Source organism: Cavia porcellus, unplaced genomic scaffold, assembly GCF_034190915.1.
Source record: "Cavia porcellus strain 051 isolate PalLab524CR breed Dunkin Hartley unplaced genomic scaffold, mCavPor4.1 scaffold_2, whole genome shotgun sequence".
In the NCBI taxonomy this organism is placed as follows: Eukaryota; Metazoa; Chordata; class Mammalia; order Rodentia; family Caviidae; genus Cavia; species Cavia porcellus.
Window position 1 is genome coordinate 117,825,103 of NW_026947485.1, and position 72,089 is coordinate 117,897,191.

At 43.4% G+C, this 72,089-nt stretch overlaps 3 protein-coding genes and 1 long non-coding RNA gene across 5 annotated transcripts in view; 2 read left to right on the forward strand and 2 right to left on the reverse strand.

The window, feature by feature from the left end:
* Positions 1-384: 384 nt before the first annotated feature.
* Positions 385-58,852, forward strand: LOC134475269 (uncharacterized). 2 transcript variants are annotated; one of them, XR_010046382.1, is made up of 5 exons: positions 385-865; positions 26,105-26,244; positions 27,512-27,574; positions 28,593-28,644; positions 56,716-58,852. It is a non-coding gene; the product is annotated as an uncharacterized LOC134475269 (long non-coding RNA). The 2 variants fall into 2 exon arrangements; XR_010046383.1 differs by lacking the exons at positions 27,512-27,574; positions 28,593-28,644.
* Positions 7,455-10,157, reverse strand: LOC100734405 (olfactory receptor 2T1-like). The gene has a single exon (XM_063245262.1). The coding sequence runs from the start codon at positions 9,972-9,974 to the stop codon at positions 9,054-9,056; it is 921 nt and encodes a 306-aa protein (XP_063101332.1). The 5' UTR covers positions 9,975-10,157; the 3' UTR covers positions 7,455-9,053.
* LOC100734122 (olfactory receptor 2T27-like) lies at positions 48,288-49,235 on the reverse strand. Its single transcript, XM_003479488.1, has one exon. The coding sequence runs from the start codon at positions 49,233-49,235 to the stop codon at positions 48,288-48,290; it is 948 nt and encodes a 315-aa protein (XP_003479536.1).
* Positions 58,853-70,878: 12,026 nt separating the features above from the next.
* The window catches only part of LOC101788112 (olfactory receptor 2H1-like), a 1,412-nt gene continuing 201 nt past the window's right edge, over positions 70,879-72,089 (forward strand). Inside the window, exon 1 of the mRNA XM_005008161.2 lies at positions 70,879-72,089. This exon is cut by the window's right edge and continues 201 nt beyond it. Coding sequence (XP_005008218.1) covers positions 71,074-72,003 — 930 coding nt within the window. The 5' untranslated portion in view covers positions 70,879-71,073 and the 3' untranslated portion in view covers positions 72,004-72,089.

A 72,089-nucleotide genomic window follows, 5' to 3' on the forward strand; every position in this document is an offset into this window, starting at 1 on the left:
GAAGGGTACAGCTATTTTAATAAGCGCTCATCCCAGACCAGTGCCTGGCACACTCCCAGAACTCACAGCGGCGGAAACAGGGATCCTCCTCCTGTGCACGCTACAGACGCACCAGAGCCCAGCAGGCTGCCCGAGCTCAGCACCAGGGCAAGCCGGCAACACCAGGCCCCGCTCCAGCACCGGCAGCACCCCCGTGTGGCTACTCGTGACTTCCGGTGCCAGGCAGGGCTTGCAGGCAAGGGGAGAATGACACTGCGGGGCACTTAAAGGAAAAGCAGACAGGCCACAGCGGGGACACGGCTCACCCGAGATGCAGAGCAGGAAGGCGAGGCTCCAGGCCAGGAGGAGGCTGCCACGGGGTGCGAGGTGCACGTGCATGGCTTTGGCTGCTGGGGGGGGGGAAGCAAGACAGTGAGCCCACGTCCCCTGCACACCTTCTGCCGCTCCCCACAGGGCGGAAGGCTCACACCAACCTCAAGCGCAGCAAGTTCGTACAGGCCCCCAAACTCTGTCCCACAGGGCTGGGGTGTGAACCTTGTGCTCAGACCATGTGGGCGACTCCTGGCAGCCAGAGGACACTGCGCAAGCGCCCAGGTCAGGCCTGTGCTCATTGGCTCACAGCTGTCACTCTTCCCACCTTCTGGGAGCCTTGACCAATGAGGTGAGTTGCCTTGTCACCACATGACTACAGGAAGCATGGGAGGCCATTTCCCAGTTCTGAGGATGAGCCAACTTAGAGTTCTAGTTAAAGGGCTCTTACATGAGGGACATTTCTCTACATGTTCCAAGCACCTCTGAAGACAGAGGATCCAGATGCTACATTCTCTGATCAACAATTCCCTCTCCTCCACTCAAGGTCCAAATGGTGAGTTCACCCAGGGCAGTTCTTTTATCTCACTGTATGTTCTATCTCACACACACACACACACACACACACACACACACACACGCCTCCTTGATACTGTTTCAAGCGGGCAGAGGCTTCCTGTAAGCCCCCGGCCCCAGTCCCTAGCACTGTGCTCCAACAAAAATGTAGTATTACATTTTTGAATGGAGCAGCCTTTCCAACTGTGAGCCAAGGGTAAGAATGTTTCCTTTTCTCCCTGTTTGAACGCCTTGCTTTTTCAGTAGCTGCAAAGAATTTTCTCTCTCCCTCGGCCACCGTCAACCTAAATATCTCTCTATAGATGAATGGGGTAAAGAAAATGTTGTATGCACATACAGTGCAATATTATTTGGTTTTGAGCCAAGGATTTATCTCAGCGGCATAAGCGCCTGTCCTTCAAGGTCATGGTTGTCAGTTTAATCCCGGTACCATTTGGTCTTATAAAAGGCAACTAAAAAGCAGCGTATGTTGCCAACATGAGCAAACCCTGAAGACATGCTAAATGAAATGAGCAAGTTACAGTGAACGTGATTCTCTGTAAGAAGTATCTAAACTATTTTTTAAAAGTGCAGTAGGAACTACCAAGGGCTGGGAAAGGAGGGGGAAAGGGAAATTGTTGAATGAGTACAGTTTGTTTTTCAAAAGGAAAAAGTTCTGGAGTTCTGTTTCAAAACAGAGTATGTAGTTAACACCACTGCATTGTACACTTAAAAATGACTAAAATGGTATGGAGTTGTGTGTGTGTGTGTGTGTGTGTGTGTGTGTGTGTGTGTGTGTGTTTAAACAACACAACTGTTATGGCTTGTGTCTAGATGTCCTCCCAAACCTTCATATGGACATAGATGGGACTTTTCAAAGGTAGCTGGATCTAGGGTGGGTGATGGCGTGTGGTGCTGAGGTTAAGTATGTAACACTGCGGTTAAAGTTGTGTGATTTGACATAGTTCTGGGTGTGAATAATGGGAAAGCCCACCCTGGGTGTGGGTGGCACCACCCAAAGGGCAGGTAGCTTGAAAGGGATAAAAGGGAGCATCAGGCTGCTGCTGTTGCTGCTGCTTTGCTGTGTTGCCTTCTGCCCTGCTGTGCACCATGAACTGTTTCTCCTCTGGGATGCTCATCTGCCATACCACACTGCCGTGGGGCCAGCCTAGTACAGAATAAAATCTCTACAAACTATGATTAACAATGGTGAACTTCCCTCCTTTAACATTGGGTATAAGGTATTTTGTCTCAACAATAAGAAAGGTAACTAAGACAACAGTAACAAAACTACTGTGGGCCAGGGGTGTAACTCAGTGCCACAGAGCCTGCTTGGCAAGCACAAGATCCCAAGTTCGATTCCCAGTACAAAAAACCCCCCTGCTACACCACAGCCTTTATTCTTTGTGTAGGTTTACCAGTCACTCACTTGGTCACTTTTGGGTATTCATCAAATGTTTTGATCTTTGGTTCAAAACTTCTACATACTGTGAAAAACTTTTGCAATGATAAAAATGTTTCACATCAGTGCTACATTACTGCAATGTCTTGCATGTAAATCTGTGTACATGGCCTGATCCCCAGAACCTGTAAATATTGTATTATATGGCAAAATATGTAATTAAATTAAAGAGCTTGAGGGAAAAATTGATTCTGGATTACCTAGGTGGTCCACAAATACAATCATATGACCACTTATAAGAGAGAACAAGAGGGAGTATTGAAACAAGGAATAAGCACAGAGAAGAGCAGACCACGTCACCATGGAGACGGAGATTGGTGTGATGACCACAATAAGCAAGCCAAGGAAAGGTAATCAGAGTCAAATCCTAAAGGGCCTCTGGGCCACGAAAATGTTTAGATTTTTTTATGGATAATGGAAGGACTGCAGGTTATTGAACAGGTAAATTATATTATTTTGTTTGAATTTTTAAAAGATTACATAGAGATAAACTTTATATTGGACCTTCGATTTTTTTATTTATAAACAAGACCAAAATCTTAAAGTTTATATTGTTTCCACCACTGACATATCTCTGGTAAATAAGAGTAGCAGTGAATACAATAATAAGCATATCTGGAAGAGAGGCGAATGACAGGCGCGAGTTAAGAGCTGCCAGCAGGTAGAACTCACAAGATGGCTCCTGCTGTGGAGCCACCAGGAGGTCCAGCTCTGCAGCTGGTGTACAGGGAAATCAAGCTGCAGGCTCTTGCTATGGGGTCAGAGCAGGTGAGGGAGCTGCAGGTGGATCTGGCAGGAGCTCTGCAGTTGCAACTTCTGCATGAGCTGAGACTGGCCCTGTAGTTGCCTTGGACTCAGGCGTGGTGGCCTCGGGAGGCTCCAGCTGGTCTAGGAGAATCTCACCCTCGTGATCCCCATGGGTATAAAGTTGCAATGCGGAGTCAAGCACAGAAGAAGTGGACCGTCTCAGCATCGGGGCTTGTTGGGTGGAGATATTGGTCTTGGAGGAGTCCAGAGAGGAGGGTCCAGTCTTGGGACTGCTGTCTAGGAAAGCTGACTCCAGAGGCTTCTTCAGGCTGTGAGACCCATCCGCCTGCACTGTTCTTGCTGTATTGACCTCTGCTAGGTTCTCTCCAGGCTGACTTCGGATCTCTGGGCGCCTGAGGAATGGAGACAGTGACCCTGTCCTTTGCTGCCCTTGTAGGTTGGACATTTGCCAGCAATCATCCTGAAGCCTCTGGGACAAGTAAACCATTTTTTCAGTCATTCTCACGTGGTTCCTATGCAGGGTCCTGAGGCTGGGGCTTCGAGTCCTGCGAAAGCAGCTCAGCATCTTCCCTGTTCACTCTCTTGAGCCAGCTGTCTGTGAAGGCCAACTGTAACCAGACCAAGGTGTCTGGTGACCTGAGCCTTCAGAGTTCTGTTTGGACCTGTCACCAAGGAAGTGAGGTCGTGTGCTGGGATCCACAGTTGGGCCATCCTCTGTGATGCACCCTCTCTTTTTATTGTGGAACAAATCTGTGTCCTCCTTAGAAATAGCAAGTTAAAACCCTAGAAAACTCTGTGTGGTTTTTGACTTTGCTGCATTTTGAAGGTTTTTAATGCAACAAACATGTAGATGCTTCAGATGTGGCAGGCAGGGTGCCAAGCACACATTTCCATTGAAAGGGTCCATTGTCTCTGAGGATGAAGGACTCAGTGTCTTCTGTTAGAGATCTGTCCAATTTTAGGATGACTTTCTTTGCTGGGCTTATGTTAGTTTCATTTCAGTTCCATTAGGGATCATGGAGATGTTCCCAGAATGCCTGTAATAATTTTCCTAAAGAATGTGAACATTTCAAGTTATAACCCCCATATGTCCAGGGGAGGAGGGTACATAACAAGTTTTACTCTCACGTGCCTATGAATGATTACTTATTCATCCTTAGATGTTTACCTCAGCCACACACTGTAGTGCTCCGCAGTCTGACCTCCTGTGAGGGGGGCAGCAGGTGGTGAGTATATGAGAAGGATTTGCAAACCCGTGGACATCATCACCCTGTGCTGATGAGGGACACATGTGCACCACTCCTGGGGAACTTGTCTCCTCGCCCCTGCCATCACTTCCCGTCCTCCCTTCCCAAACAGACTAATGGGCTTTGTGTCCCTGCTGGGCAGTTTGCCTTTCCTAGAGGTGATGGCGCTGAGCCTGTTCAGTTGCGATGCTCTTTGGTTGGTCGCCTTCAAGCAGCGTCTCCATGCTGGGATCCCCTGTGCTGCCGCCACCTGCTATTATGGGGCTGAACCAAGCAAGTTCTACTTTTCATGCACCTGTCACCCATCTTTTGATGGCCATTTGTTATGTTTCTGCATTGGGCCTGGAAAGCAAGCTGCCACACCCATTCTTATACAAGTGCTTGAGCTGATACACACTTTTATTTCAAAGAAAATGTACTTAAATATGAAATTACTGGATTGCATTGCTGGTGTATGGATAACTTAGAAATTCTTAATGTATCTTTGGAAGTAGATGTTTAAATCAGAGTTATGTGGGTTTTTTTATTTTTTGTGTTATTATGCTATACTATGCCATGTTATGTTATGATTCATTATGTTATATGTCGATGAGGATTTTGAAACTCTTTCAGTGTGTTTTTAGTGCTTTCTGATTTCATTTTGTATAACCAACCTGATGAACTATGAGAATATCACATAACTCTGAGTAATTTTGTTTTGGAGAAAATTTAAAAAGGAAAACCCAGTCAGGGATGTTGGTGCACACCTGTTATTCCAGTACTCAGAAGGCTGAAGCAGGAGGATTGTTGTGAGTTTGAGGTCATCCTGGGCTACAGTGTAAGAAAGATCAAGGCCAGGCTGACATGTGTAGCAAAACCCTGTCAAAAGAAAGAAATAAAGCAAGGAAGAAAGAAAGAAAGAAGGAAAGAAAAAATAAATAAGATAAAAACGAAAAGTCAAAAATCAACTTAGAAATCAAGTCTTTGTGTGCTTTTCTTACATATGTACTTTAGTCAGCACACCTAGCATGAGGTTTTCCATCATGTAGACATTGATGTGCTGCCTGGTGTTTGCATATTTCAAATTTTTAAAACTTTTTACTGAGATGACTCCAGATATGCTACTCAATATACCCTCTTAGGATTTGCATAGCTCAATATGAAGAGAATTTGATCATTCTGTTATATTTTTGGTCTTAAATTAATATTTAGAACCAGAATTTGTTCAAGGGGTTTCTATTTTTTGAAATAATAAGAAGAACCATATAAAGAACCATATAACTCTTTTTAAGTCTACAAAAATGGAAAAGTAATTACAGACTAACAGTGGTTAATGCACCTTGCACAGTGACTTCTGGGATTTCTTAATGATCGATGTTTTTGTACATTTGTAAAATTTTTTGTTTTTTTCTTTATAAATTTTAACACATGGTCTCACTAATTTTCTAAATTTCCCAGGCTGGGCTTAAACCTTTCCTCATGGTTCCTCACACTCCCAGAGTGCTGGGATTACAGGTGTACATTATCCTGAGTTGGCAATTGGTTGCAATGTTGTGTATTCTTGGAATAAAATGTTTGGCTTTGCTCTTTAGATACTTTGTAGAAAGATTGGATCTATTTAAGCTATCTACCACCTTCATCACCTGCAGTTTCTTTCACAGTGAGTATGACTGAAAATCCCATTAACACTGATAGCAGATTCTCTGCTTTTTAACTGTGATTAGCTCTTGAGAAGATTACTCTGAATGCCTTCTGCACTGGGACTGAGGCTTGGTGTCCTTTAAGCACATTCTCTTTTTCTCTGATCCCTCAAGGAGTTTGATGATTGTTGGAAGTCAAATTCTAAAAAAATGTGTGAAGGTTAAAGCTACTTGGGGGCACGCTGCCCTCCAGAAGGCCAGGCCAGTGGAAAATGTTATTTCCCTCCTAGTCTATATGGACCTTTGATTTTTCAAAAAGGTCAGTATACATATGTGCATATGGATATAGAATATAACACTCAGCCATTGTACTTGGCTGTGTTTGCAGGAAAGGTTATAAGATCTACGAGGATATACAAGATATGCCCGTAATTACTGTATATCCTATGTATCTTGTAGGGATTTCATACAACAGGCCTTGTGAAGGTGGTTTGTGAGGGAGTTTGAACATTCCCACCCCTGGCATGTGGTGGATATGGATTGAATGGCATTCACCCAGAAGAGAGCAAAAGGACTGAGACAAAGGAACAAGAAGGCAATGGTGGAGGCACTTAAATGGCCCATCTGGCCGAGGATCTGGCAACCCCTGAGGAGGGTCATAAATGCCAGGCTACAGCGCCCTCTGGAGGCCATAGGAGACTGTCTGTGATTTTGAGCAAGAAAAAGCTGGTGAACCAGGAATTAGCTTAATGTGGTCCTCTGATTAGTCTAGTGATGGGGTCACCATCCAGACATCGTGGGACCTTTGTTAGGTGTTGGAGATGGGGCCTAAGGGTGCTGGGGTCGGTTGTGAGAATTAAACATAGCATAAAGTATTGCAAAGTGTTTTTTTTAATTGTGATAAAATACATATAAAATTCCTTTTTTCAGTGTGCACACCCAAGTGGCCATTAGGAAAATCACCATGTTGTGCAACCATCTCTGTAGATGTCTCTATTTCTTCTTCTGTTTGCTCTTTATGCAGACATTCCCATGCCAGGTGCAGAGGCAGGCACTTAGGGAAAATCTGAGCAATGTAGGGTAGACGCCCTGCTTTCTTGGTGCTTATGGTCTCCTGAGAATGCAGATTTAATTCAATAATTGAGGTCTCAGAAAGAAATGGGGACACGTGAAAAGGAATTTGATATTGTCTGAGATGTGTGAGAAGGCTTCCTTGAAAATGTAATACTTACCCATAAGGAAGGACAAATGTATGGGAGTTAAGTTCAGGTGGCAAGCACCATCCCGTGTAGAGAACGGCTCTGCTACTGAGCTGGAAGCAGGAAGGTGCAAGGGAGACAGCTGAGAGGAGTGAGAGGAGGCCAAGAAAGCTGGAATCTGCAGCTGGACTTTGTGGACAACAAAACGTTTTTTCAATCACAAAAGCATTCATATCCTTTTTTTTTCAATCAGAGTTTATTGGTACATTTTAGATATACATGATGGTCACATTCATCAGAATCTGTACCTGTACATGACATGAACTGATTCATATTCTTTAATATTTCATCAATTTTTCCATGTGTCAGGTGCAAAAACAAAATACCTGCTCTCATGGAGTTTGCTTAGTAGTAGGAGACAGAACATAAGTAATTAAAATATGTCATGTCCCATAATGAAATATATGGGAAAAGCATTTAAGAGAAAGTGAAGGATAGGGTCGGTTCATGTGTTTAGATTTGTACTTAGAGATCCTTTCAACCAAACCCTGGAAACAGGCTGTGTGGATACATAGATAAAGACTGGGCTAGAAAGAGGTCAGGGACAGCTGTTTGGAAATTCCCAATCAACCAGGCAAAGGATCTTTGGGCCATGGTGGTGGCAGCAGTGACCCTGAGCAATGCACCTCATAGAAAAGGTGTCAGATGGCCAGGGCTTGGTGAGGGATTGGATGTGGGTGCTAATGCAAAGCCATTCACCTTTGGAATATTCAATAGGTTTCCAACCCTGAAAGAGAGTGAGGCTTGGGGGTGAGATTATGACTCACCTTTTGTTTCTGGCATGATGAGCTTGGGTCAGTCAGCTGGGGTGTTGAGGTGGAGATGGGCAGTGATCAGGAGCACGGGAAGGCTGCTGGCTGTTTTGGTGTCAGGTGGCAGTTGAAGCCAAGGCATTGAGTGGGAGAGACTAAGAGAAGGGTCCAGTACCAGTGTAGCACTTTGTCACCTAAGGGGAAGGAGTGGACTAGAAGTAGGAGGAAAGATAGGAAAATAGTGTCATTGCCAAGGCAAGAGAGATTTACAGAAAGGAGAACCTAGCACCATGACCAACACAATGAGATGAAGTGGTAACCGGTTCTTTGGATTTGTATTTATTGATTGGCTTAGTGGAGCTGGGAGAAAAGCAGTAGAGAAGCAAAGCCTCTGCCATCCCGATCTTCACATGCTAACAAGAATAAAGAAACATCCCCCGCACAGAGTAGAGGAAGGTGGTGGGCTGAGGTGGAGCGGGGAATCCATGCAGCTGCCTCTGATAGGCCAAGCTGGAGCAGTTCCTAGATGAACCGATGGAGAAAGCCATGCACAAAAGCAGGAAAAGCCCCAACGCAGGAGGCTCTACAGTGACGACCCTGGGGTACGATTGTGCTCAGAAAGTTTGACAGAGAGCCAGGAGGGCAGTGTGGCTGGGGGAGAGCAAAGGACTGGGGTGGGAGAGAGAAGACAGAGCAACCAGGGATGGCAGGGTCTGTGGTGCTTCCACTGTTCCTGGAGGAATGAAGGGACTTCGGTGCTCGGAGGATGGATTACTGCGGTGTTTTACAAAGGCAGGCTGGACATGAGGGGTGGGGAGTAGGGAGCAGATCAACCCACATGGCTTCTGAAGAAGATGAAGACAGAGGATGCGGAAGAGGAGGACGGGAGGGAAGGGTTTCTCCTTTTATCTCCCTGCATGGGGATTTGGGGCTTGAGTTCGTGTCCCAAGAGGGGATCCTGAAACAGGATCCCAGAGTCCTGGAGAAGACCTTCTAAGACACACTTGCTCGCCTGCCCTCTGCCTCAGTGCATATAACTTGACACGGAGCCGGGATCTCTCTCCCGTCTGTTCTGCTGGGTTTTAGGGGTTTCTTTGGACTCCACACTTCCCTACAGCCTTCCTCACGGCCGCTGTGACCTCCTTGTTCCTGAGGCTGTAGATGACAGGGTTGAGCATGGGCGTGAGAACAGTGTAAAAGACAGAAACCACATCATCCTGGCCTGGAGAGTGGTAGGAGGCAGGGATCATGTAGGTGTAGACGAGGGGCCCATAGAAGAGGCCAACAACTGCCAGGTGCGAGGAGCATGTGGCGAAGGCCTTCTGGCGGCCCTCCAGTGAGCGCATGCGGAGCACAGCTGCAAGGATGAGGACATAGGAGGCAGCGATGAAGGCTATAGGCACCAGGAGGACGATCACACCCGTCACGAAGAGCACCCGCTCATAGGTCTCCGTGTCAGCGCAGGCCAGTGCCAGCAGGGCAGGCACCTCGCAGAAGAAGTGGGAGATCTGCCGGGAGCCACAGTAGGGGAAGCGCAGGGTCTGCGAGGTCTGGATGGAGGCATTGAGGGAGCCCCCCAGCCAGGAGCCCAACACCATGCACAGGCAGACCCTGCGGCTCATGAGCACCGGGTAGCGCAGTGGGCTGCACACGGCCACATAGCGGTCATAGGCCATGAGGGCCAGCAGCAGGCACTCTGCTGCCCCCAGGAACATGAAGAAAAACATTTGCGCCCCACATCCTGCCCAGGAGATGCTGGTCCAGCCAAACAGGAAACCCACCATCATCTTGGGGACAGTGACCGAAGTGAAGAAAACGTCCAGAAAGGACAGCTGGCTGAGGAGGAAGTACATGGGCGTGTGCAGCCGGGCGCTGGCCCAGATCAAGAGGACCAAGGCCGTGTTGCCCACCACAGCAAGGACGTAGACCAGCACCACCAGGCTGAACAGGAACAGGTGTACCTGGCTGCGGCGGAAGAGGCTGGTCAGCACAAAGCCCACCATGGACTGGTTCCAGGGCCCTGTGCCCAGCTCATGCCGACTGTCCCTGTGGATGGAAAGTGAAGCAAGGGCTCAGAAGCACTCACCCAAAGACAGGAAGGGTGGGGCGAGGCAGCAGAAGGGCAGAAACCAGGGAGGCTGCAGGAGCGGCAGAAGCTCTGTGCTGTTTCTCACAAAGTAGCGTAGTGTTGATGTTACTTCACAATGAAAAACTATCACAAACACGTGACTTCCCCTTTGCCCCAGCTGTTCCCTTCTAGGTACCTTCCTGAAAGAGGGGAAGACAGCACATCACAGTGATCCATGCATGCTCATGCTGATAGCAGCACGGCTCCTGGCAGCTAAATGTTGGAGCAGACTGTAAGTCCATCAACAGAGAATGGATAAAGAAAGAATGGTGTTTACCCATAATGGCACACTACTCTGCCATAAAAAAGATAGATAAATCATTTGTAAGACAATGGATGCACTTAGAGATCATAATATTCACTTAAATCAAACATACAAGCGTAAAGATCCCATGGTTTCTCGTATATGAGAAACTCAAAGTATAAATAAATTAAAAAGCAAAATAAAAGATAGATAATAGGAAGTAAGGAGGTAAATCTTTTGCAAAAGGAAAGGTAACTAAGAGGTGGATCGGGGAGGGAGGAAGGAGAAAAGGGGATGAAAGTAGAATTAAGATGCGCGGTGCACACACACACCTGCTGCCCACAAGAAATGGAACCACGTACTGCAAATGTGTATGGATAAAAACTAAACTGAATTTTTAAAGAAGCACAACCTGTAGCCAAAGCAGTGCTCAGAGGAAACCAGCTCCAAATGTGTGCCCTGGAAAAGGGAAAGGCTAAAAACCAGTGATCTGAATGTTACCTCGGAAGGCTGGAACGTGAGGAGCACTCTGTTCCCTGTCTCATAGAGCGTGTGTGGTTAGTAACATCTTCAGTACCAAGTGAACAGGTGCACACAGGAAAGTGTTTTTTAAAACTTAACGCTTAACCTGAGGAACTGGTCCACAAATACGCGAATTATCTGGTTCCAACTTCTTATACATGTGAGGGTCCATGCGATGTGTTTCTCTGAGACACAAATGACAACCTGTAGCTGTGGCAGAGCAGGTGCTACCTGTCAGCTGGCAGAGCCACACGGTGCCACCAGTGCCTGGCTGCCTTGGTTTTCAGGAGCCCCGGATCTGCACTCCCGTGCTCTAGTGCAGAGACTGCTCTTATGTAGGTTCCTGTCTTGTGTTACTGCTCTCTTACTCTCTTTTCAATAACAGATAAGTGAGTCCTTTTTACTGAGAAAATCCCTTATACTCTTTTTTTCTTAAAGATTGCACCTCTCTGTAACACTATGAGGTATGATTAAAATATATGAGGAATGTTTCATCTTAAAAGATTTATCACAGAGCCAGGGATTTAGCTCAGCGGCATAAGCACCTGCCTGGCAAGCACAAGGTTGTGAGTTCAATTCCCGGTACCAAAAAAAAAAAAAAAAAAAAAAAGATTTATCACAGTAATGGAAACAGTGCCATTAATCTCCCTCAAAATACCCTCACTTTAAACATTCCAGTCCCACTGTCCTAGGCACCTCTGCAGCAGCTCTGGAGCCCTCTTTCTGAGTGTCCTTAGTTGCGCTGTTGTGACTGCCTCTGTATCCTGAACTGATTTTCAACATTTCCCTTCCGTGGTCATTTTGACTTTGGGGAGGAGCCGGAAGTTGCACAGGGCCAGTGTGTGCACCAGGCCCTCTGGTGAGTAAGATGGGCAAGGGCATGGTGTCGTGTTTTTACAAGCCTGTCTTTCCATTGCCTGGCACCTGGCAGCAGCACTCACAATACTTTTGATCATAACTTGTAAAGGCCCTCAGGAAAAAAGACTTCCAGAGCTGCTTAAGAAAGTGGCAAAACTGAGATGAACATGGTGGCACAGAGCTGTAATCCCAGCACTCAGGAGGCTGAGTCAGGGTGATTGCTGTGAGTCTGAGGCCAGCCTGGACTATATAGTGACTTCAAGTTCAGTCTGGACTACAGAGCAAGATCCTGTCTCAAAAACAGAAATATAAAAGTGGTGGCGAAACCAATAGGATAAGGGTTCCAAAGTGAGGAGGAGGGTTTTGAGGGAGGATTAATGATGCTGTATTTTTTATTCTCAACTTTTAATTTAAACACATCGTCTATTTTGATCACCCCTTGTGAATCTATGGACTCATGTTAAGGGTTAATAAACCAGTTTCAGCAGCTTCCCTTGGGAGGGGTCCGGAGCACTGAAGGCCTCCTTTCTGAAGTTACATTTATTCGGGAGAGGCCAAATCTCAAGGAATATTGAGATGGAAAAGAAGCCACCCAAAGGTATTTCAGGAGCTGTGGAGGAGGGGAAGGTCAGGGCAGTACTGGCCAGCAGACCCCTGCCCACCAGGCCAATCCCCCACCATTGTGGCTCATTGGCACTCAGTTCTCAGCATCCTGGATCGAGGCAGAGCCTTGGGTTCTAGCTTACATTTGTGGGCTTGGCCAATGACTTAACTGCAGTGACTGGGGGGATATAAGATGAACTTCTCAGAGCTGCGCTAAGGAGCCCAGGCTACCAGAGGATGCTGGGGCTGGAGAACACCCCGGGGTCATAGGAACAAAATGAGCAGGAGACACAGCACACCAGAGACGGGACAGACAGTAATCTGACTCCCAGGAGCCTTCCAGGATCACTAGCAGGGCCGTGGAGCTTAGGGGCGTACTTCCTGTCTCCCTACATCTCGCCTCTGCGATGGGCTGTGAGTGCTTTCTTTCCTCAGAACTCCCGGGCTGCTGGGATGGGTGTTCTGCGCTCATACCCACTGGTTACTCCCTGTGCACATCTCAAGGTCTCGTGGCTGGCTGGGGTGGGGAGCAGCAGGAAACCACTGCAGGACCCATCTCTTAGCTATCTGCCTGGCGGAGTCCCTCTTATTTAATCCCACGTTCTGCTGTTCTCAGGCTGGTCATGCACACAGATATCCCACGTCTAAATCAAACATTCAGAGCCTGATATCTCAGGGGCCGAGTCTCTGGAGCTAGGCATAAACCCAGCCAGACATCCCCGATAGTCTTTGAGTGAAGACACGACCTATGGCATCTATTTTCTGCGTTACAATGCTTTGACTCTTGGGTCTTGTCAGCCTGGTAAGGGACTGTGCTCCCAGGAGAGCTGGTTCCTAGAGACCATGAACAACTTGCCTGCTCGCACAGTGCTTCTGCTACACGAACTGCCTGACTTGGGCACCAGGCTTCCACAGACTCCCACAGTCAGGGACACTATGCTGCTATCCTGGACAGCCCCAGGACCAAGTCTGTGGGCAATTAGATACCATCCCACAGCCCGCACCATGCCGAAATTATTCTAACTGTGCGATCTAAGCCAGCCCAATGTGATTGTCCATTCCTTCCCTCAAGAACCCCAGCGAAGCTTTGCCTCCGCATTCTCTTCACCCCCCCCAATCTCCTCGGCAGCCCTGCTCCCTCCCCGTGTGGCCCTGCATGACACAGATAACCCTCCCTGCTTGGAACTGTGACCCACTGTTCAGTGGCAGGGGTCTCCTAGTGCTGGCCTTACCACACCCAAATAGAAGTGAAGTGACCAGTGCATTTTAGGATTTTTTGTAATCATGGTGCTCTGGGATGCTGAAGCAGGAGGCTCAAAGTTCGAGCCCAGTCTGGGCACCTTAGTGATTTAGTAAGATCTCATTTCAAAATCAAAAGAAAAACAAGTAAAATTTTAAAAAGGGTTGTAGCTATAGCTTATGGCAAAATCCCTGAGTTCAGGTCTCAGTACCAACAAATAAAGCAAATCCCTTTCCATAAGAAATTTTTACATTGTCACTGTTTTGGCATTTTTTAGATATGACTTGTTTTGTCTTGAGGTCTCAAGACAGTTGAACTATAACAGATGTGTCTGTAGAATGAACCTAATGCAGTGTCCCTGATTTCTTGGTAGGCAGCTCGAGCCTTGGTGGACAAACCCTTGACCTTCCAGGCTGTGTATGAAACCCTCATCCCTGATCTAGAGCAGGCTTCTTCAACTCTGCACTCTACATAGCTGGCGTTTGGACTGGGTAATTCTTTGCATCTGGGGCATCCTGTGGAACACTTAGCAGATCTGTTGCCTCTACCCTCCAGAGGCATCCAAGCTGCATCAACCCCAGGCATCTCCAGACATTGCCCATGGCCAGGAACCCCAGCAGCAGATGATACACCCCACCAGTTACTGCCCTCTTTCCCTCCCCTCCGCCAAGGCAAATAAAAGAGAATAAGACTTCACACACTTGAGATCTGTAGTATTTGGATCATAGTTTTTCTGAATATCCTTTGCTGTGACCCAGCGTGGTCTCTGGAGCCAGGCTGCTCAGGTTGCAGCCCCACCTCCACTGTTTCCCAGTCTTGTGACCTGGGCAGGCTTCTCGGCCTCTCAAAACTGTTAGGACTGTCGGGAGCACTGGGTGTTTTAGACTTGTGGAGTGGCTGGGAACAGTCACAGGAGGAATGAGCCAGTTAGTACCAGGTTGTGAACATCAGCATATGACCACCTTGGAAACCTTGGTGTGTCTACTAACCTCCCTGTAAAATAGGTCATCACATCCACTTCCGTGGGTCACTGTGAGTGTTGAGTAGGAGAAATGAGAAAGTTCTGTCTTCGCCATAGCACTTGTTTAATAAATATCAGGAGTGCTTTCCTAACTTCAGCAAACTCATGGTGTAGAATAATCAAACCCTCGATGCTTGTGGCCAGCTGGCTTCTCTCTCTGAGAGCTTTTTCCTCTATAGGCTTCGTCTCCTGCGATGTTGTGAGGGCTGGGTCTGCTGTGACTGGGGCTCCAGATCACCCATCTGGGACTATTTTACACCCGAAGGCCACCAAGCACCCAAGACGAGGGATTGTGCCTTGCTTTCTTTTGTGTTTCCCCACCAAATGTGGTCCATGGAGGCCTTCAGTTCACACCGGTGGGCTGTGGGAATGTGTGCAGTGGACAATAAAGGCTCACAAGACACTGTTGCCTCAATTTCCACTCTCCTTCACGGCCATCCAGTCCAGCCTTCTGCACGGGGTCTGAGCAGTGGCATCAGCCCCTAGGAAGGCTGCTCTGCTGCTCACTTTCTTACCGGAGTGGGGCTGTAGCACTGCTATACACATCTGTGTAGCAACATGTACAGTGCATGCACACCTGTGCTTGTGTGTCTGTGTGCACACGTGTGTCAGTGTGTAGAGCAATTGCTTAGGAGGATTCTGTTTCTCTACACTTTTCCCGGGGAGGATTGTTTTCCTGTTCCTTTCCTGTCAAAAGTGGTGCACAGCAGACGTCTGAGAGCTGCTGGAGAGAATGGTGGAAGGATCCTGCACCTGAGCAACGCACTGTGCCATCTCGTGGGCTGGAGTCAGCCCGAGAGAACTGTTTTCTGTTTTTCCCACTATGGTTTTTATACTGATTTTATTTAATTGTTCATTCCCTTGGAGTTTCACTGATGGTCTTCCTTTTCCTTCCCTTCCCTTTTTGTGACGTTTTAACAATTTAAAACATTTAACTTTAATGGAAAAAGGAAAGGTTAAAATATTTTAGACTGGCAGAGGTTGGAAATGCTGGAAAGCCTGACAGAAGTGTGGATTTCTGTTTCACAAGCAGCCTTTCCGGCTATGGGCATTGTGTGTGTGCACTGTATGCATTGTGTGCGTGACCTCTTGCACCTCCCGTGCTGTCCCACTCACCTCATGCTGGCCCCGTCTGCAGTCCCCATCAGGAGTCTTGCTCTATTGAAGACTCTTCTCCTTCTTCCGCCGTGTCTCCTGGAGCTCCAGGTTGTGGCTCAGAGGGCAGGATGTGCCCCTGGCAAAGTCCCCATGGAGGCCCTGAAGGTGCCGAGTGAGATTTGTTTCCTATCACACAGGGGCCCTCAGGGCTTCTTATCTGCCCTGGGAGTCCAGTCTTTCTATGGTATACTTTATAGACCAGTTCTGCATCTTGAGGGAGCTTCTTCCTGTTTTGAATGCCCCCCGCCCCTTCGCAATGCCACGATTAAATGCTCACATCATGGAATTGGTCCTATGTCCCTGACCTCAGGGAAATGCCATAGCTATGCACACCTGCAGGAGGACGAGCATGACTAAGTCCCCAGTCACCACAATGAGGGGCACAGAGCACAGGTCCTCATACCTGTCTGCATATGATCTGGTGAGCTCAGACTACTGAGGCCCCTGGTCATGCCCAGAAGGAGTCATTTAGTTGATATTTGGAAGGTTTTAAAGATTTCCAGGTGATTCTAGCTTGCAGAGACATCTGGGTACCGCCGAACTGGGGATTTCACAGGGACCTGCTCTGCTGTTGCCCACCTGGGGGTCAGCAGCATCAGCTTGTTCAAAATGAAAGTTCTCAGCCTGCACCCGAGGTTGACCAAATTGGACACTCTGGATGGCCTCAGAAGTCTCCTTTAGCAAGTGCTTCAGGTGACCCAAAGTTTGGGACAGTTTGAGAATAACCCTAGCCGGGAAATTACCATTTAGGAGTTCTTAGTCAGTATCTGAAAACACTGTTGGTTGTCACCAGGATTGCAGGGGGTTTACTGGCCCTAGGTGGGAAGGGGCCAGGGCTGCTGCTTACCACCAGACCCACGGCAAGCCCACGGCGTGTCCCCGTCTTGTCTTCTGACTTCGGTTCCTCTTTGCTTTAGTCTCCCCAGCACTTTAGCTAAGAACCTGAACAGAGGCTCCACAGTTACACATGTAAGAGGAGATGGCTTTACAGGAAAGAGGACACCCTGGCTCATTCCTAAAATAGCTGACTGCAGAAGATCAGGAGCTCTGGACCCTTCTACTGCTTCACAACAGGAGCTGAGGTGGTCCTCACCTGCACAGGCAACCTTGTGCTCCATTGTGGGGGGTCTCAAAACTGAAACCCAGCCATCCTCCCCCTCCTGGCTCCTGAGTGTCTCCCTGGGTTTTCTGTGAGGGTGAGTAAGAGACTTCAGAAAGGAGATGCAATTTAGAGTTCCATGAATTATAAACCAGAGCAAAGGTAAAGTCGGAGGTGAAGCTCCTGGACCTGGAACATGGGAACTACTCCAGGAAAACACCCTACCCCTCTTTGTCAGGTGTAATGAGGTGACGTCAGGGCCCCAGGCCCCTCGGGCTGCTGTTCTGAGCCGAGCATTATGTATAGTCGTGGGGGACATGGGGGGGGGAGGTAAACACAGCCATCATCCTGGTGTCTGGGGAAAGTGCTTGCCAATTGGCAATTAGAGATATACAGATCTTCCCTTCTTTCCTTTTTTTGTAATATCCATCTAAGTGATGGTTTCAGTGAGGGCTCTTTAAAGAGTCCTATTGTAATGTTTTTATTCAATGAGAAGGAAAACAAATCGGAAGCAAGCTAATATCTATGTGTAGTTACTATTAGACACATAGCATATTTAACTGCAGTGATGGGATAAAGAGGGCAAGATCATTGTTTTAAACAGGAAACGATAAAGCTCGGAAGGTTAACTAGCTTAGTGCTCGGGTCATGTGCTCAGTGAAGGGCAGGTCTCAGATGTGCGCCCAGCTCTAGGCCACTGGATACCCTGTCCCCTCCCTGATCCACTCTGGCCAGCACAATCCACAGCAGCCACCTTTGTTCATGAAAATGTTGGGGACATGAACCTGTGAAGAACTACACCATTGAGGGGCATCACCATTGAGGGGCAAGTACCAGTGAACTGACCTTTTGGGCAGAGTCCACTAAGTTGGTTTTAACTGGTGCAGCTATGACTTTGGCCTATTTCTCAGCATCAGACTGGAGCTGGCCAGGTGAAAGCTAGTGCAACCAGATCCAGCAACCCACCAGTTCTGTAGGCAGTCAGAGAACTCAGCATGCTGCAAGTCCGGAGCTCAGCCTCAACATGGAATGACTAAATATTCTGTCATTTTCAGAACACAGATTCATAAATTGTTCATACTCAAATCCTGTTCGTAGTTTTAAACATTAATGCAATATTTAGAAAACATTTTAATACTATAGTTTCATTTCTGGGCATTCATGCTAAAGAAATTATCAATGAAGATGATAAAGTTGTTTGCACAGATATCTTCCATGTAGCTTAGACTGTATAAGCACAGATGGAAAAAGCAAAAACATGTCTAGTCGCAGGGAAATATCATGTGTATTACTAGGTTCATCTCATGGAGAACCATTAGTACTTTTAAAATGATATGCATTTGATATACATAGCAAAACAGGGAAATTATAGGAATATGACAAAATTATAAAACATAAAACTATGCCATGGTTAAATATGCATATTTGATGCATATGTGTGGGAGAGAAATGGAAGAAATTTTGATATTGAGATGGTATTTTTATCACTTATTTATAGCCTTCTTGTAATAAATTTAGCATAAATGTTTATTTATAATAAAATGCAATAGTACGAAGTTAATCAATTGGTAATAAAATTTAAAAGCTAGCCTGCTTAGCTGGACCTGGATACTGCTGTAATGTGCCGGAAAACGTGTCTGCCATCACTAAGGGACTACAGAGAGGCAGAGCTGGTTTCTGGGTTTCCCCCACATGCCGCCAGCAGACGTCCTCCCAGCCGCTGTGTCGGGAATGGTGTGGGAAGAACCCATCCCCAGGGTCAAAGTAGCTTTCCAGGGTGCTTTGGAAGGCGTCACAGAGAACTCTGAGACACCTCCACTTCTGCCTTCAGCTCCTCCTTTCTTCTCACTCCGCTGCTGTGGGAAAGAAGGAAGATTCCTTGGGTGCACAACACTGCTTCTCAGTAATTAGCACTGGTGGGAAAACTTGCTGTTCAGGGAATCATTAGCCTGTGTCCCCAGACCTGCCCCACCAGAGGGACACCCGCACAACTCCTAGGAACTCTGGGGTCTCTCCGCAATTACAGAACTTGCTATATGTTTACACTGCCATGTGGACAATTAAGTTATCTTTAAAAAACAAATTTTCCTAAGCTCAGTGTCCACAGAAACGTCTGTCTCACCTTTGGAAGGTTCCTGTGCAGGCTGTCTCTCCCCTGAGTGGTGTGGTTAGCTCACAAGTGGCTAGATTATCTTTCCCTTCGTGACACTTTTGTCTGCTGACCCCTGTAACAAATTTTAAAATCCTTTATGCATCTGACCATATACAGTCTTTTATTTTTGTTTCAAAAACCAGATAACTCAAGACCCATGGATGTATTTCTCTGTAGTCTGCTCTGCTACAGCAGTGTATGTGTGTACTTCTGTGCCAGTGCCATGTTGTTTTTGTTACTATGGCTTTCTAGTGTGATTTGAGTCCCAGCACTGCAATGCCTCCAGCATTGCTCTGTTTGGCAGTTCTGGGTGATTTCTGGTTCTATATGAATTTTAGGAAGGAGCCCAAGGACCTAGCTAGCTGTGTGGATGTTGCAGGAGGGTGGACCCGAGCTGCATTCTTCAAACCCTGAGAACCAATGTATTCATGATATCCAAATCATCACATATAAAGCAAGACAATTAGTGCACAAGGTAAATCTTTTGGGAGGTCTATATCATGTAGTACCTTCAGTTCATCAGTTTCTCCACATATATTTTACTCGAACATTTGGTTTGACAGCTGCATTCAGTGAGTGTCCAGGACTTAGCACTCATTGAGAATGATTATTTCCGGGAGGAGCCTGTCCTCATGTGGAGAGCCTGTGCCCTGGAGCTGTGACCCACAAATCTGGAGGCAGCCTACAGTCTGCCCCTTGTTTCCCTGTACACACCACTTCCCCTGTCAGTTTTCTGATTGTGAAAATAAAGGTTCTTCCTTGGTCTCCTGGGGACATGGAAATATGAGTTACAGAGCACATCATCACTACCGGTTCTCAGCATGGAAACCCTGAGGGCCTTTGTTTTCTTTTTGACTCTGTCTTTACTGACACATGGAACAGTTTTGTAGGGATTCAAACATTTACCAAAATGGGGCAGGAACACCTTTCAAAACTCCAGAGCAATTGAATGACAACTAAAGAGAAGTCTCAGCATTTATGATTAAGTAGGCATTATTATCACAACAATTTTAAAAGTGGGAACTTCAAAATTTGCTTCAAAAAATATGAATCGAAGCTCAAAACTGGTACATCCTCTGATAGGGTCGCAGAATCTAGAAATGATCTCCAAGGCTAAGTTTGGTTTCTTAGTTGGCGTAGAATGGATTAATGGAGGTTCTTATTTTTCACACACCTCACTGCAGTCAAGTCCAAACATGCAGATTTTTCAGGTCAGTGCTGCCAAGTTATAAGTTAAGAACACAGGAATGCCTCAGGGATAAATATTTACCTGTAGATGCTACAAGGGTGGATACATGCTTGGTTCACTCTACCCTGCAGGTCCGGATTTCTGTAGCTGTACAAAGCTACTTGCTTCTACTTGAAAATGGTTGACTCATTGCGCTTAGTGCAGCCAGCACCTTGCTCCTCAGGCTGTAAGTGAGCCGGTTGAACATGGATATGAAGGCAGTACTGATCACAGAGAGTGTTTCATCCTGCTCGGACATGTGAAGCAAGTGGGGAGCTGTGAGGATGACTGTGCCTGGCCCATAGTAGAGGCCCACCACCGCCACATGAGAGGACCAGGCGGCCAGAGCTTTCCTCCTAGTCTGTGGGGAAATTATTCGAAGGACCTCGAGGAAGACAAGTGTCTAGGAAGATGTGATGAGTTCCAAGAGGAGACCAAAGACAAAGCAGATGGCTGACACCACTGTTTCCTACAGGGGAGTGTCCTCCTCTGCTAGCTCCAGGAGGGCAGGCATCTTGCAGAAGAAGGGGAGGGTTTCCCTGGAGGCGCAAAGGAGAACTGCATGGTGTGGATGGTGCTGATGAGAGAATTCAGGCACCTCCACCCCAGGAGCAGAGGGCCATTGCAGACAGTCTCTGAGGCTCACAAGGACCTGAAATCTCAGAGGGTGGCAGCTGGCCACGTAGCAATCATAAGACATGAGGGTCAAAAGGAGACACCACTGCCAAGGCATAGAAGAAAGGCTGGGCTCCACAGCCAACGTCGGAAATATCTTTCTTCCAAGACAAAATGTTGATGATTGTCTTTGGGACCATGGTGGGGACTAAAGCCAGGTCAATAAGACAGAGATGGCTGAGGAGAACATACATGGAGTGAGCAGGTGGGAGGCCACCCAGGTAAGAAGATGAGGACAGAGTCCCAGGAAAGGCTATCACAGGAATCAGAAGGATGAAAACAATGAGGAAGCCGATGACCCGAGGTTCTGGGAAGAGCGCCAGGAGAGAGAGAGAGCCATAGAGGTTTCATTCCCGTCACCCAACTTCTCAACACCTGCCTCGAACTGGAAGTGGGGAGAAGATGCAGACATGTGTATCCTGACCAAGTGTGCTGGCTTTCATTATGCTAACAGCTTTATCAAAATGCTTCCTTCAAACCTCCTTATCAGGGTAAAGAAAAAATACCAACAATGTTTAACAGCTAGAATTAGAGTTTTCATTGTAGAAAAATTTTTTGGGTGGGGGAATACACTGCAACATGAAAGGTGGGTTCCTGCAGCTGACGACTGAAAGAGTTAAAAGGTTTGCATGCAGCATTAATGTAGACTTGCAGGTGGTGATATATACGGAACAGACGAGGTGGGTCACAAACATTGGTGAGAAATTCCCAGGCTATGGTGGCCAACAGCCACTGAAGGACAAAATTGTATGTTATTCATGCGTATTTCGTGTGTGCTGCTGGTATATAGATGCCTTTTCCTGTCCTGCACGCAGACCCTCTACTGGGCAAACACAATGCCCAGAATTTCTCTGGGGAATCGGGACCATTCCATGCAGGATGTTGTGGCACAGGAAAAGACTGCATGCACAGGTCAGTGTCAGGAACCAGAAGGTGACTGCAGCTGGAGCCACGGCTGAGAGCCGGAGAGACTGAGCTCCTTCTCCAACTGCTGCCCTCAAGGAGCACACAGAAAGCTTGGGGGGAGGCTAGACATGATGTGTACATCTGTGTCAGTTTACTGGCATTTGGAAGATGCTAATGGCCCCACCTAATGTCCACGTCTGCAAAGGAGAAGGTTACTGTCTGTGCCGTCATAGTAGGTAGTGTGCGAAGCTTCTCCCTTTGCGAGAAACACAAAGTGCTTGAGGCTTTGACCTCATTTCATGAGACAGTTTCTTCAAAGCAGAGGTATATAACACTCGAGATTATTGCCTCACTCTCAGAATCTTCTCTGAGGTTCTTAGCCAAATTTGATAGCAGAAAATGGAACAAATTCTGCAGTCACAGGCCCATTTTGAATCCAGCCTGCTAGTGAATGTGATGACCACGTCTGCACACTGATGCATGGCGGGTGTTTGGGGGAGCACATCCTGAAGTGTAATCTGACATTTACTGAGATGTCCTACATTCCTCAGCCTCCACCCTCACCCCTCAGGACTCAGCCCACATCACCCTTTTGCTTTATTTACTTATCTTGACGGGCTCGCTGAAGACGTATGAGCTTACAACTCCTGTTTTGGAGAATCCAGATGAATGAGGGAAACAGGTATTTGGTGACTCTGAGTAGTGGGGCCCACAGAGGCATGTGTCCCATCCTGCTTACTTGAGCAGTCAGAGCCATCTGAATGAGACTCAGTGTGTGCTCTCCACAGCTCTGGCTGCCGTTACGGAGCCTCCAAGAGAGATGGAATCCAGTGCTTAGTTTTGACCTCCTTCCAAATCTTGCAACAACAAAATAGGACACACAAGATGCAGTCTGTGCCCACAGAAACCCTCCCTGATTGTCCCGGCCCATGGGTGAGTCAATGTAGATGCTAGAGGGGGAATGGGGATGAGAAGAGACAAGAAACACGAAGAATGGAGACAAGACAGGATTCTGTTCAAGTCTCGTTTATTCAAGTATTGGGGGAGGAGGGAGTTGGGTTCTGAGACATCGGCAGATAACTTAGCAACAGTGGCAAGACAGAGGGTTATAGGTTAATTCAAATCTCCCACTCACCTGGACTCATAAGGCGGGCTGATTAACATAATCCCTGAATGGGCCAAACAGGCTAGGCAAGGAGCTGCTGCCTGTAGATACAAGGTGGTAGCCAGTTACAGAGCTTCCCACACCTGACGCCACCAGGCATTCTGAATGTCCCTCCTCAGTTGCACGAGGCTCCTCCTCAGCAAAGCCACTCTTGCCCTGCATCTTTGGTCTTCAAGACCCAGACAGACAGATCCCTAAATAGCTGAAAAGGGAAACTGTCTGATGATCACATCCACTTTCAAAGCACACCAGGTACTGATGTCAGAGGGGCTTCAGAAGTCCTCTAACAATGATTTTAATAGATTCTAGTTTTTAGAGAAACTTTAAATTTCACAGAAATTTGAGGAGGCAGATGCCGAGATTTCAATATATTCCGGTCTCCAAGCATGTATTGGCTCCCCATAACACATTCCCCACCAGAATGGTACCTTTGGATCACACTGTCAAAACATTACCCTCACAAAGATAGCATTTGCATTCTTCCTGGAATGGTTCTGAGATAACAAAACCAGTGTTGATATTAAGGACTGCCTGGGGTGGGGTGTTGAACTTTCAGGAGGATGGGCATCTCTAAATGTCAGAGCAATGCATGGACGCTCTTCCCCAAAGCCCCATCCAGACACACATGAAGCCTTGCATATCCATGTCTCACCTGCAGGTGTCTGATAGAAGCTTGGCTGTCTCCTCCATGATTATCCCTCAGTATTATGCAGAGGACCTGGTGCACACCACCATCCACTACTCAGACAGGAGATAGAGCGAGGATAGAGAGGAAAGAGGAAGAGGTTGATCCCACGGGGACCACGCCTGGTGGTTTGGGAAACCATCTTCAGTGCTCACCTGGGAGAGAGGTCTCGTGTCACCTCCCAAGTCCAGTAAAAGTGGACGACCTGTAATGGAAAAGCAGTTCTCAGTCTCTTCTGACCACCCACACAGCATGGTCCTGAAGCTGGGGTGGACCAAGCCCTGACCCAGAACTGATCGTTGGCACCGGTGCTCCCTGATTCCCCCTGGAGGCTGATCTGCCCTGAATGTCACGCATAGGTTAATACTGTTTGGTTGTCGTCAGGAACCAGACAATGCCAACATTACATGGGTTTTCACCACCGTGTGAAGAAAAATGACTAAAAACATTACTTCAGGAAGAAAATGAAATAAGTATTGATGACATTTAAATTAAATTCAGGGAGAGGTAGAAATGCCGATATATAAAAAATAAAAAATAAAAACAGCTGTAGAGGGAAGGACGGGGGAGCGGCACCCAGGATGGGGTCCTGCCATGCTCCTTTGTCCACCGCTCACAGAGCACTGGGCTTCCACGCAGCCGCAGAGCAGCCGCTCCTGACAGCCGTGATCCTGCCGATGCCAAGGACAGGCCGGTTTGGGCCTGTGCGAATGCTTCCCCATCTCTTCCCCGAGGATGGTCACTACAGCCTCCCTGTGGCCTCCTAATGCCCCCCAAGCAGGATTCCTCTGGCCTGGACACCAGCCCATCAACCCCTGTCCTCTCCCCGGGGCCACCCCCTCGGTCACCCCTTCCTCCAATCCTGTTCTTATCCCTGCCTTGAGGGCGAACCAAGTCAGGGATGAGAACCCACTTGGAAATGAGCTTTACCTCAGGCAAACACCAAGTTATTGTCACCAAAGAAATGCTATTAAGGTGCTCAGACCTCATCAGCAAGGCCCTAATAAACACTCGCTTCCCTGTCCTCATGGAAAACCCATCCACTGGCTGATGTACCCACAGAGTGGAACACAGCCTGGCTGCACAGCAGGGGGCTGTCACCTTCCAAGCGATGAGGGACAGGTATTTAGTGGTGCAGTCAGGTGCGGAGCTAACCTCCTGAGAAGCCAAAGCCTGCCATTCCAGAACCACTTCTGCAGGCAGCTGACACCTTGGTCTGCTGGAAATTCTGCCCCCAGGCACTAATTAGCCATGTTCTCTCATAGCAGCTGGATTTCCTCCCAGGTTCCAGACTGCTCACCTGGGAGGGACTTCGGGGAACAGCACTCAGGAGCCTGGGTGCTTCCAGGAAACAGAGCGGGGTATTCTGTGGCGATGCCAGCAGGGCACCCAATGCTGATGAGAGCTGAGAGAGAAAGAGGAAGAAAACAGAGGTTTCGGTGACACCGTTTTCATATCTGGAACCAAGGAAGGAGGAGAGGAGGCGTGTGAGGTTATGTGTAGGGGAAGAAAATCAGAAAAAGGAAAAGAAATATAAGCATGAAGTGGAGAATGTTTTCAATAGTTTGTATTTAGTTCACAAACTGGTAAAAATGTTAGAGGAACGCAGAGACAACCTTGATGAGGGAGAACCTGGCAGGTTCATGTAAGACACTCTGTAACCACACACTTGTGTGTTCACACTTACACAGCTGCAGACACACAGCCCACAGATACACTCTACAAGAGAAAGAAAGGAAAAACTAAAATGATAGAAAAATAAAAAATGATAACATTAGTGTTTGTATACCAGAAAAAGAGGGTGGAGGAAGCGATATATGAGGAGGTGTGAGGGGGTAAAAGGTGGGAGGGAGGGAATTTCTCTGGAAAGTGGGAGTCTAGGTGAGTTAGAGACCCAGCAGAGGAGCCACTGGGCAAACCCTGTGCATAGCCCTTGGTGTGGAAGAGCTCGTGTGCTGTGTCCAAGTGTCACAGGAGTGAAAGCATCACACACACATGTACATTCCTACATGTGAGCGTGCACTCCTTAGCACTCTCAAAAGGAAGTGTGTGCATGTGTGTGTGTGTGTGTGTGTGTGAGAGAGAGAGAGAGAGAGAGAGAGAGAGAGAGACAGAGACAGAGACAGACAGGCAGAGGCAGAGGCAGAGGCAGAGGGAATAAAACCCCAGCCTGATAGTCCTCCCTGCCAGGGTGTTTGTGCTGGAGTTGGAATTACTGCAGGCTGCCCTCTCACCTCCACTCAGACTGGGGTGGCCTTGTAGAGCTCAGCTTGGAGTGACTGAGCTCCTCTGTTCTGCGCCGTGTCTGGGAACCTGGGAAGTTCCTCAGGGCTTCATTTAGTTCCCTGTGATCAGATGTACAGGTCCCCTGGTTCCTCCCACACCCTAGAGCCAGAGTGAACTGCAGCCCCATCATACCACAGTGATATGTGTGCACCCCTGTTCACAGCAGCACAGTTTGCGGGAGCTGAGTCTTGGAAACGGCCCAAGTGCCCATCAACCAAAGAATGGATAAAGAAGATGTGATTTTTTTTCTGTACAACAGAGTACTACTCCGACATAAAGAAGGAGGAATTGAGGCATTTTGAGGTAAATGTGTACACCTGGGGCCATACCTTGAGGTGAAATATATTGGATACACGGATGTAAATATCACATCCTCATCCTCTGGTATGAGGAACCAAATGTGTAAATGAGGACAAAAATGTCTAAAGGATATTGGGAAATGGGAAGAAAATGTTCAAATAAGAAAGGGAACCAGGGAGGGTGAAGGGGGGAAGGAAAGAAAACCAAAAAAGTGGGGAAAAGAAGGATAAAATGGAAACAAAGCTTTTGTACATAAAGAGGGGAAGAAGGGTGCAAATGGAAAGTAAGGAAAAGGAGCAAAAATAAGAGTTAAGATAAATCACATACAGGTACAAATTCCCTATGAGAATGTGACCATTATGCATACCTCAAAAGCACCAATAAACAATGAATTTTTAAAAATCTTTCTTGAGAAAGGATTTCACTATGTAGTTCACACTGTACTCAAACTCACAGAGATCCTTGTGCCTCGGTCTCATGAGTGCTGGAATCACAGCCATCTGCCGCCACACCTGGATAATTATTTTTTTTTTATTTTAAAGGGATTAAGACAAAAGAGGACAGAACAAAGCAGATCAGAACAGAAAAATGTAAGCAACACAGTGCTTCACCACAAGACAACCCAATATTAACATAGCTACCTAATGTCTCTTTCTTTGAAATAGTTGAGCATACCTTCACACACAATAGTATCAAACATATCAATAGTACAAAACCATTCAAGAGAATGAAAGATTACAGGGCATTCAGAATCAAATAACAGAAAATGAACAATGGCTACTATATTATCTCCTTTTCCATAAAAATTTTGTTTATACTATCACACATATTAAAATCCAATAAGATACAACATGATAGAAACAATGGGAACAGAAGAACAAAAGCATGGTAAGACTTCAAAGCAAGATGATATTAAATCAGCAATGGCTACCATAATGTCTTATTTTCTTCAAAGTAGCTGTTCATATCACCACACATAATAAAATGAAACAAAACAGAATAAAACCATTCCAACTAATGAATGAAAACATTACAAGGCTTCAAAACAATATAATGGGGAATCATGATTACCATAAAATCTTATGTACTCTTACCATTTCTTACATTAGGGAGACTATACGGTATTTATACATGTGAGTTTTACTTACTTAGCTTATGAGTATGGTCTCAAGATGCGCCCATTGATTTATAAATATCTCAATGTGATCATTCTTTATAGATGAGTAGTACTCCATAGTATAAAAACACAACTCTTTTATCCATTCCTCAGCTGATGGACACTTAGGTTGTTTCAAAGATCTGGCTATTACAAATTGTGCTACTATAAACATGGGTGAGTACTATGGTATGATGTTTTCATTTCTTCTGGAAATATGCCTAGAAGTAGAATAGCTGGAACAAATGGGACTTGCACTCCAAGATTTTTGAGAAATCTATAGACTGACCTCCACAGTGGTTGCACCAGTCTACACCTGCACCAGTAGTGCAGGAGAGTTACTTTTTTCCCCACAGCCTCTCCAGCATTCGTTGTTAGTAGCTTTCTTGATCCTGGCCATTCTTTCAGGAGTGAGATGGAATCTCAGCGTGATTTTAATTTGCATTTCTCTAATGAGTAATGGTGAGGAACATTTTTTCATGTATTTATTTGCCATTTGTATTTCTTCATCTGAGAATTGTGTGTTCATTTCAGATGCCGATTTTTGGACTGGGTCTTTGAATTTCAAGAGTCTGATTTTTTTTTAATTCTTTACATGTTCTAGACAGGAGTCCTTTGTCTGAGGGACAGTTCACTAAGATTTTTTCGCAGTTTGTGGGATTTCTTTTCACTATAGTGGAGATTTCTTTCGACATACAGAAACTCTTTTAATAATATGTGATCCCAGTTATTGATTCTGAGAAGTATTTACTGTGAAGTTTGATTCCTGTTCATGACTTCTCTACCTGCCCCTATGTCTTCAAGATTTTTACCCAATTTGTCTTCCAACAGATTTAGCGTTTCTGTTTTAATATTTAGATCTTTGATGCACTTAGATTTTAGTTTAGTACATGGTGATAGACATGGGTCTAGTTTTAGTTTTCGGCATATGTGACCTTTTTTTTCCAGCACCATTTATTAAAGAGACTTACTATTCTTCCAGTGAACATGTTTGGCCCCTTTATCAAAGATAAGATATTTGAGTGTGTTTGTAGTTGTGGTTGTATCTTCTAATCTACTCCATTGATCTTCAGATCTGTTTTTATTCCAGTAACATGTTGATTTTATGAAAGTAACTTTGTAGTATAACTTCAAGTCAGGATTGTGATACTTCCTGCCTTGCCTTTGCTGCTTAGAATTGCCTTTGCTACTCTAGGTATCTTCCAGTTCCAGATGAATTTTCGAAGTGCTTTCTCTACATCTATGAGGTATGTTGATGGTATTTTCATTGGGATTGCATTGAATCTGTATAACATTTTTGGGAGAGTGACCATTTTCACAATATTTATACTTCCTATCCATGAACAAAGGATGTCTTTTCATTTTCTGAGATCCTCTTTAATTAATTTTTCAGTGTATTACAATTTTCCCTGCATAGATCTTTTATTTCTTTCATGAGACTAATTTCTTTTTTTAATTTTATTTAAAAGGAAAAAGAAAAAGCAGAACAAAACAAAGCAGTGTAAGGGTACAAGTAATACAGAACTACAAAAAAAAAACAGTAAGAAATCACCAGTTAATAGATTACATATTATCATCTTAGAGATAGTTGCTAAAAATCACAGTATCAAAGCATACAAAGTGGACATTCAAACAGTGAGACTGCAAACAGTTGTGTTCAATGATCCAACCAAAAACATTAATATGGTCAGCTATTTAACACCCCTAAACACACTTGCTGTTGTTTCCTTTAGAGCACTTTTTTTCCCTCTCTTTTTTACAACAAAATCTACACATTTTGGGTTTTATTACTCCTTAGTTCTTATTACTTTTTTGGGGGGGGAGAATAAAGTCAAATATGGCAAAATAAAGCTGTCAGGCAAAACCAAGGAAAGACATAGCACACGATGTAAAACAGAGTACAACATTATCAACAATGGTTATCAACAATGTCTATTGTTTCCTTAAAAAGAATTGTCTATCTCATTAGATATTATAAAGTTGAACAAAACAGTAGAGAACAAGACCAATAAAACTTAAGCATTGTAAACATTACAGGACTTCCAAAGGACACAATAGTCAAACCAGAATGGGCATCTTAGTGAATCTTATTGCCTTCAGAGTAGTTGCCTATACACTCAAACTTGATACTATCATACAGAATGGAACAGAGTCTAATCAGTCAAAACAAGATAGTGAGAGTATTACAGGATTTCAAAACAAGTTAATAGGAAATCAGAAAAAGTTACTATTATATATCCTGCTAGTTTTTTAAATTTTTCCCCTTAATTAAAAAAAAATGATAAAAATAACTAAATATTTTTTTTAAAGAATAAGGGAGAGATTGAGATAAAACAGGGCATAACAATATAACAATGCAGGTCAAAGCATGACTGTTTCAGCAACCTAGTGCTTCACCACCAAATAACCTGACTTATTAGTAGTTACCGTAGTGTCTGTCTTTTTCCTTGAAATATGTGAATAAAACTTCATATACTATAGCTTCAAATATTTCCATATCAAGAAACCCAGAATAAAGCCTTTCCAATTAATAAGTGAAAACTTTATGAGGCTTCAAGGCCACATAATGGGGAATCAGGATTACCACATATTTTTATATATTTGAATCATTACTTACATTAGGGAAACTATTCGGTATTCACACATGCGAGATTGATTTATTTCACTTATGAGTATGGTCTCAAGCTGCGCCCATTTATTGATAAATATCTCAATGTGATCCTTCTTTATAGCTGAATAATACTCCATTGTATAGAAATACCACAACTTTTTTATCCATTCCTCAGTTGATGGACACTTGGGTTGTTCCAAGATCTGGCAATTACAAATTGTACTGCTATAAACATAGGTGAACATATATCACTGTGGTATGATGCTTTCAGTTCTTCTGGGAATATGCCTAGAAGTGGAATAGCTGGAATAAATGGGACTTCCAATCCCAGCTTTTTGAGAAATCTCCAGACTGACCTCCACAAAGGCTGCACCAGTCCACAATCCCACCAACAGTGTAGGAGAGTTCCTTTTTCCCCACAGCCTGTCCAGCATTTGTTGTTGTTGGTTTTCTTGATCCTGGCCATTCTTTCAGGAGTGAGATGTTATCACAGTGTGGTTTTAATTTGCATTTCTCTAATGACCAATGATGATGAACATTTTTTCATGTATTTATTTGCCATTTGTATTTCTTCATCTGAGAAGTGCATATTCATCTCAGATGCCAATTTTTGGATTGGATCTTTGAATTTTGGGGGTCTGAGTTTTTTTAATTCTTTATATGTTTTAGACAAGAGTCCCTTGTCTGAGAGAGTTCACTAAACTCTTTTCCCAGTTTGTGGGTTTTCTTTTCACTATGCTGGTGATTTCTTTTGACATGCAGAAACTTTTAAATAAGAAGTGGTCCCAGTTATTGATGCTGGGAAGTATTTCCTGTGCGGTTTGAGTCCTGTTCATGAATTCTCTACCTACTCCTATGTCTTCAAGGTTTCTACCCAATTTGCCTTCCAATAGTTTTAGTGTTTCTGTTTTAATATTTAATATTTAATAATCCCATTTAGATTTTAATTTAGTACATGGTGATAGACATGGGTCTAGTTTTAGTTTTCGACAAATGGGGAGGAGTTTTTCCAGCACCATTTATTAAAGAGACTGTCGTTCTTCCAGTGAACTGCTCATTTATCAAAGATAAAGTGGTTGAGTGTGTTTGTAGTTGTGGTTGTATCTTCTAATCTATTCCATTCATCTTCAGCTCTGTTTTGATTCCAATACCATGTTGATTTTACTACTGTTGCTTTGCAGTATAACTTCAAGTCAGGGATTGTGATGCCTCCTGCTTTGTCTTTGCTGCTTGGAATTGCCTTTGCTATTCTAGGTCTCTTCTGGTTCCAGATGAATTTTAGGAGTGATTTCTCTAGATTTATAAGGTATGTTGATGGTATTTTTACTAGGATTGCATTGAATCTGTATAACAGTTTTGGGAGAATGGCCATTTTCACAATGTTTGTTCTTCCTATCCATGAGCAAGGGATGTCTTTCCATTTTCTGAGATCATCTTCAATTTCTTTTTTCAGTGTATTATAATTTTCACTGTATAGGTCTTTCACTTCTTTCGTAAGAGTAATTCCTAAATATTTCATTTTTTTGCTTGCTAATGTGAATAGTACAGTTTCTCTTATTTCCCTCTCTGTGATTTTGTTGTTCGTGTATAGGAATGCTATTGATTTCTGAGTATTGATTTTCTTTCCAGCCACACTACTGAATTTATTTATTGTATCTAAGAGTCTTTCAATGGAGTTTAGGGGGTCTTCTATGTAGAGTATCATGTCATCTGCAAACAATGCTAATTTAACTTCTTCTTTTCCTATCTTTACCCCTTTTATTTCTCTCTCTTGCCTAATTGCTCTGGCTAGTACTTCCAGTACTATATTAAATAGGAGTGGTGATAAAGGACATCCTTGTCTTGTGCCCGATTTTAAAGTAAAGGCTTTCAATTTTTGGCCATTTAGTATGATGCTGGCTGTTGGTTTGTCATAAATGGCCTTTATTATATTGAGGTAAAGACCATCTATTCCAATTTTCTGTAAAGTTCTTATCATGAATAAATGTTGGACCTTATCGAAGGCTTTTTCTACATCTATAGAAATGATCATGTGATTCTTACTTTTGGCTCTATTGATATGGTGGATTACATTTATTGATTTATGTATGTTGAACCATCCTTGCATTCCGGGAATGAATCCCACTTGGTCATGGTGTATAATCTTCTTGATGACTTGCTGCATCCTATTTGCCAATAGTTTATTGAGGATTTTTGCATCTGTGTTCATTAGGGAGATCGGTCTATAGTTCTCTTTTTTAGTTGGGTCTTTCTCAGGTTTTGGTACTAGAGTAATATTTGCTTCCAGGAATGTCTTAGGAAGGATTGCTTCCCTTTCAATTTCACTGAATAGTATGAGGAGTGTCAGCATTATGTCTTCTTTGTATTTCTTGTAGAATTCCGCAGTGAATCCATCTGGGCCTGGGCTCTTCTTTGTAGGTAAGGACTTAATTACATTTTCAATTTCATTAACAGAGATTGGGTTATTCAACAGTTTTACCTCCTCTTGATCTAGCTATGGTACTTCATATGCTTCTAAGAATCTGTCTATTTCTTCTGTGTTATCAAACTTTTGAGAGTAGAGGTTTTCGAAATAGGTGTTGATGATCTTCTGTATTTCTATTGGGTCTGTAGTGATTTCACCTTTTTCATTTCTTATTGCATGAACTTGAGCTTTTTCTTCCCTTTTTAAAAAAAAGTTGGCTAGGGGCTTAGCGATTTTATTTATTCTTTCAAAGAACCAACTCTTTGATTTGTTGATTCTTTGGATTGTTTTCTTAGTCTCTATTGCATTGATTTCTGCTCTGATTTTTATAATTTCCTCTCTTCTTTTGGCTTTGGGCTTGCCTTGCTCTTCTTTTTCTAGCTGTTTGAGGTGTAGCATCAAGTTATTTATTTGTATTCATTCTGTTTTCCTGATGTGGGAACTCAGTGCAATAAATTTCCCTCTGAGGACGGCTTTCATTGCATCCCACAAATTCCCGTAAGTTGTATCTGCATTTTCATTTTCTTTTAGGTATAGTTCAATTTTTTCTTTAATTTCTTCTGTGACCCACTGATTACTCAAGAGTGTGTTATTCAGTTTCCATGTTTTTGCGGGATTTTTGCAGTATCTTTTATCATTAATTTCTGATTTCAGAGCGCTATGATCTGATAACATGCAAGGGATGATTTCAACTTTTTGCATTTGTTTAAATATGTTCTGTGAGCTAATATATGTAGAGAATGATCCATGTACTGCTGAGAAGAATGTGTATTCTGATGTTGTTGGGTGGAACATTCTGTATATGTCTACCAAATGCATTTGTTTGCAGGTGTGATTCAGTTCTGTTATTTCTTTGCTCATTTTCTGTCTTGTTGATATGTCTCTTGGTCTCAATGGCGTTTTAAGGTCTGTTACAGTTGTGTTACTGACAATTTGAGTTTTCATTTCTGTTAATAGTTGTTTTATATAACTGGGTGCTCTGGAGTTTGGTGCATATATATTTAAGATAGTTATCTCTTCCTCTTGGAGTTTTCCCCTTACGAGTATGTAGTGACCTTCTTTGTCCTTTATGATCATTGTTGGTTTAAAGTTCACATTGTCTGCAAACAGAATGGCTACTCCTGCCTTTTTTGTGGTTTCCTGCTGCATGAAGTATTGTTTTCCATCCTTTAGTTTTCAGTCTGTGAGTATCCTTCTGGGTTAGATGGGTTTCCTGTAAACAGCATATGGTTGGATTTTGTTTCTTGATCCATTCTGCTAGTCTGTTTCTTTTGATTGGTGCATTGAGACCATTTACATTAATGGTTATTACTGTGAAATGCTGGTTTATTGTTGACATGTTATCTCTCTGCTGTTGCATCTTTATCTTTCTGTTCTGTTTAATTATCTGCTTTGCTTAGTGGTTTTTTCCTTTGTGTATCTAAACTGTGTTTCAATATTTTTTGCAGGGTTGGCTTGGAGTTTATGAAGTTCTTCAGCTGTTCTTTGTCATGGAAGTAATTTTACCATCAATTTTGAATGATAGTTTTTCAGGATACATCAGTCTAGATTGGAAATCATTTTGCTTTAGGATCTGGAACGCTTCACTCCATGCTCTTCTTGACTTTATTGTTTGTGCTGAGAAGATTGCTGTGATTCTGATAGGTTTTCCTTAATAAGTGATCTGTCTTTTCTCTCTGACAGCTTTTAACAATCTATTCTTGTGTTGGATTTCTGGGATGGTGATTATTATATGTCTGGATGTAGTTTTATTTTGGTTATGACTATTTGGAGTTCTATATGCTTCACTGATCCTGATGTTGGTTTCTGATCTCATGCTTGGGAAATTTTCAGCTATTACTTCTCTAAATATCCTCTTGACATCCTTTATGTTGTCTCCTTCTTTTTCATTAATCTCTATCATTCCTATGTAATTTTTCTTTGCATCGTCTTGCAGTTGTTGAATTGTTGTTTCCTGATTCCTTGTTATTTTTAAAGATCTTTCCTTTTCTGTTCACTAGCTGCAATCCAGTCTCAAGGTCTGAAATTCTATCTTCACTTTCATTGAGGCGGTTTTTACAACTTTCAATGGAGTTTTTTATTTCCTGTACATCTCTGTGCATCTGCATTATGTATTCTCTTTGTTTCTTATATTGCTCGTCTAGGGATTCTATCTTTTTGTTTAGTTCCTCCAATTTTTTAACTGTGTTTTCTTTAGATATATTCAGAATCTCTTTCATTTCTTTTATCATTTCTTCTTTCATCTGGGAGATTATTTAGTGTTTGAATTTCTTTAAAGCTTCCTGGAGTTGCTTGTGAATTTCAGTAGCTATTGTGTCCGATATTTGAGGTGAATGGCATATATTTTCTTCTATATACATTGCTCCTAGGGTTTCTTGAGATGGGCTGGAGGTTTGAGGTTGTAATTTGGTCTTTTGTTTTGTCATTTTCCTATATTTCTGTGTTTCAAGTGTTATTTGAAAGCTTCCTCAGGGTCTGTTGGAAATCCCCTTCTATGTTTGCAGCTCCTGAGACTCTGGCACCCCGTTACCCCAGCCACTGGGCCTGCATAACCAATGGCCCTCTTCTGCCTGTTTAGAACTCCATAGTTCCAGATAAGCTGGGCTTCAGGGACACTGTGCGCCCACCTGCTTGTTGGAAGCTCCACAGCTCTCCAAGCCCAGCTGGGATGGGAAGGGGGATGTAGACGCCTCAAACCCACCTCTCCACTTCATTGCACCCGGAAGCCTGGAGGGACCCGAACAGTCTGGGCTTTGGGCAGAGTGCATTGAGCACTCACCACAGGCTGCGAGGCCTCTGGAACCTGCGATGCTCCCCTGCCCCCTGAGACATCCCCAGTCCTCCAGACACACGAGGAGGTGGATGCAGTCGCCCCAGATTCACCCAGCCCCTCCTCTGCACACCGATGGTGAGGCATGGGGGTCCCAAACAGGCTGGGCTCCGGGGATAGCGTGTGCCCGCCCACCCTTTGGAGGCTCCACAGTTCTCCAAGTGCAGCCGGGATGGGGAGGCCGATGTAGAGGCCTCAAACCCACTTCTCCACTTCACTGCACCTGGAAGCCTGGAGGGTCCCGAGCAGTCTGGGCTTTGGGCAGAGGGTGCTGAACACTCACCACAGGCTGCGGGGCCTCTGGAACCTGCGATCCTCCCCTACTTGCTGAGATACCCACAGTCCTCCAGACACACGGGGAGGTGGATGCAGGCGCCCTCATGAGACTAATTTCTAAGTATTTCATTTTTTTGCATGCTAGTGTGAAGGGTGTGGCTTCTCTTATTTCTCCCTTCGTGATTTTGTTGTTAGTGTACAGACATGCTATTGATCTTTGAGCATTGATTTTGTATCCAGCCACATTGCTGAATTTATTTATTATATCTCAGAGTCTTTCAATGGAATTTTGGGGGTCTTCCATGTAGAGTATCATGTCATCTGCAAATAATGATAATTTACCTTCTTCTTTTCCTATCTTTATTTCTTTTATTTATCTCTCGTCTAATTGCTCTGCCTAGTATTTCCAGTACTATGTTGAATACGAGCAGTGATGAGGGTCATTCTTGTCTTGTGCCTGATTTTAAGGTAAAGACTTTCAGTTTTTTGCTATTTAATGTAATGCCATCTGTTGGTTTGTGGTAGATGACCTTTATCATACTGACATAAGGACCATCTGTTCCAATTTTCTGTAAGGTTCATATCATGAATGAGTGTTGATCCTTACCAAAAGCTTTTTCTGCATGTATAGAAATGATCGTGTGATTCTTACTTTTTACTCTATTGATATGTTGGATTTACATTTATTGATTCACATATGTTGAATCATCCCTACATGCCTGGGATGAATCCCATTTGGTTGTGGTGTATAATCTGTTTGATGATTTGCTGCATCCTGTTTGCCAATATTTTATTGAGGATTTTTGCATGTATGTTCATTAGGGAGATTGGCCTCTTTTTAGTTGAGTCTTTCTCAGGTTTTGGTACTAGAATAATATATGCTTCCAGGAATGACATAGGGAGAATTGCTTCCCTTTTGATTTCATTGAAGAATTTGACCAGTGTTGGCATTAAGTGTTCTTTGTATTTCTTGTAGAATTCCACAATGAATCCATCTGGGGCCGGGCTCTTCTTTGTAGGTAAAGACTTAATTACATTTTCAATGTCATTAATAGAAATTGGTTTATTCAGCACTTTTACATCTTTTTGACCCAGGTTTGGTACTTCAGATGTTTCTAGGAATCTGTCTATTTCTTCTATGTTATCGAACCTATGAGGGTAGAGGTTCTTGAAACACGTTTTGATGATCTTCTGTATTTCCACAGAACCTGTAGTGATTTCAATTCCTTATTGCATGAATTTGATCTTTTTCTTTCCTTTTTAAAATAAGGTTGGCTAAGGGCTTATCAATTATGTTTATTCTTTCAAAGAAACAACTCTTTGATTCATTGATTCTTTGGATTGTTTTCTTAGTCTCTATTGTGTTAATTTCTGCTCTGGTTTTTATAATTTCTACCCTTCTTTTGGCTGTGAGTTTGACTTGATCTTCCTTTTCTAGATGTTTGAGGTGTAGCATCAGGTTGTTTATTTGTATTCGTTCTGTTTTCCTAATGTGGAAACTCAGTGCAATAAATTTTCCTCTGAAGACTGCTTTCCTTGCATCCCACAGATTCTAGTAAGATGTATTTGTATTTTAATTTGCTTGTAGGTATTGTTTAATTACTTCTTTAATTTCTCCTATGACCCACTGATTGCTCAAGAGTGTATTGTTCAATTTCCATGTGTTTGTTAGGTTTCTGCAGTTTCTTTTATCATTTATTTCTAGTTTCGTGGCACTATGATCTGATAACATGCATGGGTAATTTAAATTCTTTTGAATTTATTTAAATGTGTTCTGTGGGCTAGTATATGGTCAATTTTAGAAAATATTCTATGTACTGCTGAGAAGAATGTTTATTCTGATGTTGGTTGGAACATTCTGTATATGTCTATCAAGTCCATTTGTTCACATGTGTGGTTCACTTCTGTTATTTCTTTGATGATTTTCTGTGTGGTTTATCTGTCCCTTGGTGTCAATGGTGTATTAAGGTCTACTGTTATAATTGTGTTATTGATAACTTGATTTTTCATTTCTGTTAAAACTTGAACTTGGTGCATATATATTTAAGATTGTTATCTCTTCCTCTTGAAGTTTTTCCCTAAGCAATGTGTAGTGGCCTTCTTTATCTCTTCTGATCATTCGTGGTTTGAATTTCACATTGTCTGCAAACAGAATAGCTACCCACACTTTTTTTTGGTTCTGGTTGCATGAAGTATTGTTTTCCATCCTTTGACTTTCAGTCTGTGAGTTTCCTTTTGGGTTAGATGGGTTTCTTGTAGACAGCATATGGTTGGATGTTGTTTCTTGATCCATTCTGCCAGTCTGTTTCTTTTAATTGGTGAATTGATACCATTTTCTAATGGTTATAACTGTTATATGTTGGTTTATTGTTGACATGTTATCTTTCTGCTGTTGTGTCTTTATCTTTCTATTCTATTTAATTGTCTGCCTTGCTTAGTGCTTTTTACCTATGTGTATCTAGAATGTCTTTCAATATCTTTGCAGGGTTGATTTGGTGATCGTGAAGTTCTTCAGCTGTTCTTTGTCAGGGAAGTATCTTATTTCTCCATCCATTTTGAAGTAGTTTTTCAGGGTACATCAGTCTGCGTTGGAAGTCATTTTCCTTTAGGATCTGAAATACTTCGCTCCATTCTCTTCTTGACTTCATTGTTTATGTGAGATATCTTCTGTGGTTCTGATAGGTTTTCCTTTATAGGTCATCTGTCTTTTCTCTAACATCTTTTAATAGTCTATTCTTATGCTGAATTTCTGGGATGTTGATTATTATATATCTGGGTGTAGTTTTATTTTGGTTTTGGCTATTTGGTGTTCTATGTGCTTCACTAATCTGAATATCAGATACCATTCTCATGTTTGGGAAATTTTCAGCTATTACATCTGTAAATAGCCTCTTGATATCATTTGTGTTGTCCCCTTCTTTTTCATGTATCCCTCTCAATCTTATGTTGTTTTTCTTTGAATCATCTTACAGCTGTTGAATTGTTATTTCCTGATTTCTTGTTATTTTTAAAAAATCTTTCCTTTCCTGTTCACTAGCTGCAATCTTGTCTTCAAGGTCTGAAATCCTATCTTCACTTTCATTGAGGCAGTTTTGACAACTTTCAATGGAAAATTTTATTTCCTGTATATCTCTTTGAATCTGCTTCATGTATTCTGTTTGTTTCTTAATTGTTCATCCAGGGATTCTATCTTTTTGCATTGTTCCTCTAATTTTTTAACTATGTCTTCTTTAGATGTGTTCAGCATTTCTTTCATTACTTTTATCATTTCATCTTTTACCTGGAAGATTGTTTCTAATTTGAATTCCTTAAAACTTCTTGAATTTGCTTCTTTTTGTTGCTATTATGTCAGGTATTTTAGGTGTATGGCATATATTTTATTCTATGTACATGGCTCCTAGGCTTTCTTGTGATGGACTGGAGGCTTGAGATTGCATTTTTGTCTTTCATCTTGTCATTTTACTATGTTTCCATGTTTCAAGTAATGTTCCAGAGCTTCCCTTGGGCGTGTTAGATATCACCTCCTATGCCTTTGGTTCCTGGGACTGAATGGAGGTTGCTTAGTGTAGTCCAGTCAAGCCCACAGGACCTCCTGTGCCACCTCTAGTGTTCCATGAAGCTGGGTGGGCTCCTGCGAGTGATGGTCCAAAGCTCTGCCTGGGCTAGCACCAAGGTGCTGGAACTCACCTCACATGCCCTCAGCTCCCCTGATTGAAGAAGATTGCTGCGCATGGTCTAGTCCTGCCCTTGAAACCTCCAGTCTAGTGTGGCTGGAAGCTGGGCAGGCATTTAACTGCTGAGAGCAATGATGTTAAACGCTCCCCAGGCCCCAGGTTGGTGTGGTAGAACTCATCTTGTGCAGTCCCAGTTCCCTGGAGTGAAAGGAGGTCACTGGGTGTGGCCCTACAGAGCCCGGTCTAGTGTGGCTGGAGGCTGGGCAGGTCCTTAACCACTGGGAGTGATGATCTTAAACTCTCCCTGGCCAGGTGTGTTGTGCTGGAACTCACCTCGGGCAGTCGCAGTTCCAAAATAAAAATTTTTTAAAAGAATAAAATATACTTTGAAATTTTGCAAGAAAAAAATAAAGCCACATCCAATTCTGAGTAATAATAACAAAGCTTTCTGAACTCTCCCTGCAAACCAGTTCCAAAGGCTTCTGGCTACAGCGTGAGGTACAGTCACAACAACAACCCCCCTTCCCTGGTACCAAAATCTGTCCTAGTCACTTTCTAGTCACCCCCAAATGAAAGAAAGATGGGTTCATTTTGCTCACAGCTACAGTCCCTGTCTACTGGCTCCAAGGCAGGAAGTTACGATGGAAGAACTTGGTGGAGGGGAGCCATTCGAGTCACGGTGCACAGAAAGTGGAGAGACAGGGCAGCTGGGAGGGCAATGAACCCAGCCAGGCTAGTCCACGGGGTCCTGCTCTGCAGACCAGCCCCACAACCTCACTGCATCCATCGCCTCCCGCCTTCACTCCAGCCCTTCTAGAAGTACTGCTCTGAGCCCCGGAGGCAGCTGGGCTTTCTCTACCTGAACAATGAAACCGTAAGTGTTATGATAGGTGCTGCTGGCCTGGGCTTTAGCTACATCCTCTCAAATTGGTACCGGACCCAGAGAAACAACTCACCTCTCCAAGAGTAACTTCTTCGTGCTCCTCCTCATTGAGAGATAAACCTTCCCACTCCCACATGCCCTGAGCCCTCTCCAATCTCAAGACTCCACAACACCCAAGCCTCCACCCCCAGCCCCCTTTCTGTTACCTGTCTTACACAGGCAGATGCTTCTTCAAATCAGTGGTTAGCATGTTATTTTGCCCACCTCCCAAACTCCTCCCCAACCAGAACTGGTAAAAGTAGTCCCACTTGTTTGTTCTCCCTGAGAGCTTCTGTAGCCCCTGCCCTGAGAAGCTCTCCCTGCCTGCCTTAAAGGCCTCCTCCTCTGTCTCCTTCTTATCTTTCTCATTTTCTCTGCGCTGCTTCAGACTGAGTGCCAGAAATACACCATGTGACCTCAGTGGTCACACATTTCTCTAATTTGTGCTTACCATGAAAGTTCTGTTTCTTCTCTGATTTGAAAGATTTGCTAGATATAGTAACCCACATTGGTACTTGTTCTCTTTCAAGGCTTAAAGAACTTTGTTCTGAGCATTCCAGGGCTTGACAGTTTCTGCAGAGAACTCTGCTGTGATTCTGGATGGTGGCCCTTATAGAGGTTTGGTGCTTCTCTCTAGCAACTTCTTGCATTGTTTCTTTGTTTCGAATGCCTGCAGCACCTATTTTTGGCCAGGATGTGTCTTGGAAAGAATTGTTACTGCCCATGTCTGTTTCAGGTTCTAAATTTCTGCTTTTTCTGGGAATCCATCCCGTTCCCCAGATTGGCCTAGCAGTGTGCAGTGATTTCAGGGGATAATTTTTCTAGATCACTGGTTTAACCAACTACTGTTTCACAGCTGCTCACTTCTTATTCCTCTTTGATCACACGTGAATGTTCTGGTATTTCCAGCCTGTCTTCATGTCCTGTTGTTCTTTCTTGTGATTGACCTGGTCTCCCACCTAGACTTTCAACTGAGATTTTTATTTATTTCATTGAGTTTTCATTTGTAGAATTTCTGCTTGGCTCTTTTTGGGGACTCCAGTCTCTTTCCTGATCTGATCTTTTGTGTCCTTCAGTGGCTTCCTTAATTCGATCAGCTGCTTATTCTTTGAGTTCATTGATCATTCCAGTAATTAATTTTTTTCAGTTGCTTATTGGTTTGTTTGGGATTTTTTTTTTTTTGCCTCAGTGATCATTTTAACTGTCAGTTTTTTAAATTCTTTGCTGGTGATTTCATTCATTTCAGTATCTGTGGGATCAATTTTTGGGGAATTGTGTTGTTTTGGAGGCATCTTATTTTTCTCTTTTAGCTGTTTCTTTTTTCACCAGTCTCCTCTCATGCTAAGTCCACCCGGCATTGCTTTGAGAAGGAAGGAGTATGTACCAATAACATCAACACTTGAGCAGCTAGCCAGCGAGTATCTGGAACTTCATAACTTGATTACACTGTTGGTACTGTTTCACTCACCAAGAAAAGAGAGAATAACATAGTACATACAGTAATCTAGAAAAGTTAGACATTAGTTATAATGTGTGGACAGATACATTGCAATTGCAATGTAAAATGACAGATGCAAAAGGAAGACAGAAGGAGTAGAGGAGAGCAGAGAGGCAGAAGCAGGGATGTGAAGGAAAGTAAAGAGAATAGAGAGAAAAAGGAAACAAATGGGAGACGGGAGTGGAAAACACAGAACATGCCTGGTTGTTGATCACACTGCCAGACAGACCTGGGTATTATTGTGGGGGTTTGGGGACAAAACCAGGTAGAGTTTAGGAAGCAAAAGGAGAACGCTAATGTCCACAGCTATGCCCGCCTGCACCTGCACAGAAAGGACAACTGTTGTTATAAAAAGTACTTACTCTTTTTTTTAAAAAACCAGAGAAATGGAGAGAACAACTTTAGAAGAAAGGCAGTGCTGTGGTTCTGTGGGCTGGACTGAATGTCCCAGACGGCCTGATGCCACCGTCCCTCAGCTCTGTGTGCAGGAGTCTCTGGATTTCGGGTCCACGGTGGGATTTGCTCCACTCTCCAGTGGGTCTGAGCCATGGTTCCCAGGCTGTGCAGCCACACAGCCTCCCAGAAAGCTGCACCCCATCCCTTGCCAGATCTCTGAACCAGACCCCACCCACCTTGGAGAGAAAACTTCCCCAAACAGATCTGTTATTCTCACCTAGGGGAGGATGGTGTTCAACAGGAAGCCAGCAGCTTTCCCATGCAGTTCAACCTGCAAAGGCTGGTTCCACGAAAAACCACAAAAGATATGCTCTGTCTGCCAGCACCCTCTGTATCCAAACCTGTCTATCACCTAGCCTTGGACTCCCTACTCAGTGACTCAAAATTTTGCAAGCCCTCTCAGCAATGCCTCCCTCCCTACCTAAACTCCCCTATAAGAACACACCCTCACCCCTTGCGTAGGGCCAATAGCCCACCCGGACCCAGATGGCAATAAAGTCCTCACAGGTTGCTTCAGCTTTGCCTGCCTCAGTGGCCCCAGTTGTGCCTTGGTTTACCCTAACATCCTTCACCCTTCCCTCTGTTGCTGGGACTCCCAGCTCCTGGCTGGCTGCATCTCAGGACAGCCAGGCCCTTGCATTTTGAGCAGCACCTGGGACTGGGGAGGAGGTGGCTCGGTGACTTTGTCCCTCCAGGATCCTCAGTGGTCCTTGCTCTCCACTGTGCCCAGGCCCAGAGGGGGCAGTGCCAGAAGGGATGGACATGCCTCCCACAGCTCCTGGCATCCAGAGCCTCCAGTCTGACTTGGCTTCTGAGATCATCAAACCCAAGGTTTCCTCAGAGCCTGACACACAGAGGTGAAGGCTGAGTGTGGGACACAGTGTTCACCTCCCTGCACTCCAAAGTTGCCACCCCTGGCCCTGCCACAGCCCTTTGAGCTTTAGCATCACCTGGAGCTCCCATGGCACCGGTGACTGGGAGGCCCTCACTGCCGTCCTCATCCCTCAAGGCTGTGTCCTGGTAGGACAACCACCTGGGCACAGCTGGTTCTGAGAGCATCGGGTGCTGGGCCAGGGGCCCAGTGGGGGCTTCCTCACCACTGCCCCTCGACCCCACAGCAAGCTGTGGTCTCCAGACCTGCGCTGGGCATGGGCCCAGTTCAGAGCAATGCTCTTTTTGGTCATGACCTTGTCCTTTCTGCGTTTCACATTTGCCATCCTGTGTTGGTTTTGCCCCAGTGGTTACTGGGGACCTGGCCTGGGCTCCAATCTCCTAAAACAAGTTGTGGTGAAGGCTTCAATAAAATGAGACAGTGGAATGCGGTTTGGGGGCACTAAGGGCAGAACCCTCTGGGAGCCAAGGCCATGAGTTTTCCAGGCCACTGTGCTTACTGGGTTTCCAAACAAAGGAAGGGGATGCTGAGGTAAGGTGGGAACCCAACAAGACCTTGGGAGGTTTAGACCAAAGGCTTCTCCGAGCAGTAAGTTTGCTAGTGAAGTGAACTGTCTCACCGCTGAGGTCCCAGGTTCACTGATCTGGAATCCTTGGAGTGGGATTTGCAGTTTCACTCTTGTGGAGCCCTTGGAATAGGATTCGCCCTGCAGCTGCAGCGTTACCTGCAGAGACAGTGAATCCAGAGAGCACCTGGTCACTGGCCTAACCCTAGGATGCATGGCATGGTCCCCAGTGCTTGGTGCCTTCCCACCTCAAGCAGCAACCCCCCAGGGGGCAGTCTCAGAGCAGCCACAAGCGCTACTTCCTGGGTGCCGTGGGAAAAGTCTCTGCCCAAGGTGCCAGGTCTCGTGTCTTCACAACAGAATTTCCAAACAGAATCTAGAAACCACAGCCTTTGACAGAATTCTGCAAACATCTACAGAACACGTGTTACTTTTCAAGTGATGCAATTAGTAGACAAGAAAGATGAGAGTTTTATGTTTTCTTCCGGGTCTCTGCAGTCCCTATGATGGTCTTAGGGATTCCCCTACCTCCTGCTGGCTGAACTCACCTACAGGGCTCCAGAAGATTCTACCCCGGGGTGCCTTGGAGCAAATGTCCCTCCTGGCAGCTCCACAGCAGACACTCGGCCCAGCGCACCCAGCTGCGCCATCCCCAGGCTCATGACCACAGCAACCATTGCAGCCCCACACTGGTCATCTGGGACTGTACAGACCAGGGAAGGTGTCATAGAGCAAGAGACAAATGAGGTTTCACCTTCGAGGACTTGAATGCATTTCCTTGATGGAGAGAGAGAGAAAAGAATTGGTAATATTTCAGGAACAGAGAGATACCTGACTTGGCCTGCCACAAAGATAATGATAAAGTATGCAGAAAGGAAATCCCGCATCTTCACTTTAGCACATTACACATTTTATTAATTTCATAGAGAAATGGTCTCCACTATCATGTTCACATCTGTCCTCTGAGAATTTTTCCATGAAAGTCATGATCATGTAATTTATCAGCTAAATGGTGTCACAACTGAGACTGACAGATTCCCTGCAAGCTGTCTTGGAGGTACAGTCACTCTGTGCATGCCTCCATTTACCCATAGAGGTCTCAAGTTTATACTCCATTGTACACAAATACCACATCTTTTTATCTATTCCTATCTAATACTATCTTTTTGAGGAGTCTGCACACTGATTTCCACAGTGGTTGCACCAGTCTTCATTCCCACTAAAAGTAGAGAAAGGTTCCTTCTTCCCCACAGCCCCGCCAGCATGTCATTGGTTAATTTCTTGATGATAGCTATTCTTTCTGGGATGAGGTGGAATCCCACTGTTATTTTACGTTGCCTTTCTCTAATGACCAATGATACTGAACATTGTTTTTCATATATTTATTTTCTGTTTATATTTCTTCATCATCTCAGATGCCCATTTTTGGATAGAGTCTTTGAATATGGAGGGTCTGATATTTTGATTCTTTATATAGTCTAGATATAAGTCTTTGTCTGAGGGACCCCTGGCAGAAGTTATTTCCCACTCAGTCTTTTCACTCTGTTGGTGATTTATTTTGATGTGCAAATGGTTTTTAATAAGATGAGAGCCCAGCTGTTAATTCTTTATTTCCATTTGACATTGGTTTAGTGTATGGTAATAGATATGGGTCTAGTTTCAGTCTTCAGCATGTGGAAGCCAGTTTTCCCAGCACCTTTATTAAAGAGGCTGTCTTTGTCCCAGTGAAAATGTTTGTCCACTTTGTCAAACACAAGGTAGCTGAGTGTGTTTGGAGTTGTGTCTGCATCTTTATTCCACTGATCCTCATGTCTGGTTTTTTTTCCCAGTATCATGCTGATTTTATCACAGTAGCTTTATAGTATAATTTAAGTCAGGGATTATGATGCCTTCTGCCTTGCCTTTGTTGCTAAGAATTGCTTTTGTTGTTCTAGGTCTCTTCTGTTTCCAAATGAATTTTAGGAATTTTTGTTCATTTGCCAGGCAGGAGCTTAAGCTGCTGAGCTAAGCCCCCAGCCCTAGGAATGTTTTCTCTAGTTCTGTGAGGTATGCCAATGATGTTTAGATCAGGATTGCATTAAGCCTGTGTAACAGATTTGGGAGTATGGCCATTTTCACTATGTTGGTTCTTCCTAACCATGAGCAAAGGCTATTTTCTTATGTCCTCTTCTCCTTTTTTGAGTACTGTGATTTTCAATGTAAATATCTTTTACTTCCTTTATTAGATTGACTCCTGAGTATTCCATTTTTGGGGGGTGCTATAGTTAGGGGATGTGGTTTCCCTTATTTCTCTCTCTGTGAATTTGTGGAATAACAGGAATGTTACTGAGTTTTGAGTGTTGACTTTGTATCCAGCTGCATATTGAATTTAGTTTTTAAATCTACAGTTCTTTTGGTGGAGTTTTTGGAGTCTTCCATATAGAAATTCATGTTATCCACAAATAATGGTAATTTAACTTCTTGCTTTCCTACCTTTGTTACTTTTATTTCTTTCTCTTGTTTAATTGCTTTGGCTAAGGTTTCAGTGGTCCGATTATTAACTGGTTTAAATTGGCCCAACTCTGGGAGTGACTGGGTGGAGGATCCAGCTGAGTCTGCCCCTCTTGCAACCCTAGGCAAGTCAGGAGGGTACCCAACACTGCAGCACCTGTGGAGGCACGCTCCTAGAGGTGTGGCTAAGGGGATTTTGCTGGTCTTCACTCTGAGGCCTCCAGGCAGATCAAAAGGGAGATGTGTACTTGGGGACTGCATGTTAGAGGTTCCCAAGGCCTTGTTCCCCATGGTCCCTGCAGGAGGCTCCCCGTGAGGATCCCTTCCCCCACTGTGGCGTCTCTCACACATCACAGCCACTGTCGCCCAGGGCCCATTCTCTTCGTTAGGGTTGGTAGCTGCTTCCTCCTCCCCATAAACAGCAATGGTCCTTACACCTTAGGGCTACAACAAATGTGGGGTTCCACATGAGGCCAAGGGAACTGCTCACACTGGGCACCTGCCCCACTTCCACTCTGACTTATCTCCTCCCTGCACTGGCAACACAGATGCTGCCAAGAAGCTTCCTGCACTGACCCCCTCTGGGTCTGGAGAGACAGGAATTGTCACTCCTGTCTCTGTGCACTGCTCTGCAATCTTCAGTCTGCAAGGGCTGGTTTGCCTCACCCATGTGGACCCAAGAGTCCCAGGGGATTGCTGTGTCCTCCTTCTGTCACCACACTACAGGAAGACCCGCTCCACCTCCCAGCTGCTGGCTTTCAGGGCTGGACTGTGCTGTTCCCGTTGCTTGTCTTTCTGGTTACCAATATTTCTGGGTTTTGCTCAGCTGCCAACTCCTTCAAGCTGTGGCCCTGTGATTCTTGGCATGCTCCAGGCTGCCCACAGAGCCTGGCACTTGCTGCTCATGGTGAGGTTCCTAGTGTGACTAATGGGTGCAGCTATCTTAGTCCACAGTATTTTTCAGCTCTTGACTAATTGTTTTAAATGGTGTAAAAGACACGAGAGGCTTGGGGTGTGCCTCAGGGCTGAAACACATGCCTCGCACACACAGAGCCCGGGTTCGGGCCTTCTGCATGTGGCCTGTTGGGCACCTTCTCTGACATCTACCAGCACCCAGGGGGCCACAGAGGCATCAGTGGAGGCACTCGAGTACCAGGAGGAGAGCAGGGGTATCTGGTTATGCATCATAGAATGGTGGACTCCAGCGACAAAGGGTCCATATAAATTTTAAATTATCAAAATTAAACTACTTTAGAAGTTATGATTGTGAAGCTCAGATGATGTCAGAAGTAAGAAAGTTGAAATGCAATCTTTAAAACTGAGTTGTAAATTTATAATGTCATAATTTATTATTGTTTGTTGTGCCTAAAGCCAGGGAACAGTGGTGGTAAACCTGAGGCTCGCATGCCACAGCTGGCTGTTTGTTGTCACTGAAAGCACTAGAGGGTTCGCCATTCCTGACATAGGGAAAGTCAGCTTGCTGCAAGCTGCAGAAACTGCACTGAATGTGATCACAAAATTATAAGTTAAAACTGCACTCCATCTTTATAAATACAGATATCAGTGTACCAGAAGGTGAAGAACGGTGAAATCTAGGAGAAAAAAAGGAAAAAGTAATTTCCATCTACTTTCTTAAAGAATTTCCTGAATTCATCTCTGTGATTTCTATTTACATACGGCTACTTATTTTTTTAATTTAGAAGAAGAAAAAAATACAACTTTATGAATTATTTGTAGCAAATCAACAATGGATCTGCATAAATAGGAGCATGGAAAAGGAAAGGGTTAGAAAGAGAGATTTTCACGGAACAGAGGATCTCTGATCTTTTGGACAGTGGAGACAGAGTGAAAAGGAGGAAAGCAAATAACAGATCTATTTTTAAATTAGAAAGTTCCATCAGGGTGCATTCTAGGAAGAAAATCAGTTCTTGACATGCGACCCAGTGCATTACAGTTGAAAAAGGAGATGGCAAACATGTACCTCTGCACCAATATTATCATCAAAATCTGTGTAATATTTAATAAATAAAAATTTTCAGGCTGTGCTGATCTGAAGCTGTCACTGGGGCAGGAAGAACAGTGCCACCCCACAAATGCCAGTTTACATGAACCCTGATCCCCTGTGTTGCACATCCAATGGCCACGCATACCTAGGAGGTCAGCTGGTTGTGGATGTTCTTAGAATTGAAGGTAACACCTTCCCGGTGTCGTGCTACAGAGACCGGCCATTTTCATGGTTGTAGAACCTTCTGAGGCACTTCTGCAGGGCCCCCACCACCTCCTTGTTCCTCAGGCTGTAGATGAGGGGGTTGAGTGCAGGCGTCACTATGGTACCAAGCACGGCTCCTACCTGGTCTTGCTCAGGTGTGTGGGAAGAGGTGGGTGTCATATAGATGAAGATGGCTTGGCCAAAGTAGAGACACACTACAGTCAGGTGAGAGGAGCAGGTGGCCAGTGCTTTATTCCTCCCCTTCCGTGAGTTCATGCTGAGGACAGCGAGGAATATGAGTGTGTAGGAAGCCAGGATGAGAAGAAATGGGACCAGGAGGAACACAATGGTGGATGCAAATTTCACCATCTCATAGGCTGATGTGTCTTCACAAGACATTCTCAGAATGGCAGGCATCTCACAAAAGTAGTGGTTAATCTCCCTGGAGCCACAGATGGGGAAATGCATCGGGTAGACAGTGTGGACCAGGGCAGCAAGGGCTGCTCCAGTCCACACTGCAGCGGCCATCTGCAGGCAGACCTTGGGGCTCATGAGGACTGCATACCTCAGGGGGTTACAGACAGCCACATAACGGTCATAGGCCATAAGGGTCAGGAGGATGCACTCCGCCAGGCCGAGGGTTAGGAAGAAGAACATTTGAGCACCACAGGCAAAGTAGGAAATGCTTCTCTTCCCTTGGAAGTAGTTGGATGCTGTCTTGGGCACCGTGCTGGAGATGTAAGCCAGGTCGATGACTGAGAGTTGGCTGAGCAGGAAGTACATGGGGGTGTGCAGGTGGGAATCCAGCCAGATGAGGACAATCAGGACAGAGTTTCCAGCAAAGGCCACAGTGTAGATGAGGAGAATGATGAGGATCAGGAGCTTGGGGTGCCCGAACCCCAAGAGGCCCAGAAGGATGAAGTCAGTGGAGGTTCCATTGGTCTGATCCATGTTTTCACTCAACTCTTCCTGTTGGACTGAAAATCTACGAGGACAGAATGAACATCACAGAGCATGTCATCACTTTCTAAAATGCTTTCTATGTCTGGTCAGCACCTCTTCATTCTGCATAGCCAAGGCTAAAACCATACATTCCATGAAAGAGAAACTTTCAAGTTCCATCAAATGAAATCACTTTTCCTAAAGCCTAAGTCCTGTCCTACAGTTATTCTGACATGGGTGGATGAGTATTTCATTCCTTTGACTGACCATCTCTCATTCATTCCTCTCCTATCCATGAAGGGTCTGACCGTGCATGGGGAGAGCGGTGTTCTCAGTGTCATCGCTCCCGGCCTGCATCATATGAGCTCTTGGCAGCATTTTGTTCCCAGAAACCTTTGTTTCCTTGAGGTACCAGGGCCTCTGGGAGCCTCTGGGGCTCTGGGCTGCTTTTCTGATGGTCTCCCCACCCCCATAGTGCTTACCTATCTTCCCAATCTTTGTCTTATAAATTCTTCTCCAGGATATAGAGCTTTTTTGCTACTGGGAGTGAATTGATGGGAGAAAAATGTGATATTTTGTGTTAAAAATACCGTAATAGTTATAGAAATATGTGGTAAAAGCAAATCCTGTGTTTTTGTTGTGAATCCCTTAATTCTTCCATTTTCTTTCTTGAGGTTGGAGATGAACACATAGTTCAGAGATTCAGATTTCCAAGTCCTACTTGATCTATAAGCCTGATTTGCCTTCTTCAAAATGGTATTAAATCAGTGATTATTGACAAAACCATTGCAGGTTAATGTTTTAATTCAATAGCAAACTACAATTAATCAGACACTCAATCCCGATCAAATGACCTATGAACAGTATATAAACAAAATTATTGCAAAACGCTGGCTGTTCAGTACTAATGAAATTGGTTTACTGTAGAAGTAAAGAAAATGGACATTTCACTGTGTGGGATGCCTCAGGTATAAACAATGCTATCCTTTTATATCTCTCTGGGGAGTCACAATTCCTGCCACTGTGTCATCATACTCGGCTGTCTCCATTGGGTGAGCTCTGAATCTTAGTGATTTGCAATCAAAGAAGCATCCCAGAAATATTTTTGTGTGAGTCAAAAGGCCGACCCTGTTTTCAGTGTGTAGACTTGCAGCTGTCACCCACAACTCCATCCTTCTCCTCCCATCACCCTTAAACTCTTGTCCAGAAAACAGTGTCGGGGAAGCTTGATGAGTTGCTTGGCTGTGGAATAGAGGCAGTGCTCCCCCAAGCCCAGTGCATGATGCACCACTGTGCTGGTGGCAGAATTGGCCCCCTCCCAGGGCGGTGTGGTGCAGGAAAGAGTAGTGGTGATGCTAGCTGACATGATGGGGGTCCTCTAAGAAGCAGAGTCTCTTCACGCATGATCCCCTGGCTTTCAGATGCACCTGTGCAGAACCTCAAGGAAAAGGACCAGAGGGAAACCTCAGTGAGTTTTCATGTGTCTCCTGAAATTCTAGGACCCTGAAAGTATCTCCGAATGTCCATCTCCACCAGGACTCTACCACCTCTCCAGTCACTGACACACTGATCTATACACAGGAAATGCGGTTTACTTCCTGCCCTTTCTAGTCACGGAAAAAATGCATTTCGTACATCATGACCCAATGCTAGAAGCACCCTTCCTGTTCATGTGGTCTGAACGTCCCAGCTCCTGCATCTCAGTGGTTTCTGTTCAAAATCTGTAGTTTGAGCACTGAAGGAGGAGCTAGAGTTCACGTCCTGCATAGAAAACAGTTGGTTTCTTAATAAGTAGACTCACCGTCCCCTCCTTGAGGCTTTGGCCTCCCATCTATTACTGGCCCATGCGTGTCAGGACATTCATCGTGTGTGCCATGTCTCTTTGCCATTAAGTTAGCGAGTCCTTGTCTGGAGAAGTTGATCTGACTCCTCACAGTCTGTGGAAAGGGAGTCCCTACTCCTTTTCTGAGCCTGGTTGAGGTCTAGAACTATTTGTGATAGTTCAGTGCCGTCTTCTGGACCAGATCAAGTCCTTCCATAGCTTCTCTAGGCCACACAACTGGGGAGCCCTTGAGGACTGCCTCATGAGAGTTTGTCCCCAGGCTTCAATTAATTCTAGACCCAGAATAAGTGCAGGGCTCTTGGAAACCTCTTAAAAAATAATCACTGTCCAGTGTTATGTACTGATATTTGTTATACCATCATGTTTTTGTTGTCTCTATGGAAATGGAAAAAAGAAATTCCACATTTGAAATGTGATAGCTAACTACTTGTATTATTTTTAAAGAATGGAAAAGGAAAATAGTTTTAATAAGTTTATCAAAACAAACATAAACCTTGAAGCAGGAATAGACTCTTGGGGGAGAAAACTAGTGTGTCACATACCCTCTGACAATGCTTATTCCAAATTAATTCCAAGTTGATACATATTTGAATATTGGTTTATCTTCTCAGAGTTTATTTTACACTAGAGACGGTGAGAGAAGAAATAAAGTGAGTCATATTGGTTGTTTTTGTTTTAGTTAGAGGAGAAAGAAGAAATCTTATACTAAGAAAAAATTCCAACAGATAAATGCAGAATATAGAGTTTTACATAGAGGATAAACTTGAGTCGTTTGAGACTAGAAGACCAAGTGTAGTAAGTCAGACACAGAAGGTTCAATATCATGGTTTCCCTTATAGGAGAAACAAATATAATAATTTCATGAGCATGAGGAAGGAGAAGGAGGTGAATTTTTTTTAGAAAAGATAAAGGGGCTCTGGAGAAGCAGGGGTGTATGGCATCAAAGATGATCCAGGTGAGCGAGATGTCCACACCAGTTCTCCAGGACCAGTGTAATTATATGTCACAAATGTGTACTAGTAAAAAATTTCACAAGCCAAATCATTTTCATCCTAGAAACAGACTGTATGGCTGTTATTTTAATTGTGAGGATGGCAGTGGTATCAGAGTTCCTGCATGGAGAAAGTTCCCTCAGGGACCCTCTCATCCAAAGCTGGACACCTGGCATCCACAATGTCCCTAGGAGAGGACTGAGTGGGGCCAAGTTTCTGTGTGCACCTGGCCTCACATTTCTTATCAACTGATCAGTACATTATTTTATGTTTTTATTTAAAGGCACAACATTTAATATATACTAATGATTCATGTTATCACCACTGAACTTACTGAGTTTATCAGCATGGAGCTCACTGAACTTCCAGCACTGTGAGTGACCCTGGAATCAAGCTTTATTGATGGAAATATCTTCCCCGTCAGGTACAGCACAACCTCTCTGTTTTCAGTAACAATCCATCGCTTCAGTGCTGTGCTGGGAGCTCATTTTACATATCTAACTCATCAATTTAAAAATGCATGGTGTAAAAATCCTTGTACAGAAACACAGTGCAGCGAGCACTTGTTTAAGGCATGAGAGCTGAAACAGGACAATAGGGCATACTCCCCTCCCACACTCGGGAATACACATGTCCCAGGGGCTCCAAATCTTCAGTGCTCTGTGCACATTCACAAACCACTGAAAACGTCATGATGTGGGAACAGCAAATTTCACTGAGTAGGCAAATTCACAAGTACAGAATTTTCAAATAAGATCAACTACAGATACAATTGCTCACTTTTAATATTCTAAATGTACTAAGCAGCTTCCTTCCTTGAGTCATGCTTCTAAAATACAAAATTGATTTACAACGATGCCATAATTAAAAAAATAATTTTGGACTTCTGGGAGAACATGGCGGACAGATAACAGCAGCTATGGAGGCTCTCTGAAAGACTCGGCTCAGAATTCAGGAATGGTGCAGGACTAAGGAGTCATAAGCAGGTGGAAATATGCTCTGCTGACCCAGGAATGAACTGGGCTGAGAAAAACCAACTTGGAATGCAGTCCTGGTGCTAGAACAGGAACAGAGGGGCCTCAGTGTGGAGGCTGGAGCCCGCGCCATTGGAAGCCGCGATTTGGGTTTCCTGCCCCGTGGCAGCTGCATCTACCTCGGCTCCGCAGGGAGAGAAACGCGCGGAAGCTCTGGGAATGGGAATCGGCAAACGGAGTTGAAAGCAGGATGGGCGGGGAGCCGTGCACTGACTTGTGGTGAGGTGAGTGAGAGAAACTGACACTCTACCACAGTTTGACTCCAGCGGACGACATTCTGGGACTAGGCAGATTTGCAGGAGCGGGGCGCTGCAGCGACTCCAGCCACGTATCCCCCTCTCAAGCGGGACTGGTGAGAAGTGCCTAGCCTATGTGACGCTGCTGGCCGAGACCCAGTAGGCTACCACAGCCCAGGTCCCAGCTCCTGAAGGTGACCTGGAGGGGCGGGCCCCACGTAGGCTGCCTGGTCTGGAATTTCCTGGTGTGCTGCTGTGGGCAGGAACACCTAGCTGGCGCAATTCAATCAGGCTGTGGCTGACAGGGAGGGAAGCTGGGCCTCCTATATAAGCTTGCATATATAAGGAACAAAGAATATGGGAAGAGGGAGCAACAAGAAAAGCTCCTCGGCCCCCAATCCTGAGAAACAGGCAATAGCGGACACCACACCAATAGACATAAAGCGCCATCTAGAGAGCCTCATAGATCAGTTCAGGAATGAAGTTATTAACGACCTGAAGCTAGAAGTAAGCCGAATACTTAGAGAAATGCTAAGCACCACCCAAGGAAAAATGGATGGTGGAATGGAAGAACAGAAAAAGAGGGGAGAATTGTTTGATGGAGAAAATAGAGAAAGCATAGAATACGTGAAACAGGTTCAAAGGGACTACCAGGAAACTAAAACCTCTATCAAAAACTGGCATAACACCTTGAAAGAAACTAAGGACAGACTATCTGAACTGGAGGGCAGATTTGTAATTTGGGAGAATGAAATGAAAAGCTTCTTAAAAGTAACAAAGAAACAAACAACAATAATACAAAGACAAGAAGATGATAAGAGGATCCATAACTTAAGAATTAAGAACATAAAAGAAGAAGTAGGGACACAAACAAATGAACTACAAAAGCTACTCACAGAAATAATACAGGAGAATTTTCCTAATTTAGCAAAAGGTAAAGATACTCAGATGTATGAGGCATACAGGACCCCAGCAACCTACAACCCAAACAGAGCAACACCCAGGCATATAATAATAAAAATTCAAGAAATTCAATACAAGAACAGAATATTAAAAGCTGTAAGAGACAAGAAACAGATCACTTACAAGGGAATACCCATCAGAATTACAGCAGATTTCTCTGCACAAACCATCAAATCACGAAGAGCGTGGGGGGTGGGGGGAAATAATTCAAGCTTTGAAAGATAATAACCTCCAGCCAAGATTGAGATATCCTGCACAACTGTCCCTGGAAATTGATGGAAAAACAAGGTGTTTCCAGTATAAAGAGGAACTGGGGGAATTTGCAACCACCAATTCAACTCTACAGAGAGTATTGCAGGATATTCTAAAAAAGAAAAATACAAACAATCCAGAAATAGTGGCGGGGAGGCCACAATGAATGGAGCAGAGAACAAAATGAAGAAGACAAACTGACAACTAATGACAGAGAAAGAGCTCAACAGAAATGAGGCAGAGAAGATTGGATGATAGGAACAGCTATTTTGTAGAAAATGATGTCTTAATAGGTAATACTGATTTAGTATCATCATGTTTTGAAGTCTCATCAAGCTTTTGTTCTTCTGTCTCTATTGGTCTAAACAGGTTGTATCTTATTGGATTTTATTATGTACGAGAGTATAAGCAAAAACTTTTAAAGACAAGGAGATTATACAGAAACCATTGTTCATTTTCTGTTAGTTGATTCTAAATACCTTGTAATGCTGTCATTCTCTTAAATGGTTTTACATTGTTTTGATATATTTAAAGCTACAGTATACGAAGTTGTACTCAAGGAATTCAAGGAAAGAGACAATATGGTAACTACTATTATGTCAGGATTATCTTGTGGTGAAACACTATTCTGCTTGAATTGTTATGTTTTGATCTGCGCTGTTTTGTTGCTATGCCCTCTTTTATCTCAATCTCCACTGCATTATTTACTTTTTTATTTTTATCCTTTTAATTAAGGGAAAAATAAATAAAAATAGTAGGATATATTATAGTAACCCACTTTGACTTTCCATTATCTTGATTTGAAGCCCTGTATTGCTCTCACCATCTTGTTTTTGACTGATGTCCCCCTATTCTGCTTTGCTTGATAGTACCAGGTTCAAAAGTTTAGGCAACAGCTGTGAAGATAGTGAGATTCATTATGACGCCCATTCTCAATGATTTTTATCTACTTTTGAAGACCTACAATGTCTCCAATGTTTTGGTTTTGTCGGTTTTTTTTTTACTGTTTTGTTCAATTTTATTATAACTGATGATATAGGCAATTCTATTAGAGATAGCAGGAGGCATTATGGTAACCATTATTGATCACCTTGTATTATGCTTTTACATTATCTATTATGTCCACCCTTTTGATTTGATTGACTCTGTTCTGTTATGTCACATTTGGTTCTACTCCCTTCCAAAAAAGTAATAAGAACTGTGGGAGCAACAAAACCCAAAATGTGTAATTGTCATTGTACAAAAGAGAGGAAAAGAAAGTGCTCTAAATGATATAACTGCATGTATATTTAAGAGTATAAGATAGAAAATGATATCCAATGAGTTTTATTGGATCACTGAACAGAACTGTTTGCAGTCTCACTGTTGGAATGTCCACTTTACAAGCTTTAATTTTGTGACTTGAGCAATTATTTCTAAGATGAAAATATGTAATCCATTAACTAGTGATTTCCTACTGTTTATTTTTTTCTGTAAATCTGTATAACTTGTACCCTTTCTCTGTTTTTTCTCCTTAAAAAAAATTTTTAAAAAATCAAAATAAAAATAAATAAATAAATAATTCTTATATATCACAAATTTATTGATATTCTAAGTTTTGACCCTAGATGTTTATATCGTAACATTAGTTGCACTTTTTACAGTACAAAATCACCTTCATGTTAGTAATAGATATCCTAAGAATTCTGGTAATATGACTGACTGCAACACTTTGACTCTTAACTTTTGTTGTCTGTTTCTCGCCCGTCACTTGAGCATAGACTTGGTCTTTTCCGTTAAATTTTAAATTTTTGATGCCTTTATATTAATTTTAAATCCTGCTTAGTATTCACTCAGACCAGTTGTATCTGTTATGTTTTTGCATTTGAATGGTGATACATCAGCTTTCTCTTTTCTGTCTTTTTTGTTTCCCTAGGTTGCTTCTTCCTATTTCCTGCCACTCAGCCTCTGGCTCGATTTGCCAGTTCTGATATGCATTTTACCTTCTCCACTTCTCACTGGAGGAGGACAGTGTCCTTTGTGCTTTTACATTTAAAAAACATGTTTGTATTTATTTCTTTTGAATTATTCATTTCAAAACTATAAAGATCATTAAATGCTATTCATCTATGTTGAATATTTCCATACAGCATTTCTTTCTAACACTTTCATTTCTTGCTTTTATTCCAGTTATCTGAAAAAAAAAACTGACTCTAAATTTTACTGTAGAAGCAAGCAGCTCGCCTCCCTGGTAATCAGTGGTGGTGTGGCAGACTGCGGCACTTCCAGGGGGAGAACCACCAGTGTCTTTTGAGATCCCTACCATGTTGGAACTTAGGACCCCGGGAAACCAAACAAGCAGTTCACCTCCCTGGGAAGCGTGGTGACGTGGCAGCCTGCAGCACTTCCAGGGTGAAAACCACCAGTGTCTCCTGAGTTCTGCGCCATGTTGGAAGTTAGGACCCTGGGAAACCAAACAGGCAGCTCGCCTCCCTCGTAAGTGGTGCAGATGTGGCAGACTGTGGCTTTTCCAGAGGGAGAAGCACCAGTGTCTCCTGAAATCCACGCCATGTTGGAACTTAGGATCCTGGGAAACTAAGCAAGCAGCTCGCCTCCCTGGTAATCGGTGGTGGTGTGGCAGACTGCAGCCACCCCAGGGGAAGTACCACCAGTGTCTCCTGAGAGACGCACCATGTTGGAACTTAGGATTCTGGGAAACCAAGCAACCAGCCTGCCTCCCTGCTAAGCAATAGTGAACCTACTGGTGCATGGCCTAGGTCAAACATCCTACTTTCCCTACCCCCCTTTCCATGTTCCCCCATTAGCAAATGGGAACCAGAAATCTGAGCATCTCTTGGGAGCTTGACCATAGCAAGGGAGATCTCCTTCTACCATCTCTTTGAAGGCAAATATTTTTATTAATGTTTTGCTTTATTCTGATTAATGGTACCGCTCTATTCAATATTCTGCTTTGATAAGTTCTATAATGTTCTGTATTTCATTTTATTTTGATATGTGTGATTGAAAGAACTCTTGTAAAGACAACGAAATATATTGTGATATCCATTGCTGTTATTCCAGTAACCTGCTGTGAAGTTCTGTACCAATTTCACTACATGGTCTCAGTTGGCTTTATTCTATCTTGTTCTGTTATATTTTACTACTTTCAAAATAAAAAATTTTAATAAAGAAATTATATGCAACAGATTAAACAAAGGAGAGGATAGAATTTCAGGTCTTAAAGACAGAATTGCAGGTAGTGATCATGAAAAGAAAGGTATCTCAAAAATAGCAACAGATCATGAGAAATCAATACAACAGCTACAAGAAAAGTCAAAGAAGAATAGCACAAGATTGACAGCAGTCAATAAGAACTGGAGACAGCACAAATGCCATAACAATCATAAGTATATACGCACCTAATACAGGAGCACCCAACTATATAAGACAGTTATTAGTAGACATAGAAAACCACCTGAGCAATAACAAAGTTGTAATGGGAGACCTCAATACACCATTGTCACAGAGAGATAGATCAGTTAAACAGAAAATCAGTTAAACAGAATATCAGAGCTGAACCAAACCTGCAAACAAATGGAGTTAATAGGAAGAAGCCATTTTCTGAGGCCACTCAGTAGTGAGATCTAGGAAGCCTAGCACCAGCCAGGAGAAGAAGCCATACCCTAAGGTCCTGCTTCCATTGGTGAACCACCACCCCATGTCTCTCTACTACTTCAGGAAACCCAATTGGTGGAGCTCAGGTGCCTAGTAGTCTAGTACACTGTACCATGGGTCTGGCAGCAAATGCAGGAAACACCTGAAGTCTGATTTGGAGGAACACAGGAAATTGTCAAGATGAGGAGCAAAATAAAATCTCAGACCTCCAACCCACACAGAACAAGTTCAGAAAACACAGACATAGTAGGAATTAGAAGCATACACCTGAAATTTCTGAAAAGGTAACAATTTAGCTAAAGAAGCAACTTAATTCTTGTATTTTGTTTGGTTAATTTTACATACTGATGTCTGATGTTCTGGACAGCTATTCTGAAGATAACAAGATTAATTATGGTAGCCATTGTTAATTTCCTATTAGTTTTCAAGTCATGTATCATTTTCATTGCTTTCTTTTGTTTGATTTTATTATGTCTGATGGTATGAGCAGCTATTTGAGGATAACAAGATATAATATGGTAGTCATTGTTAATTTCCTACTATATTGTTTTGAAGTCCTAAAAAAATTTACTGCATACATTTTCACATTAACATATCTCATGATGCTGTTTTACATTTATCTTTTGTTACTGTTAAAAATGATTAAATAAATTTAACTCACTATCTCTATTCATTTGTACTTTTCTTTAGCAATCTTTTGTGCTTTACTTTTGATTCAAAGCTAGGTTTTTTTGCTTAAAAGAATATACAGTTAATATACTTATTATCAACTACATAACAAATATTTCCAAAGCTTAGCAGTTTAAAACCACAAACATGGATTATTTGTGTTTCTTGGGGTCAGATGAGGGGTAGCTTAGTGGGGCTCTGCTTCAGGCCTCCAAGATGCAACTGAAACATTGGCCAGGCTGCCAGCATCACGAGGAGCAAACAGAGCAGGATCTTTCCCAGCTCTGTAGCTGAAACTACCGTGAAAGGAACATTCTCAGGAGGTTCTACCCCAGACATGCTTGTAAACATTAGCCATGAATTACACATATGCATGAACTGCATAGAGTGATTGATCAAAAATCTTACAATGTATGTGCATGTGGGGTAACAACCAATGAGTCATCATGGATCAGGCACCACCCCAAGTGCTGGGTGACCTCTGGTGTTCAGCGGTGATGGGAGATGGCAGCCTGAGACAAGCATTGTGCTTTTATCTGCCTCTTGTTTCATTTTGTTTAAAGGGTGCTCTCTCCAGCCTGCTCATTTGAAATTGTGGGACTTTTCTGCCTTTTCTTCTTCCCAGGTGGCAGTGCTCCAAGCAGTGTAAGTGCCCAGCTTTTCCGAACTGCTTGCAGACAGAAATTCCCTCCACAATGCTCTGTTTCTTCTTGTCTGTGCCACAGTCAGTCTTGAGGGACACAGGAGGGAGACACTGCTCCTGAAAGGGTGATCCAAGGCGGCACATGTACAACAATTCCCTGCATCCTAATACCATCTTCATAGGTGTTAGGGACACTGCCTTTTCTGAACCACTTCCTCTCCAGCTGCCAGCTCTGAGGGCAGGACACCTGCCTTCCGCATTATCCGTGATGACAGTGTCACCTTTCCCCACTGCACCACTCTGCTTTCCAGTTTCTCATTTTCTAGCATCCACCATCTTTCCCTGTCACAGCTCACCATGGCTATTACGTAAAGGCCACTCCTCCTATACTTTAAGTCACAGTTGTCTCCTTTTCAATAATGTGTTAACAAAGATACACCCACAAAGCAGAGATCTTTCCCACAAAACAACTCCATGCAGGTGTGGCCAGATGTTCCTGCTGAGTCCTGCCAGAAGAACATGGTCACCTCTCACAAGCACCCCAGAGTGGTGGCTACAGGCTGGAGACTGGGGGAGAGGAAGATGGTGTTAGAATGCAGGGAATTGTTGTGCATGGCCTGAAAAGGTGTTTGTCATTGTTCACTGTTACAGGGAGTGACACACTGTAGTGTGTGTGTCTTTTTTTTTTAATTTAAAGAAAGATTAAACAAAACAGAAAAGGGGTAGAAATAATACATACAAAGAAAAAATAAACAGTAATAAATCACTAGTTGATGTTTACATACTGTCCTCTTACAAATAGTTGTTCAAGATAAAAAAGTGGAACATATAAAGTGGGAATTCAAACAGTGAGCCTGCAACCAGTTCTGTTCAACTATCCAACAAAAACTTAGAAATGTGGTTATCAATCCTATAAACTTAAACATACATGCAGTTATCCACATCTTCATTTATGTTGAGATTAAACAAACTAAAGCAGGCTAAAATCATTCTTAACAAAGAATAATTGTATTGCTGGATTTCACATCATGACACTCCGGGATCAGCATTGGGTACTGTGGTGTCTTTTTTGTAATTTACAGAAAAACTAAACAAAACAGAAAATGGATAGAAATACTACATACTTTCAAAAACTAAACAGTAAGAAATCACTAGTTGATGATTATAGATTGTCCTCTTACAAATAGTTATACGAGATACTAAAGTGGAGCATAAAAAATGTGAATTCAAACAGTGAGACTGCAACCAGTTCTGTTCAACTATCCAACAAAAACTTGAAAATATGGTTCTCAATCCTATACACTTAAACATACATGCAGTTATCCATATCTTCAACTATGTTGAGATTGACCAAACCCAAGCAGGCTAATGTCACTCTGAACAAAGAATACTACATTGCTGGGTGTCACATTATGATAATCCAGGATCAGCACTGGGTACTTGAGTGTCTCTTTTTCTTCAAAGTATTTGATCATTTTATCATGTGTCATAAGATCAGTTCTCATAAACTGTTTATAGGTCCTACACATGCATGAATCTTAACATGTATTTCTATCCTTTCTATATTAGAGGGAGAAACAAAACAAAGCAAGATAAAACAAAGCATATTCTTATAAACACATGAAATTAAAAAGACATATAAGACCATTGTACAAGGATTCCACCATAGTTCCTGTGTTGTCTCTTGTTATCTTCAATAGAATTGGCTATATCATCAGACATGGTATAATTGAATATATCAGTGCATAACAGTATTAATAAAAACACAAATTTGTATATAGAATAAAACTTCAAAAACAGGCAGTAATCAAACCAGAATATGTATCATAGTGAGTCTTGTTATCTTCAGTGTAGTTGCCTATACTCTCAGATGTGATACTATCAATATATCAGTTTTGAATAAAATCTGTTGATAACAAACAGCAATCAAACAAACCAGATTTAACTAAGATCAGTCATGATAAAACAGTATAAGTCATACAGGGCTCCAGATTAAGGTAATAGGAAATTAAAGATGATTACTCTGCTATATCCTGATGTTTTGGGGATAGCTGTCTGTGCGCTCAAATCTAATGCAAGTAGACAAACTAGGACAGAATAATATCTATGTAAGCAGAGTGGTGCAAGTAATGTGGGTTTTAAATCCTGATACACTGATTAACAATATCTTCTGCCATCTTTTTAAAGACTCTCCCTCCCTTTTCACTTCCTCAGGGAACACTATGCAATTTTGAGTCTCACCAAAACGCTTGTTTTTAAATTAGGGTGGGGAGACAACCTGTTATTTACTAAGTGGTTCCGAACCTTCTCTCTCCTGGATTTGATCTCTAATTGTATTTCTTTACCTATTAAAGCCTGTCTTTCCACCCTATCCACAAATACTGGTCTAGTTGCCCCTATTACTCTCTGGTTCTCTGTCACATAGAGCATTGTGTTCTCATATTTGATTCTCAATCCATGTACTCTTTTACATGTTAATTATATTTCCTAAAAATAGCATCTCTGTGGACACTTCCTCCTGATCTACTCTATATGTGGTTCTTTTGTTTTTACCTTAGTGTATCAAGGCCATCTATATTAGAGATTATAACCAACCTTCTCTATCTCCTTTCTGTTATGCTCTTTTTTTGCTATCCATTGTCTGCTTGTCTTCTTCATTCTGTTTTCCACTCCATTTATGGAGGCCTCTCTACCACTGTTCCTGGAATCCTAGTACTTTTCTCTCTCTCTAGAATGCCCTGCAGTATTCTTTGTAGAGTTGGATTGGTGGTCACGAATTTTCCAAGTTCTTCTTTGTCTTGGAAGTATCTTGTTTCTCCATTAATTTCTAGAGACACATTTGCAAGGAATATCAATCTGGGCTGGAGGTTATTTTCTGTCAGGGCTTGGAATATTTCACTCCAGGCTCTTCTTGACTTGATGGTTTGTGTCAAGAAGTCTGCCATAATTCTGATGTGCCTTCCTTTATAGGTTATCTGTTTCTTGTCTCTAACAGCTTTTAACATTCTGTTCTTATATTGAATTTCTGGAATTTTGATTATTATATGCCTGGGTGTAGCTCTGTTTTGGTTGTAGGTGGCTGGAGTTCTGTATGCCTCATACATCATATTATTTCCTTTTCCTATGTTTGGGAAGTTTTCCTTAATTATTTCTGTGAATAGCCTTTGTAGTTCCTTTGTTTGTACGCCTGCTTCTTCATTCACATTTTTTATTCTCAAGTTATATATCCTCTTGTCATCTTCTAGCCTTTGTATTGTTACTGCTTGTTTCCTTGTTATTTTTAAAAAGTTTTTCCTTTCATAATCCCACATTGCAAACCTGTCCTCCAGTTTGGATAATCTATCCTTAGTTTCTTTCAAGCAGTTTTGCCATCTTTCCACAGAGTTTTTAATTTCCTGGTAATCTCTTTGAATCTGCTTCATGTATTCTATATTTTGTTTAAATTCTTCATCAAATGGTTCTCTCCTTTGTTTGAATTCCTCCATTCTTCCATCTGTGTCTTCTTGAGTAGAGCTTAGCATCTCTTTTATTAATCTTCTTATATCTTGCTTTACTTGGCTAAATATTTCCCTTTTGAATTCATCTATGAGGTCCCAAAGATATCTCTTTATGTCCACTAGTGCTGTGTCTGATATTGCATGTTTGCTGTCCTCATTCTCCTTTGTATTTACTTGTCCTGGGTCAATGTTCTCAGGGTTGGAATCTGGGGATTTTGTTGTTGATTCTTCTTCCTATCTTTTTTGTTTCTTCCAGGAGGCCCCAGTTTCTTTCTTTTGTTTGATTACAGTTCTTCTGAAGCACACTGGCTAGGTGGCCCTTCCCACTGCCATGTGCTAATGAGCTGCAAACAGGGGCAGCGTATGCTGGCCCCTCTTCTCCAGATCAGTCAAGCTGCTGAGGCCTGCACTGTATTACTATGCACTGCCTCCCCTCCAGGTCAGTCAAACTTCTGAGGCTTCACTGCCTGAGTGTGCACCACTGCTGTAGGAAATTGATTTCGGATAACCCATTGGGTCTCAGCCAGGTTGGGTGACCCAGGCCTAGCTCACTCCATGAATCCTGTTTGAGAAGGGAACAACTGACTGAAGTCACTCCTGCCCCTTGTTCCTGTCAGTCCTGCTCAGCCCCAGAATGTTGTCTGTTGAAGCCCCCTTCTCTGTGGAGTGGTTTGATTCCTGTCACTCACCACAGGTCAATGCAGGTTCCCCACTAGCTCAGCGCTCTGTTCGACTCACCAATCCCCAACCTCAGTGTGACTGTGGTTCCAGTGAGTCAAAGCAGCGGGATTTTGGAAAGCTCCGTAACTTGGTGCTGACTGGGTTCGGGCACTGTGGCGGGAGTACTGAACCTTTAGCTGTTCCAATAGTAGCACCGGGACAGTACGGTTGATTGGTTCTTCTCATCTTAGTTTCTTCTTGGGGTGAGAGAATTCATCTCCTTCTGTTCAGGACCACCCACACTCTATTATGTTGAATTCTAAGTTGACTATCTCAGAGAGACTCTGTAGCCTGCTGTTATCTATCTGCCAGTTTTGCTCCTCTCAAAGCTGCAGTACATCTTTGAAGATACATTTTCTGTACATCCTGCGCATTCCTTAGTCCCCAGGGTTTCTGTCCCTCAGCTGCTGTGCTCAGCACTTCCCTGTAGCTGCCTTGACTTAAATGTAGCTATCAATTCATTGCTCCATTATTTCTGCAGGAGAGGGGGGCCATTCCCTGTATGTCTGTCTTGAGACTATTTTTCTGAGCACAATTCAAGAAGCAGAATTCTAAGTTAGTTCATATAATATAATCGATTGTTGTTAGGCACACCAGTGTGAGTCTGAGGAGCAGCACCATGTCCAGCTCTGAAGCAGGTGTTTACATTCATCATTCTAAGTATCACTGTTTGTTACTTTCTCTGCAGCTTCCCATCACTGGAAAAATAATTTTTTATTTTAAAAAAGAGTAAAACTAAACAAAACCAAACAGCAAAGCAGATCAGAAGAAAACAATTTAAGTGACATAGATTTCAAAGAAAGACAGCAAGAGATCTACAGTGGCTACCATAATGTCTCTTGTTTTGTTCTAAATAGTTGTCTATATCTTCACACATAATGAATTCATACAAAGCAAAATAGTATAAAACCCATCAGAACAGAGTGATGAAGGCATTATAGACCTTCAAAACCAGACAATAGGGAAATCAACAATGGATGCCATAATGTCTCTCGTTCTCTTCAAAATAGCTGTCCATACCTTCATGTATGTTGAAATTAAGCAATACAAAACAGTAAAATCACCCTGAACAAAGAATCATAGCATTATTGGATTTCATAGCATGACTATTCAGAATCAGCAATGGATACCATAATATCTCTTTTTCTTCAAAGTAGCTGCTCATTTCATCACTCATAATATAATCGATTGTCATAAACTGTTTAAGGGAAGTTCTAGGCATGTATAAGCCTCTGCACATCTAAAACCAGGACTGAATTCCTTCTTCCTCCCACACAGGGAAAGGCACAGCGAGATGGGCAAAGGTGACCCAGGCAGCTACTTCCTCCCTGCCTCCATCAATGTGCTCTTTCTTGTTATGACATCAAAACCGGGCCGGTGCTCTTCCAATGGCCTCCTTGCTCCTGTGACAATATCTTGCCTCATGAATAGCGGCTTCACGAAAAGAGACGGCTGGAGGATTTCAGTCAGTCGACAACTAACTGTGCCTCTCTCTGTGTAAAATAAAAATTTAAACATTTTAGAAGAATTGAAAACTTGTACCAGTGACTTTCTTGATATGCTTAGAGGAACCTGAGTAAATTTTGACTGATACGTATTTTTCTTGAATTTGATATACGTGACTGGTTTGGCGTAGTTAGTTGTTTAAGAGCAATTTAAACATTGAGAAAATATGGTTACTAGATTTGCACACTTAAGAAATTAAAAATTAAGAAGCACAGGCATTACTAATACTTTCTCCCAAAAGTGGCCCCTGAAAGTCAAAGATGTAGAAATATCTATAATATTAGCCCTATAAAATCTCCTAGGAGAAGTGTGTGAGCATTGTGGGAATATACTACTGTATACCAGCACCTTGAAATATACTATCAATATGATTTAAGTAAGCACCAGGACCATTTTGTGGCTTCCCAGTAACCTAAGAGAAGTGTTTTAATTTCAGTCAGATGGACAGACAATTGAATGGGGAATAAAAAGAGAATTTTCCCATTCTATTTGGGAGATGTAACTCATAATTTAATGTGCTCTTTTTTATGTGCAAATTTGCTTCTGATCTTGGAAAACCTATGATTTCCTGGGATTTTTAAATTAAAGAAAGGGGAAATATTATGACCATGGTACCTGCTACAAATAATATGAAGTTTCCTTTCATGCTCTAGGTAGAATCATTTTAACCAATGGCTACACCATGTTGCTGGCCAACCCTTGGCTGGCGCCTTCTTCCTGCAGGGGACCCTCAGCCATGCTTTGCATCAGGGCTTTCTCCTTTTGCTCCTCTTCGGTCTGTTTCTGATGGCCGTGTTCGGGAATATCATACTGATCCTTCTGATCCACACAGACTCATCTTCACATTTGCCCATGTACTTCTTTATCAACCAGCACTTGTTCGTGGGTGCTGTTGGACCACCTGACCAGCACGGAGACAATCTCCACCCCTGGGTACGGACCCAGATGCACTTTGACCTGATGATGGTCAGAGCACAGTACCGTATGCCATAGCCTATGACCGCTATGCGGCCATCTGCCATCCTCTTCAGTACCTGTCCTGATGAGCATTCAAGTTTATCGACTCCTGGCGCCTTGCTGATGGGTTGTGGACTCACTGGACAGTTTCATCCTCACTCTCATCACCATGGCCTTCCCTTTCTGCAGGTCCTGAGAGATCCACCGCTTCTTCTGCAGGTTACTGCTGTCCTGGGGCTCCCCTCCTCAGACACTACCACCTATGAGGTTCACACATGTCTGTGTGCATACTCACACTCCTTGTCCCTGTGACAGTCATCCTAGCCCCTTCTCACTTCATCATCCTGACCATCCACAGGATGACCTCCTCTGAGGCCCAGGAGAAGGCCTATATTCCTCCCACGTGACCATGGTCAGCTGCTTCTATGGCATTGCTATCTACAATAGTGCTCCCAGATCCCAGAAAGGACCCGATATCCCTTCTCCACACCATCATCATACCTGTCCTGAATCCTTCTATTTATAGCCTAGGAACGAGGATGCCGCAGGGGCTCTCAAGGAAGCACAGGGAAACTCCTCGCTGAAACCTGAGGAAGTCAGTCTTCTTACAGGGCCCTTGCTCACGTCATGTGTCCCCCCAGCAAGTGACCAGCTGCCTCACTGAGTTATCCCTCTGAGGACTTCAGCCAAATTTTCCTCTGTCCTCAAATCAGTTGCTCATGTTTAAGATGAAACTCACCTTTCCTTCCCTCACAGCATCAACCTCTATTCTGTCCCCTTGGCCCAATGGCTTTTTTTTTAGATTACAGTTGAGAAACATGAAAATCACTCCATGTTGGTGGTGCCCAGAAAAAACCTTCACTGTGAAGAGTGTTTAGCAGCACAGATTCAAGACTGGTGTGACTGTGACACATTCTGATTATCCAACGTCCTCTCCTTAACAAGCCCGTATTGGTGCCACCTCATCTGACCCACCATCACCCACATTTCCCAGAGGATGGGATCTATTAGATTTGCCCTGACTTGGTCCACGCAAGAGTCCACAGGCCAACCTTAGGCTTTGGGCTGACATGTAAAACACTCAGACTTCAGAGAGTCTAAGTCAATAAAACTGATTTTCAGTTTCTCATTTTCAGTTTTGCTTATCAGGGAAATTAATATCAAAACCATGCTGATAGCAACCTCACATCTGTTAGACTGACCATTATCAAAAAGATAAAAATAGTAAATGCTAGCAAGAATAGAGAGAAACAGCACTCTACCTACTCTCGGTGGGGATACAAATTAATATAGTCAGTATGGAAAACAGTACACATATTCTCAAAAATATAAAAGGGTAATAACTATTTCATCTAGGTTTCCTACTACTAGATGTATTTCCAAAGTAAATTCAATTGGAATACCAAAGAGGTGTGTCATACACCTGGCCTCCCATGATCATGGTATTCTTGACTGTTACAAAGAAGCAGAAACAACCAAAGGCATCCATCAGGAGAGGAATGAAATGAAGAGAAGAATGAATGAAGTTAGATATGATGGCTATCAAAAATCGTGCCACTATAAACATAGGTGTGCATGTTTCTGTAATGCTTTGAATATTTTGGGGAAGATACCCAGGAGAGGAATGGCTGGTTGAAAGGGACCTCTACTCGTTCTTTGAGGAATCGCCACATTGACCTCCATAGTGGTTACCCCAGTCTACACTCCCACCAATAATGGAGAAAGTTCCTTTTTCCCCACAGCCCCGCCAGCATTTGTTATTGTTTTATTTCTTGATAATAAGCATTGTACGGGGATTTAGCTCAGTGGCGTAAGCACCTGTCTGAAAGCGCAAGGTCCTGAGTTTAATCCTGGTACTGAAAAAAAAAAACTAGATAATAAGCATTGTTGTTGGGATAAGGTAGGTTATCAGTGTTGTTTAATTTGCAACTCTGGAAAGATCAGTGATGTTGAACATTGTTTCGTATATTTATTTGCTATTTGTATTTCTTCATCTGAGAAGTATGTGCTCATCTCAGATGCCCATTTTTGGATTGGGTCTTTAAATTTGGGGGGCCTGATTCTTTTTAGTTATTTATATGTTCTTATAACATTTTTAATTGGGAAGTTTTCATCAGTTATATGCCAAAAGCAAAACTGTATACCACAAGTATGGCATAACAATCTCTTCTGTATTAATCAGGAGAAAATATATGTATCAATTTTTAAAGTGGCACCTTCACTGAAAAATTGCAAATAATTTGTCAAAAACCCAGCACTTGTATGATGAATATGCAAATTAAATTCACAATACGGTCCATTCTTGTGGGATAACATGGAGGAAAAATGGGCAGTGACATGAATAAAGCCAAAGATGCCACAGAACTGTCTCTGTGGTCAGCATAGCGCGTTCCTGAGGGAAGCAACCATGGCACGTGATGTGAAGAGACCCTGGGAAGGGGTGTCGGCAGACAGGACTGAGGAATTTCTTACTCAGATACACACCTCAGTGTGGCTTAGACTAACAAACAATTGGGAGGAACCTACACTTAAAATAAGCAAAGCATTGGGCTATAAATTCTACTAACATTGTAAAGCTTTATATTTTTAAAATATTTCTGAAAACATTTAAACAGAGACATATGTATTGAATTACAATGTTTTGCTGAACATTTAGAAAAATATAGAGCTAACTAAGCATGAATGTATTCTATCTATATCAGATATATACATATATTTTACCCCCATACACTTTATTTAAGTATGTGTTGAAAATGGAAAACAAGTATTATATAGGGCATCTGCTGGATGGGTGAGAAATGCCTTTGTTTCTTCTTTTAATTATACACAGTCCTTATTCTATTTATTTATATCTGATATATGCCTCAAGTTCCCTATGGTGTTCCTAGAAGACATTTATAAAGTGAAAACATGATCTACTGCAAACACAACTCAGCATCATTTCAAACAGAAGTGCTACATTGCTCTGAATTAGCTGTTCTTTCCAGTGATGTCATTTCCAAAGCAAAAGCCCCATGGGCCCCTGAGTGTCCTGTCCAAACTCCGCTCTCTGTCCTCAAGAGCTGAGCACACAAATAAAATGCACTGGAAACAGAGAGCAGAGGCTGGGACCCAGTCTTGGAGGACAGAGTGAACGTTCTGTCCTCATTCCAGACAGACTGGTTGGAGAGGAGACCAACCCAGAGACAGTGAGCACCCAGAGCCAGGGTTCTGAGCTCAGCTGAGTGTCTGCTCCTGGCTGGGGCCCCAGACAGGGCCCCCTCTTACTCAGCTGCTGAGCTTCTGGGAGCCCTCACCCTTCCTTGGCATGAACTTTACACTCTGCACTGTTTCCCGCCCCCAGAGAGCCCCTTCCAGAGTCGTGTCCTCCGTGATTACTCCTGACATCAACGCTCTGATGCTACCCATTTGTGGAGTGCAGCATCTGACCTGCCCGAATCCCACGAAATCTTTGTTTGCTCAGTCGCTTGCCTGCTCTCCCTCTCATCACAGGCCCAGCAGCTCTAAGGAAGCAGAAGCAGCAGCAGCATCTCTTCCACCCCGGAATGGTCCATAAAGGATCCCAGCGCCTGCTGTGTGGTAGGAATTGAACAGCACCTTTAAGGTCCACTGAGCAGCCATCTCTTGTGATAGAGTACTATACAATGTTTGCATTGGTTCTCCACATTCAAGATCTAACATTCACCTCTGTAACTCAGTTTCCTTCTACTCAACCTTATTTTTGTGTTCCTTGCCCTTGACAGTCTTGATTTCCTTCAAATTAATGTTCCATGAAAATGTCTTTCACATCTAATGACCCAGGTTGGTATAATTTATTTAATGCATCTGAGTGATATTTACGCCCCGCCCACGAAACAAAACTTTAAAACAGCACAGACTTCTTAATTCTGTTGCTTTGATTCATTTTAAACTTAAATTATTTTTCTTGGTAGAAGTTCATATACACTGCCCATTTGATATTGAAGACTTCAAAATTAACATTTTAGACCAGGAATCAGCAATCAGAGTACTTTCTCTGCTTCGAGAGTTTTTGTAATTATTACATAATTTTTTCCTTTTTTCAGATCACTTTTATCAGATGTTTGTAGTACATGAACTCTCCTACCATTCCCTGCCACCTCCTCTATCTTTTGCTCCTTATTTATAGTGTGGATTTCTCACATGACAGAACCATGATTAGGTTTTATGCTAAAAACAGTAGGCACTGAGCTGCCATCCCCTTCTCTGGACTTCATTCTTATAAACAGGATTTGTAATTTCTCAGGTGACAATAGTGACTTGGATGTGATGCCACTTACTTCAATTAAGTTTTTTAAAGAAAACAAAACTGTTGTACAATTGAGGGTCCTTCCTCAGCCCTCAGAGAATGTTCCAGCTTTACCTTTTAGATTGTGCATTGCTGCTTGAGAAGAATCGAAAGACTTTGTTTCTGGGAAAATGTCTCCTGATTTCCTGTTAACATCAGCAAACAATGCAAGTCAGACCTTTTGCTAATTTTGTGGACACATATTTGAAAGTTACATCTCTGTATTCAACAATTCATTGCAAACCTTGTAAACTCGTCTGTCTATGTGATTGAAAGGACAGTGCAGGAAGTACTTGCAAATGACCTGCTGTGATCATCTGAGGGCCTGCCCGGGGAATGTCAGGATTACAGATTTTAGAGGTGAGTTCTCATGAATAGAATCTCAAAAATACCAATATGCTGTTTTAAAAAAACCTATGGAGAGATGTTCTATGTTACTGGTATAACATGGAGGAAAACATTCACATCTCCTATTGGAATACTACCTGGGAAATCTATCTATCTCTAGATAAATAGCATCAGGGTGTTACCAAAACTGATCATTACATCCAAACCCAAAGACAAGAGCAGTCAGAATGGCCAACGCGAGTTTCCCAGCATACTTCATTCTTCTGGGCTTCTCCAAGTGGCCCCGGCTCGAAGTGGCTCTCTTCTGGATTGTTGTGGTCTTCTACATCATGATTGTCCTCAGCAACTCGACCATCATCGTGCTGTCACGTGTGGACTCCCACCTCCACACTCCCATGTACTTCTTCCTCAGCAATCTCTCCCTCCTGGAGCTCTGCTTCACCACAACCACTATGCCCCAGATGCTCTCCAACTTGTGGGGTCCTGACAAGCACATCACCTACACAGGCTGCATCATCCAGCTCTGCGTGTTCCTCTGTGCTGGAGCCACGGAGTGCATCCTGCTGGTGGTCATGTCCTTCGACCGCTATGTCGCCGTGTGCCAGCCCCTGCGCTATCCCATCATCATGCACTGGCCCCTCTGCTGGAAGCTGGCCCTCTCGGCCTGGCTGTCTGGACTGACAGAGTCTCTCATCTTGTCTCCTGTCATGCTCCAGCTGCCCTTCTGCTCGCATCACCGCCTGGATGATTTCCTGTGTGAGGTTCCCTCCCTCATACGCCTGGCCTGTGGCGACACTTCCAGCAACGAGTGGCAACTGACTGTCTCTTCCATCCTCTTCACCATGGTGCCGGTGGGGCTCATCCTGACTTCCTACGGCTACATAGCCCGGGCCATGGGGAGGATGCAGTCAGAGGAAGGCAGGCAGAAGGCCGTTTCCACCTGCTCTGCCCACCTGCTCGTGGTCTTCATGTTTTATGGCACGGTGGCCATGGTGTACACGGACCCCAAGACCGAGTTCGCTTCACAGAACGGCAAGTTTTTCACCTTCTTCTACACTGTCGTCACACCTTTGTTCAATCCTCTCATCTACACTCTGAGGAACAAAGACGTAAAGAGTGCTTTGCTAAGACAGCTCAGAAAGCGCATTCGTCCATAAAAGGTGTTGCTGAGACACCACTTGAACCAGACAGGAAGTGCGAATGCATTCAATCACAGGCTCTGAAAATCACTAAAAACAGTTCA

Bases quoted from the DNA above. Each gene is read 5' to 3' on its own strand.
- LOC100734405 (XM_063245262.1), bottom strand. From the start codon at position 9,974: ATGGTGGGCTTTGTGCTGACCAGCCTCTTCCGCCGCAGCCAGGTACAC.
- LOC100734122 (XM_003479488.1), bottom strand. From the start codon at position 49,235: ATGGATCAGACCAATGGAACCTCCACTGACTTCATCCTTCTGGGCCTC.